Source organism: Oncorhynchus gorbuscha, unplaced genomic scaffold (genome assembly GCF_021184085.1).
Source record: "Oncorhynchus gorbuscha isolate QuinsamMale2020 ecotype Even-year unplaced genomic scaffold, OgorEven_v1.0 Un_scaffold_428, whole genome shotgun sequence".
In the NCBI taxonomy this organism is placed as follows: Eukaryota; Metazoa; Chordata; class Actinopteri; order Salmoniformes; family Salmonidae; genus Oncorhynchus; species Oncorhynchus gorbuscha.
Window position 1 is genome coordinate 272,805 of NW_025745273.1, and position 72,089 is coordinate 344,893.

General features: G+C 42.2%; 1 protein-coding gene across 6 annotated transcripts; it reads left to right on the forward strand.

The window, feature by feature from the left end:
• Positions 1-3,749: 3,749 nt before the first annotated feature.
• Positions 3,750-58,592, forward strand: LOC124018190 (zinc finger protein 239-like). 6 transcript variants are annotated; one of them, XM_046333456.1, is made up of 3 exons: positions 3,750-4,257; positions 24,217-24,393; positions 37,649-39,125. In XM_046333456.1, exons 1-3 carry the CDS (start codon positions 3,984-3,986, stop codon positions 38,512-38,514), a joined length of 1,317 nt encoding a protein of 438 aa, XP_046189412.1. In that variant the 5' UTR covers positions 3,750-3,983; the 3' UTR covers positions 38,515-39,125. The 6 variants fall into 6 exon arrangements, with proteins under 6 accessions (XP_046189412.1, XP_046189415.1, XP_046189413.1 ...); XM_046333459.1 differs by lacking the exons at positions 24,217-24,393; positions 37,649-39,125 and adding an exon at positions 58,217-58,592; XM_046333457.1 differs by lacking the exon at positions 24,217-24,393.
• Positions 58,593-72,089: the final 13,497 nt, after the last annotated feature.

Genomic DNA, 72,089 nt, shown 5'->3' on the forward strand with positions numbered 1-72,089 from the left:
AGGTATAGCAAGGGAGTGGAGGAGCCAGAGAGAGCAGCAAAGGCAGGAGAGGTGGTGGAGAAGGAGTCGGTGGCAGGACCAGTGGAGGAGTGGGGGGACAGCAGAATGCCGAGTGTCCTCGTGGAAGTGATGGGGGAATGGGGAGGAGCTTGCAGGGGGTGGTGTCTTCCTGTTACAACCATCGCCAAAGAAGAGAGGGAAGAGGAAGGGGCTCTCGACAGACAGCGAGAGGGAAGGGGGCATGGAGGGGGTGGCCAAGCGAGTGATGGGGGTGGGAGAAACTTCTGTGTCCTCGCTGGCTTCCCCAGCCCCTCAACTCCTGGAGGAGCTTGATACACCAAGCACGGCTCAGGGCTGGTCAACTGAAGGGGGGTCGCAGTTCCTGTTTGGGGATACGGGCTCCACTACTCTCTACCCAACCAGATACCGGGCTGGGGAAGTGGAGGAGTTTGGTGGTCAACCCAGGATGCAGGGCACTCAGGAGCCAAACACCATTCCTGCATCCTGGGTTGATGAGTTGGAGGAAGAGACGGGGGGACGTCGGGAGGAGAGACAGCGTCCCTGCAGGTGGAGATGGAGCAGGGGAGCATCGAGTGAGGCTCCTGTATTTTTGGGGGGGGGGGGGTTAGTAGTTGGGTGATGGTTGTTTTTTAATTTATTTTATATATTTTATTAATGGAGCCTACTATAACTTTTGGTAGTTTAAATGTAAGCGTTTAAGGGATTTTGTTAAGAGGAGGGCGTTTTTTAGTTATTTAGAGGGTGTGGGTTTTGACTTTTGTTTTTTAAAGGGGGTTCACCTAAAGGGGGTTCACCTGGGATGTTAATAGATTTAGGAGGGAGTGGGACAAGGGGAATTCGGTTTGGGGTATAGGGGGGTTGCACTCATCAGGGGTAGGGATTTTGTGTGGATACACGTAGGTAAAGGTTGAAGGTTAATTTGTGGTTTTGTAGGGGAGGGTTTCGGTTGTGGTCGGTCACCTTAAGGGATTGCAGATATAGATTAGAGGGGGTGTACGGGCCACAGGTGGCGGCAGACAGGAAGGAGATGGTGGAGATGGTGCCCTGTGCGCCACAAATAGGCAAGTGGTGATAGGGGGGGATTTTAATATAGATTTAGGGGTAGGGGGGATAGTGCTTGCCATGGTCTGGTTGGAGAACTGCACACTACTCCGACAATGGCTGGTTCCACTTGGTGCAACTCCCGGGGGGTTGTGTGGAGGCTTGACTATATTTTTCTGTCTAGGTCCTTGGGTCAGTTGTCTAGGCAGCTGTTGCCTGTTTTATTTTCGGATCACGACGGGGTGCTCCTGCAGGTGAGGTCACCAGTCTGCCTCTTTGGTAGGGGGTACTGGAAATTAGATCGGGATGTGCTGGATGAGCTTTCATTGAAGCCTTTACTGGTTTGTTTTTCGTGGGATTGAAGGCCTCCGGTCCATGTGTGAGGGGTGTTAGAGTGGTGGGATTTAGTTAAGGTTGTAGTGGGTATCCCGGGAGTGGTCTGGGAGGGAGTGCAGGCGCGGGGTCTGAACAACAAGCTCAAGGACCTGAATTGGTTGAGCCTCCATAAGTGCCTGCCGGTACGTTCCATCATGTACAGGCATAACTTGGCACCATCCCCTACATGTCCAAGACCATTTGTGGCGGGGAGGAGGCATCTTTTGGGACTGTGCCTTTGCCGGAGTAGTATTGGCTAGGGCATGGCTGTTGTTAGGTGGGTGAAAGGGAATTTTGTTTTGTTTGGGCTAGGGTAGAGAGAGGTGTAGGGAGAGTGAGGGGGACGGTCATGGACAGGTTTCTGCTCTGACTTCTCATAAGCCTCTTTAAATGGGGGCTGTGGGAAGCCAGGTAGGACATGGTAAATAAAGGGAGAGATTGGGGGGTGGAGGGGATAGTGAGGAGGTTGGAAGGAAATTTGAGGGGGAAGAGGGAGGAGAGGAAGTCGGGGCAGCATGCTGCCTGGGAGAGGTGGAAGGGAGGTTTAGGGCTGGGGTTAATTTAGATGATTTAAAGGGGATAGATTAGGGACGGGGAGATGTAGTTTGTAGCCATGAAGGGGAGGTAAGATGCTCCCCTGAGTTTTTTGTTATTGGGTTTTTGTTTTGTTTTTAATTTAAAAATGCCTATATTTGATTTTGTTTGGAATATTAATGGTTTGTTTTGTATGAATGGCATTGTAATAACTTATATATAAATAAAACTCTTCCACTTTGTCAATAAAGTGCATGGTAAGTTTAGTATTACTTTTCAACCAACCCAGTGCATATGTTGAAAATGACAAATGTTGAAATCAACAATCCGTCAAAGGATTCAACTACTGAAACAAACGATTGGATCAAACAGATCAATCCCACAGGACATTGGGTTTGATTCAGACCCTGCCAGCATGACCAGAGATGTAACTTATAACCACTGAGATGTAACTTATAACCACTGAACCACCCCAGACCTTTCATGCCTGACTAAAAACAACTAAGTATTAGATTTACTGCCATGGTCTAGTATTTCACTGCATCACCATTCACAATTCTGGCTGAGGTACGAGTAAAATATGACATATTATTTCCTAACTGTAAAAAACTCCCCACTCCTTAAACAACTAGTCTCCCACTATTTAACCAGAATAACATGAGTTGTGTCCTTCAAACTGTTAGTCCATAATCATATTCAGCTGTTTAGATGTCATGTATTGTCATGTTATGTTCTCTATAATGAAACATCACCAAGTGAAATAAAGTCGATAAGATACTCTTAATAGACATTAAATAAAAAATGGTTGTCCAGAAATCATTAATTATCATGTTGCTCCCTGCTGATGCGCTCCCTGAACTTACGTCTTACTTGGCAGGAACTAATGGAGATCGATCATAAACCCCAGGAAGAGTAGCTGCTGCTTTGGCAGGAACTAATGGGGATCCATCATAAACCCCAGGAACAGTAGCTGCTGCCTTGGTAGGAACACAGTCATGTGATATGTGGTATAGAAAAGTCCAATCTTAGGAGAGTACATGGGAGGCACTATACTGTTTATCTGCAGGTGTCGATCTGGTCAAAACCACCGATACAGTTGCCCCTCCACGCTCTGGTGGGATGGATCATGTCTACAGAGAAACCTAGATTCAAATACTTAGTTTTGTGTGTATTGGATATATGTTGTGAAATTGTTAGATATTACTTGTTAGACATTACTGCACCGTCGGAGCTAGAAAGACAAGCATTTCACCACACCCGCAATAACATCTGCTAAACACTTGTATGTGACCAATAAAATGTGATTTTGATTTGAAATAAACATCCTATTTATCAGAGGTGCTATTGGCTGGGGTCAAAATTACTCCAAAGGATTTTAATTTGTTAAAAGTCCATTTTGATACAGAAACCCTAAACCATGATTTAGATTTATTAAGAACAAGTTGATTGACAAAGTCATGAAACATTGAATAAACCACATTTAGGCTATGATTGAAGATATGCCTCTGGGGTCAAAATGATCCATTTCAGAAGTTTGGTTCAATGAAAATATGTAGTGGTGTGTAAAGTTTGTTTTAAATTCTCACTCATTAAAAACGAATCAATCAACACATGCTTCTCTTTGAACGACTTAATATAATTTTAAACTTTTATGAAATAAATGAAAAATACACTTTTGGTTCTTCAACTGCGTTGCCCACTCCAGTCAGCAGATGGCGATGTGCGTCTTTTAGGTTCCGGCGACGCTGCCAGTGTGACGTGTAATTTAGTGAACGGGACGCTCCTTCAACAACAACAGCTAGTCAGACACCTCGGTAGCTTTCGAGCAAACATAGCTACAACATTCACACTGTTTTGGTGTATATTAGTCGCTGTGTATTAAACACACTTCTGTCGTATGTACTTGTTGGCCCATTTAATTATATATTGACGTTGTTTGTCAGCTAGCTGGTTTGCTAAGTTAGTTTAGAACTAGGCTAGTCTCTAATGCTAGCTAGCTAACATCCCCGACCATGAGGTCACTAAGCTACTCTCTTGATAAAGAAGAGGAGGTCTGCTGGACGGAGAAAGAAGCTCTTGTGAAAGAGGAGGATGTTACAATACGAAAACAAGTAGAGGGTGAGGCTGTTACCGTGAAAGAAGAAGAGAAAGACGCGTTCAGAGTGAAAGAAGAGGAGGATGTTACAGTAAAAGAAGAGGATGTAGTCTTTGGAGTGAAAGAGGAGGAGGGGAAGATGACTGTCACATTGGAGGAAGAAGAGGAGGTTGGAGATCTGTTCAACACCAGTAAGTACCGTCTCTGCAGTCGTTGAACCAATATGCAGTAAAGGGGTTTTACACTTTAATGTTGTTCTGTAGGAATGGCTGAAGCATCTAAATGTGAATCGATTCTCAATTGCAATACATTTCTAGAAACATAAATCGCTGTACTTTCATATGACATCAAAATAATTTCACACAATATTTCATATCACATCAAAATAAGTAACCAGTCGCGATGCCCCAAACAGTAAACCAGATTAGTTTCTCGTAATTTCTCCTTCCTTCAGGCTTCTTTTTCTTACTTGGACTTTATACGGAGGTTGGAAACCAACTTTAAGGTGCATTACCACCATCAACTGGACTGGAGTGTGGACCTCAGTTCATCTTTCAATCACCTACGTGGGTATATAACAAGACAGTCATGAAGAGGGTACAACAAAACTTTTTTCCCCTCAGATGACTGAAAAGATTTGGCATGGGTCCCCAGATCCTCAAAAGGTAGTACAGCTGCACCACCAAGAGCATCCTGACCGGTTGCATCACCTCCTGGTATGGCAACTGCTCGGCATCTGACCCTAAGGCACTACAGAGGGTAGTGCAACGGCCCAGTACATCACTGTGGCCAAGCTTCCTGCCATCCAGGACCTATGTAATAGGCATGTCAGAGGAAAGCCCACAAAATTGTCAGAGACTCCAGTCACCCAAGTTTTAAACAGTTTCCTCTGCTACCGCACGGCAAGCGGTCCCGGAGTGCCAAGTCTAGAACCAAAAGCCTCTACAGCTTCTACCCCCCAGCCATACGACTGCTGAACAATTCATAAAATCGCCACAAGACAATTTACATTGACCTCCCTCCCTTTTGTGCACTGCTGCTACTCGCTGGTTGTTTGTTAACTATGCATAGTCACTACGCCCCCACCTTCATGTACAGATTACCTCAACTAGCCTGTACCCCCGCACACTGACTCGGTACCGGTGCCCCCTGTATATAGCTACGTTATTGTTATTCTCATTGTTTACTTTTTATTCTTACTATGAAAACTATTCCAAAACTAGTAAGATGTGTTTGTTGTTGTAAATGTTGTCTTTTTAAGTCTTTTTTTTGTATATGTTGCAATATATTTCAATCTCTTTTTCCATTTTTAAATTAAATATACCTTCCGGCAAACCGCCTCACCCATTGTGATACGGATCTGCTATTTTTTAATATCTGCCAGTCTGCACAGCGCGATATCAACTCTGAGCATATCGGACTGTTTTTCTCCACTACATCACCGTATTCCTGCCGTAAGCTCTGGATAATCTAAAGCTAGCTAGCTGCTACCGAGTGGCCCAGCCCCGACGCTAGCCTTGAGCCAGGCCCATCTTCTGGCCTGCTCAGTGGACCCTATGATCACTCGGCTACACAGCTGATGCCTCCCGGACTCTTCACTAACACGACTAGAAGCCACTACATCACCGGATTCCTGCCGTAAGTTCTGGACCTTTGCACCGAAGTGGCTATAGTGGCTAACCTCCTTGTCCCAAAGCTAGCACCAGTTAGCCTTGAGCCAGGCGCATCTCCTGGCTATCCTAATATCGACTACCTTACGGCTTCCCTGAATCATATATTGCTGTTCACTGGACCCTATGATCACTTGGCTACATAGCTGATGCCTGTTGGACTGTTCATTAATCACAAATCTCTATTTTGTTTATCTGTCGGCCCCAGCCTTGAACTCAGGCCCTGTGTGTAGGGTCGGTTAACTATCTGCCCATTCATCGCCATTTTATCTGTTGTCTTATCTGATTAAGATGGTGAGGAAATTACTTTTAAATAACAACCAGGCATCCTCTACTGATGGGATGAGGTCAATATCCTTCCAGGATACCCGGGCCAGGTCGATTAGAAAGGCCTGCTCGCAGAAGTGTTTAAAGGAGCGTTTGACAGTGATGAGGGGTGGTCGTTTGACCGCGGACCCATAACGGATGCAGGCAATGTGGCAGTGACCGCTGAGATCCTGATTGAAAACAGCAGAGGTGTATTTGGAGGGCAAGTTGGTCAGGATAATATCTATGACGGTGCCCATGTTTACGGATCTAGGGTTGTACCTGGTGGGTTCCTTGATTATTTGTGTGAGATTGAGATCGTCTAGCTTGGATTGTAGGATGACCGGGGTGTTAAGCATATCCCAGTTTGGTCACCTAACAGAACAAACTCTGAAGATAGATGGGGGGCAATCAATTCACATATGGTATCCATGGCACAGCTGGGAGCTGAAGTGGGTCTATAACAAGTGGCAACAGTGAGAGACTTACTTCTGGAGATTAGAAGATTAAAATTAGAAGCTTGAATTGTTTGGGCATGGACCTGGAAAGTATGATAGAACTTTGCAGGCCATCTCTGCAGTAGATTGCAACTCCTCCCCCTTTGTCAGTTCTATCTTGACGGATAATGTTGTAGTTGGAAATGGAAATTTCAGAATTTTTGGAGTCCTTCCAAAGCCAGGATTCAGACAAGGCAAGGACATGAAGGTAGGCGGAGTGTGCTAAAGCAGCGAGTAAAACAAACTTAGGGAGGAGGCTTCTGATGTTAACATGCATAAAACCAAGGCTTTTATGGTTACAGAAGTTAACAAATGAGAGTGCCTGGGGACACACAGGGCCTGGGTTAACCTCTCTTGGGTACGTGAGACGTTAGCGTCCCACCTCTTCAACAGCCAGTGAAACTGCTGGGCGCCAAATTCAAATACAGAAATACTCATTATAAAAATCCAGAAAACATATTTTACATAGGTTTTAAAGATGAACTTCTTGTGAATCCAACCACTGTGTCAGATAAAAAAAAAATGCTTTACGGCGAAAGCATATCTTACGATTATTTGAGAACATAGCCCAGCAAAAAAATAATTACAAACCGTAACCAGCCAAGTAGAAGAGTTACACAAGTCAGAAATAGAGGGATAATTCATCCCTTACCTTTGATGATCTTTAAATGGTTGTACTCGGCAGACATTCATTTACTCAATAAATGTTCCCTTTGTTCGATAAAGTCTCTTTATATCCAAAAACCTCAGTTTGTTTGCGTGTTTTTTTCAGTAATCCACAGGCTCAAATGCAGTCAAAACAGGTAGACAAAAAAAATCCAAATTGTATCCATAAAGATCATAGAAACATGTCAAACAATGTTTATATTCAATCCTCAGGTTGTTTTTAGCCTAAATAATCGATAATATTTAAACCGGAGAATAACGTAGTCAATATGAAAGGTAAACAAGAAAGGCACTCTCTCGGCTGCGCGCATGAAAAAGCTCTGTGACACTTTAGGGTCCACTCATTCAGACTGCTCTTACTTCCTCATTTTTCAGAATACAAGCCTGAAACAATTTCTAAAGACTGTTGACATCTAGTGGAAGGCATAGGAACTGCAATTTGAATAAAATAGAAATGAATAGAAAACTTCAAAACCAACAAAAAAAACTACTTCCCGAATTTGATTTTTCTCAGGCTTTCGCCTGCCAAATCAGTTCTGTTATACTCACAGACACTTTTAACAGTTTTGGAACCTTTAGAGTGTTTTCTATCAAAATCTACCAGTTATATGCATATCCTATCTTCTGGGCCCGAGTAGCAGGCCGTTTAATTTGGGCATGCTCCAATACACACAGTCAGTTAGGAAAGCAAAGGCTAGCTTTTTCAAACAGAAATTTGCATCCTGTAGCTAAAACTCCAAAATGTCTTTGGGACACTGTAAAGTCTATGGAGAATGAGAGCACCTCCTCCCAGTAGCCCACTGCACTGACGCTAGGAAACACTGTCACCACCAATAAATCCACAATAATCAAGTATTTCAATAAGCCTTTCTCTACGGCTGGCCATGCTTTCCTCCTGGCTACCCCAACTCTATCCAACTCTATTTGGATAAAAAACACTCTGAAGTTTCTAAAACTGTTTGAATGATGTCTGTAAGTATAACAACTTATTTGGCAGGCGAAACCCCGAGGGCAAACCATCCAGGAAAATATTTTTTTGAGGTCACTCTCTTTTCAATGGGCTTTCTATGGGGATCTAGATTTCTAAGGCACTTCCTTGCAGTTCCTATCGCTTCCACTGGATGTCGACAGTCTTTAGAAATCGGTTGATGTCTTTCCTTTGAGAAATTAAGACGTAGCCCTGTTCAGAACAAGGGTCGAGTTTAGTGTACTGTTGTGGTTGGGGCGCGTGACCTGAAAACTCGCTCCACTTTTTTTAATCCCCTATTGAACGCAGTTTATCCCGTCTTAAATTTGATCTATTATTTACGTTAAAAAATACCTAAAGTTGTATTAGGAAAGTTGTTTGAAATGTTTGGACAAAGATTACAGGTAACTTATTAGATATTTTGTAGTCATGTTGCGCGAGTTGGAACCAGTGTTTTTCTGGATCTAGCACACCAAATAAATGGATATTTTGGAGATATAACGACAGAATTAATTGAACAAAAGGACCTTTTGTGATGTTTATGGGACATATTTATGGGAGTGCCAACAGAAGAAGCTCTTCAAAGGTAAGGCATGAATTATATCGTTATTTCTGAGTTTTGTGTTGCTCCTGGTGGGATGAAATATGATTGTCTGTGTTTGTTTGATGGGGTTCTGTCCTCAGATAATCGCATTGTTTGCTTTGGCCATAAAGCCTTTTTGAAATCTAACACGTTGGCTGGATTAACAAGAAGTCTAGCTTTAATTTGACATATTGCATGTGTCCTTTCAAGAATGTTAAATATTTACAATTCTGTAGTTTGAATTTGGTGCCCTGCACTTTCACTGGATGTTGGTTAGGTGGGACAGTACTGTAGAAATGTTAACAAACCTCCAGATGAGCTTCAATTCCATACAACTCTTCTTCCGTGGCCTCCAGCTGCTCGTAAATGCTAGTAAAACTAAATGCATGCTCTTCAACCAATCGCTGACCTCACCCGCCCGCCCGACTAGCATCACTACTCTTTACGGTTCTGACTTGGAATATGTGGACAACTACAAATACCTAGGTGTCTGGTTATACTGTAAACTCTCCTTACAGACTCACATTAAACATCTCCAACCCAAAATTAAATCTAGAATCTGCTTCCTATTTTGCAACAAAGCCTCCTTCACTCACGCTGCCAAACATACCCTCGTAAAACTGACTACCGTGCCGATCCTTGACATCAGCGATGTCATTTACAAAATAGCCTCCAACACTCTACTCAGCAAACTGGATGTAGTCTATCACAGTGCCATCCGTTTTGTCACCAAAGCCCCATATACCACCCACCACTGCGACCTGTATGCTCTCGTTGGCTGGCCCTCACTACATATTCGTCGCCAAACCCAATGGCTCCAGGTCATCTATAAGTCTTTGCTAGGTAAAGTTCTGCCTTAACTCAGTTCACTGGCCACCATAGCAACACCCACCCATAGCATGGTCTGTTTATTTCCTTTCCTCCTTACTCCATTTGCACACACTGTATATAGACTTTCTACTGTGTTATTGCCTGTACATTTATTTCTTCCATGTGTAACTCTGTTCTTTCTGTCGTACTGCTTTGCTTTATCTTGGCCAGGTCGCAGTTGTAAATATGAACTTGTTCTCAACTGGCCTACCTGGTTAAGTAAAGGTGAAGAAAAATTTCATTAAAAATACATTTAAAAAATCATACCTTTATTGACAACACCCAAATGGATACTGTCATTAACGTGGTTCTTCAATAATTACACATAATACTTAATACTGTAGCTGTTTAGTTACAGTCACATGTTCAACTATCATCAGCTGATCCAGGAAATCCTTTTCTGAATGCCAGTTAAATGACAAACATCACAACATAGGTATATTTGTTAGGTGAAGTTATGGGCAATTTGGCAAACAATGTGCAACCCCTCATTGTCAGGCTGATGGAAAAGCTAGCCAAAGAGCATTTTACTGGTTGAAGTGTTTTTTAAAAGTACAAAGCAGTTGATTTGCTGTGGTGACAAACATTATATTAAGCAGGACATGCAAACGAGCCTTACAATTATAATCCAAAGTAGTGTGAAATGCACTCATAATCAACCTGTAAATTGAGGTTACTCCCCTGAGTTTTCCCCCATTCACATATATTGTGAAAAACTAAAATCTTTGCTCACCATTTTTGCTCCAGGCAGATAGTACATCCATAACTATCGTTTCCTCACCAGCAGGGAGGTGTTTCTGCAATCAAATTGTGTGGGCATCGCCCTCGTGCCGCAATTTTATTAAACACAGAAAAGGGCCAATATTGGAGACCAAAGTCGTCTGGCACACTGCTTAGAGTTTCAACAACATGAATAACTTATTTATAACCTACAATCATCGATGTTACTACTAATGTGAAAACAAGATAAAATATGACTATTCTTGCTCATTTTAGGTCAATTGTCAAATAATTTTAACATTCATTACAGACGTTGATTGTTGTACAACATCATGGCTACCCTGTTGGCATCACTTTTTTTTGTTTTTTTGTTTTGTTGTCTGCCTTTAACCACCTGTGTGACTTTGTTGTTCACACAAGAGAGAGACGGGACTATCTTGGGTCCTCTGGGGAGCCTCAACAACCTCATAATGCTGAAGAGGCAGAGAAGAGTCTCTCCAGATCAGAACATCTCAAGAAACACCCGCAGAGACCCATATGGAAGAGAACTCACTGCTGCTCTCACTGCTGCTCTGACTGTGGTTAGTGTTACTTAAGATCAGATTCACTAAAACTTCACCAGAGAATTCACACGGGTGATACATCTCACTGCTGCTCTGATTGTGGGAAATGTTGCAAATCAAATCTTCATCAGAACTTAAAATACACCAAAGAACACACACAGGAGAGAAACCTTTTAGCTGTAATCAATGTGGAAAGAGTTTTATTTCATCTAGCGTCCTGACAGTACACCAGAGAACACACACAGGAGAGAAATCTTACAGCTGTGATCAATGTGGGAAAAGTTGTCCTTAGATAAGCAACCTGATATCACACCAGAGAACAAACACAGGAAAGAAATCTTATAGCTGTGATCAATGTGGGAAGAGTTTCACTCATTCAACCAACCTAATATCACACACAGGAGATAAATCTTATAGCTGTAATTAATGTGGGAATAGTTTTGTTCAATCTAGCAGTCTAAGAGTAATTCAGATAACACACAGGAGAAACATTTTATAGCAGTGACCAGAGATAATCTGATAAAATATCTCATCAATTATTAGAAAATTAATGGAGTTGTTTCATAATATCAATGAATTAATGTTACAATGTAGAATGTTTTAACATTGTACCAGGAATATTTTAATGATGTCACAATGTAGGACCCTAAACGTTTGTCCCCTGATCTATTGATTTCAGCATGATATGGATATTAGCCTCAGGGGGGAAATCCAGGCTCTGAATTGAAAGAGTACTATTTATGAGATTTAACAAAAAGTGACTAACAAAAAAGGAGTTGTTACACTTACCACATTGGTGACCCACTTGAATCAAAATGCAACACTTCAAAATGTAGCGATCTGTTTTCTACAAGTTGTGCTCTAACCAGGGATGTACACACTATTCCCATATTCCGTGTTGTTTTTGAGTTCGTTTTCACAGCACGTGCAACCTCATCTCCCTTCTCTCGCACAAATGATTTTGAAATTACATTTCCATGTGTTTTTTAGTTGTTAGTTTCAACAGCACGTACAGCCTGATTTCCCCCTAATCGATATCAGCGATTTATTGCTACTTGTCAAAACAACAGCATTTTAAAAGGTGCTTGTTTTAAAAATTACAAGTAATATTATTATTGTGGCAGATGTTTGTATATATAGCCCATTTTATGTTTAGGTTTTCAATTGATCCCAAACTGTTTCTGCATATTGCTTATTGATTTGGACACATTAAAATTGAAAGTTACTACGGATATTGCAGGAATCCTCTTGAAATCAGACATGTCTGTGGTAAGGACAACTTGCTTGCTGATTTTCTCAAGGGTGGGCAGTCGAAAGTTTTGTGTTTTGCGTTTGGCCAGTGCGTTGCCATGGATCACAATTTATTTTGACTGCACGTTTTTTTGTATTGAGATTAGTTTTGTTTGGGCTCGTTCCAAGCGGACGAGAGTTTTCGAATCTAGTGAGTTTTAGAAAGACGAGAGTTCTAGAAGCTAGTGGGAAAAATAGTTTTTAAAATGTTAAATTGTTGACAGTAGACACCGTGTTTATATTGGTGAAGCAATGTGAAATGGAAATTGTTTTCTGTTGGTGGTGAGCAAACTTGTCCTACAAAAATATAGGATATATTTGTTGTCTTAAGGGGGAAGGTGTTACAGGCTTTGGTTTTGAGGTTGGACTTTAGCACGTATAGCTCATTAGCATGTAGGGAGAACCGATTGGTGTCACCTTGTTAGTCAGTATGTGTTACACCTGTGCTGGCTTGTCCATCTAGTTAGTAGGAAGGTGTTTTTCCTGAGCTGGTCCAGATTTAATTTAAGAGTGTCTGGCCCAGTGCTCCAGTTGTCTTGATAGATGTGGAGAGTCAACACCTTTAGTTGCTCCATCTTTTTTGGTTTGCTTCCTGTCTGTAAGTTTGGTGTGAGTTATTGTTTCTCTCTTCTTTGGCAGATTTAGTGGGTCTCATGGTGGGTGTCTTTTAGGTCCCAGTTGTTGTTACTAGTCAACTTTCAGTGGACACCCTCAGTGTCTTTCAGAGCCCCTCCTAAAACCTGTTTAGTTTAAGTTGTTGTTGTTGTTAGTTCCCTCTTCTGTTTGAGGGACATTTTTCGTTTTCTTGTTGGAGAACGTAACATCAAACAATGGGCATAAGACAAGATATTTTGGGGTGGATATTGCAGTGAATTGTTAATATTTTAAATCAATGACATTTAATTAGAATGCTCATTAGTCTTCCAGTTTAGTTTCAGTTATTCTTTTTTTTCTCTTATGTTTGTATTAAATATTTGTTTATTTTCATTGTTTTTTCCTGTGAAGCCATTGTGTTGCATCCATGTCTGAAATGTGCTGTATAAATAAAGCTTGATTTAAACATTATGAATCCAATGACCAACCAATCAACAGACTCTTGCAAAACCAATGAACAAATGTGGAAAAGCAACATATACTGAATTTACACTAAGATGGATCAAGATATCTTCCACTATGGTATGTAATTTTAGTATCACTTTTCATTTACATTTACATTTAAGTCATTTAGCAGACGCTCTTATCCAGAGCGACTTACAAATTGGTGCATTCACCTTATGACATCCAGTGGAACAGTCACTTTACAATAGTGCATCTAAATCTTAAAGGGGGGGGGGGGGGTGAGAAGGATTACTTATCCTATCCTAGGTATTCCTTAAAGAGGTGGGGTTTCAGGTGTCTCCGGAAGGTGGTGATTGACTCCGCTGTCCTGGCGTCGTGAGGGAGTTTGTTCCACCATTGGGGGGGCCAGAGCAGCAACGCAGTGCATTTGTTGAACTCAACAATACGTCAAATGATTCAACAACTGAACTTGGATAGATCACACTTTTCCAGCCTGCTGAAGGCGTGTTAAACACCACCCCCGGCTCTACCAGGGGCTTGAGGTGGTCGAACACAGCTCTGCAGCCTTGCCGTTCCATTTCTTGACTTGAAACACCTTCCCACTAAAGAGATGGACAAGCCAGCACAGGTGTAACACATACTGACTAATGAGATGACAACAATCAGTGTGTCCTATGTACGAAAGTCCAACCTCAAAACATAAATGGAAAAACCAAAGCCTGTAACACCTTCCCCTTAAGACAACACTAGCTTCTAGAACTCACCAAGTTCTTCAACCCTCGCCCCCTTGGAACAAAATACATTAGAATTACAATCTCCAATACGGAAAAACATGCATTCAAAATAAATTGTAATTCATGACAACTCACTGGCTAAACGCAAAACTTGCTGACTACCCACCCTTGTGACAATCCGCAACCAACACCTGCAATATCCGAGGTAACTTTCCACCTCACTGCGGAGCTTCTCTCTCTTTTCAGGGTTCATTCGATAGGCATGTTGTTGGATCGGGGCCCAGTCCCCAATGTCATGCATTTGGGTTGGCACATCTGAGAATGAATCCTGATATTCTAAAATAAGGGTAAAAACTTCAATATAATTATATCTAAAAGCAGGGCAACCAATATAATTGTACCCAAAAATGGTCAGCTGGTTGCATAATTAATTGATTACTAAATGTTACATAAATTGTAAATATGAAAATCAAAACCAAATGTACACACCCCTTTGTTAATATGTATTGGCAATAATTCACTGAAGGGTGAGGCATGGAATAATAAAACACGTATCTTTTGTCAGGCTGGATGTTTGAAATATGAGGTGATTTGAGTCATGCTTCAGTAGTGGAATAAAGACAATTAGCATTTGAATGTTGTCAATAAATACTGGAGTGATGTCAGATTGTTAATAAAACGGATTATAGACCACCTTATTATACTGCTTTCATGTGTATATACAGAAACATCTGCAACAATTATCATATTACATGTATTTTTTAAACAAGCAGATTTTTCAACTTGTAGAAAACAGCTAGCTACATTTTGAAGTGCTGCATTTTGATTAAAGTGGGTCACCAACGCAGTAAGTGTAACACAGCTCTTTTTTTGTTAGTCACTTTTTGTTAAATAATACTCTTTCAATTCAGAGCCTTGATTTTCCCCTGATGCTAATATCCCTATCATGCTACAATCAATTGAACAGGACAAACGATAAGGTAGAACATCATTAAAATACTCCTACTACAATGTTAAAACATTTTACATTGTAGTAGGAGTATTTTCATAATTTCACAATGTTAAAACATTCTACATTGTGACATTATTTCATTGATATCAATTTATCAGAGTATCTCCTGTCACATTGATTATAGCTATAAGGATTCTCTCTTGTGTGTGTTCTCTGGTGTATAGTCAGAGAGCCAGATGTAGTAAAACTCATACCACATTGATCACAGCTATAAGATTTCTCTCCTGTATGTGTTTTCTGGTGTATTTTAAGTTCTGATGAAGATTTGCAACCTTTCCCACAGTCAGAAAAGTAATGAGATTTCTTCCCTGTGGGTCTCTGCTGGTGTTTCGATGTGGAGAGACTCTTCTCTGCCTCGTCAGCATCATGAGGTTGTTGAGGCCCACCAGAGGATCCACGATAGTCACGTCTCTCTCCTGTGTGAGCAAAGTCGGACAGGTGGTTTAAGGCCCACAACAGCAAAAATCCACTGTAAAAAGATGATGCCAACAGCGTAGCCATGATGTTGTTCAAACAATGACATCTGTAATGAATGTAAATTATTTTACATTTGTCTTAAGACAGTCAAGTGAACAACAATAGTCATATTTTGTCTTGTTTTCCATGAGTAGTAACATTGACGATTGTATGCTAGAAATACGTTTTAAAGTTGTTGAAATCCTAAGCAGTGTGCCAGACAACTTTTGGTCTCCAATATAGGCACCTTTCTGTAGGTCTATGTTGTTGTTGTTGTTAGGTAAAGTTATGGGTCTTACAGTAGGTCTATGGTATTGGTATAACTAGGGATTTCCACATTAGCATGGAGGAGTTTCTGCAACCAAATTGCGTTTTAACAAACAGAGGGCACAAAGCGATGCACCTGTTTGGAGATATCTGATAGTATTTACGCACCACCACTAATGATTTGTGGAGCTTCTCAAAGTAATGTTTTCTTCACCTCAAACAGCAAGTAAACAAAGTTCCTCAAAGTATTTGTAAAATATTTCCAGCTCTCACTCTTTATAACCACTCGACATGAAAGGCAAAAATGTAATGCTCTGATCCAGTGGAAATGTCATAAAATATCTGATTACTTCTTAACCCTTACACAAATAGCCTTCAGCTGTGTCTGTTCCAAACTCACTGGCGCGGGAAACTCTGAGGGCCCAGAATATTTTATATCTAGTTTCGGACCGACCTAGGTGATAGAACTTGAAACATTGTATGAACTATGTAGATAGGCCATGCGCAGCCAAAGTGATTTATTTTTATCTGGATATTTCTAGTTGTTTTTATTGTTGGCTTTATGTAGGCTATTTTTTACATAGTTGGCAATGGCAATAAAAGTTACTTTTAAATTTGTATCATTTTCACTTCGATTTATATAGAATATAGATTAATCACAGATAATGATTTTGAGATATAATTATTATTACAATTATAAATTAAATGAAACTGTTCCAGTAAAATGTGAATATGAAAATCATAACTGGCACCAGATCAGTAGAAATGGTCAGATAAATTGGCACCAAATGGAAAAGACTGCTGTTGTAGCCTATTACTGGAACTTCTGGAGCGTAACATCAGAATTTACGAAGGCCAGCAGCAGTGTGAGGAGAATGCTAAGGAAGAGTTTTTTTTTTTTGGTTAGGCTATCTTGATCTCTGGTTCCCTCGAGTCATTTGTGTGTCTCAATTATTTAATAAAACGGGTGATTCCTATGTTGATGATGTAAAGAATATTTGCTGCTCTGTGGTGTGTAATGAGGAACAACCAGACACTGCACACATTTATGAAATTGCTTATTCCAGTTACTAATAGGCATGCACCCATTAAGAAAATTACTGTAAAAAAAGAAAATTACGGTTAAATTCCAGTGGATTGATGAGGAATTGAAAAATGGTATGGTTGAGAGGGATGAGGGAAAAGGAATGGCAAATAAGTCTGGCTGTACAACCGATTGGCAAATGTCCTGCAAATTGAGAAATCATGTGACTAAACTGAAGAAAAAGTAGAAAAAGACAATGAAACAAAGATAAATTGCAAAGAATGATTGTAAAAAGCTTTGGAGAACCTTGCATACAATTTTGGAAAAAAAAGGCTAACTCTGCTCCATCATTAACTGAATCAGATGGCTCATCCATCAAAGCCCACTTCTTTTATGATTTTTTCATTTGCAAGATTAGCAAACTTAGGCATGACATACCGGCAACAAATGCTGACACTCCACTTCCAATGAAATCTGACCAAATTATGAAAGACAAGCATTGTAATTTAGAATTCCGTAAAGTCCGTGTGGAAGAGGTGAAACAATTATTGTTGTCTATCAACAATGACAAGCCACCGGGGTCTGACAATCTCGATGGACAATTACGGAGGATAATAGCGGACTATATTGCCACTCCTATTTTCCGTATCTTTAATTGAAGCCTACTAGAGAGCGTGTGCCCTCAGGCCTGGAGGGAAGCTAAAGTCATTAGACATGTCCTATGCTCTGCATAGTTAGCTCCAGGTAAAATGTTGCACTTATTCAGCCATTCTGTGACCAAAAACAAGTTACATATGGACAGTACCAAAATAAATATGAATATGAACAGAACCTGTGTCCTAGACAGGTTAATACATTTAGCAAGCTAGCTAGCCCGCTAACTAGCGATTAGCAGCTAACATAATTTGAGCAACACCTCGCTAAGAAAATACCATCATTTGCCTTTAATGTAATGGCATGAAAATAATTGGCAGAATATTATACAATGACTTATCAACAGCTCTAACAATTTGACCCCAACAGGAAATGTACACTGGCAGTTATGGAAAGACCCATTTACTATATAACCATTGATTCTTGAAGAATATAACTTATAAATGCCTCAAATGTTTCAACTGTATTACCCCACCAGAAACCAAAACATAAGCTCGTATAACACCACTGTTTGTAAACTAATACTATATGGCTGAGGAGTAGGGTCAATCCAAGCGTTCTGACCTCACAAGGACAGTAAAGCACCCAAGCTAACTGGCTAACGTTGGATAGCTTGCTAGACACAAATGAGAGAAAATCGCACTCTTACCATTTTACTTGCCCTAGCAGAGCTGGTTAGGCTGTTTTCATGTTATCCAGAGCGTTGGTGACTAACTGTGCTGCTGGCAACAATTTAATTGGAGCTTTTTTGCAGATCTTTACCGAGCGTTATTAAATTCATCAGTTATTCTGCTCTCTAGTCAGGTCAATAAACATTGGGTAGTTAGTTAGAATATAGTTACTTTACTGGCAAGTTTGATGGAAAAGTAGCTAACTAATGTTAAGTAGCTAATTAACATACCGATACATACTGTTGTAAAGATATGCTATGCGTTTTGTAAGGATAGTGTAGCTAACATAATGTGTAACGTAACTTATTTGAAAAGTCATTACTTTATTACATTGCTCAACATTTGTCATAATTAGTTAAAGCAATGAATTTGTATCCGCTCTAGTTGGACTTCGGCTGCATATTTTCCTCCATTTTCTTCAAATCTGAAAACGATGTGAAGAATTGCATTATGGACCCTAAATTACTGCGTGTTTACATCATATTTTGTCGAATTTAGTACGACATCCGGGAACTTTTGGCATACCAACTACATCATACTATTACCAATAAGCATACTATATACTCAATTAACATCACAAATAATATATATAAATAAATAATAATATATGCCATTTAGCAGACACTTTTATCCAAAGCGACTTACAGTCATGTGTGCATACATTCTACGTATGGGTGGTCCCGGGGATCGAACCCACTACCCTGGCGTTACAAGCGCCATGCTCTACCAACTGAGCTACAGAAGGACAAATAGTACGGTTAGTATGAGTATTCTAACACAAATCAGGACTCTGGGCAGCCATTTTGTTTGTTTATAAACTAGGTTGCCGCTTTTAAAAAAGCCACTCAACAATCCATCAACCAGTCTGTAGTTTTACCAATAACAAAGCTGTAATTCCACCACCGTGTTGGTAATACGATGGTGGATGGGGCTGGAGAAATGTAACTACTCTCAAATTCATAGACAGACCTATGGAGGCAAGGACTGACCATCCATAATATCAACATTATACAGTAGTTTTAACCATGTTGAGGCTATACAGTGTTGATTTACATTGTTTCTAAATATTGCCGTAAAAAAACTTACTTGGGGTTCTGATGGGGTACAGCAGTTGAACTAAGCTCATGAGGCATGTGTTATATTCTTCAAGAATCAATGCCTATAAATAAATAATTTAATAGTCAAAATATTTACATTTACATTTACATTTAAGTCATTTAGCAGACGCTCTTATCCAGAGCGACTTACAAATTGGTGCATTCACCTTATGACATCCAGTGGGACAGTCACTTAACAATAGTGCATCTAAAACTTAGGGGGGGTGGGGTGAGAGGGATTACTTATCCTATCCTAGGTATTCCTTAAAGAGGTGGGGTTATGGATGCAGCAATTGCAGATTTCCCCTTTAACACCACACATCAGTTCAACAACTGCAGAGTTTGTGCTTCTGTTTTTAAGACCGTACTTACGAGTGTTAACCAGGGCCCGTTCATTGTTAGAACCATTGGATGCCTCAAGATGCGTTTGGGAAACCGGGCCCAGATATCCAGTTCCCTCCTCTTCTTTAACTGAAACGTCTTTCTATTCTTTCACAGTAACAGCCTCACCCTCTACTTGTTTCTGTATTTTAACAGCCTCCTCTTCCTCCTCCTCTTTCACGAGAACTTATTTCTCCATCCAGACCTCCTCTTCTTCAGCAGGAACGGGGTTAAGTTTGAGACTGGAGCTATGAGGCATGTACTGAAGTCGCTAAGCGATATAATTCAAAGCAGTGTCACCGTATCAGCAGCACATGATCAATGACGTCTGAAGAATAATTTAGTCGAACACCTGATTGGTTGGGTATTGGGCTCATTCGACATTGCAGCCGACAGTGCAGGTGGCTGCTGACTGACTAATTTACAAATCACCTTGCATCATAAATAACTACTTATTATTATTTATAAATCAGTCAGCCAGTCACCGTTTATCCACAACGCAGCATGAATGGATTTGATGCTCTCGAACACGGCCAGTGGTGTAATATATGACATAAAGGCTTTGCTGCTGCGGTGTAGGACTTCATCTACGGGAGTTTTGTAACTTTTTCCACCTTGGCTTACTGTTAGTTTGGTTCTAACTGGTCTCCAGTAGTTGGTCTCGCTGACCATAACCGTGCTGGTTGGGGACACTGGTTAGGCTAAAAGTTAGTTGGCTAAATAGCTAAGGTTAGCTGGCTGGCTAAGATAACTGCATATAGCTAACATTCTTTGATTTTTGGTTAGATGGCGTTATGTATTTCCAAAACTGGTTTACTTTAATCACTCAAGCCATGAGTTCAAATGATTGGTTTAATTTAACGTTCTACATTTTAAGTTATTTCTGTTGTAGTTGACATCATAGGGAATAGGCTGGTCCTCCATATTACTTCACACCTGACTATCATTCTTCTGAATTCTGAAAGGTTTTATGTAACAACTCCAAAAATAGAACTGTGAGGTGTTACTTTGCATTGGAATTTTGTATTTCTTTTTATTTGATATTTTATAAACAATACAAAACATACACATACAAACAACAACATCATACAAACATTAACGACATCACACCTGCCCAGATAGACTAGAACACACCTCCATCTCCATTTACATCACACCTGCCCAGACCCACTAGAACACACCTCCATCTCCATTAAGTCCATGGAGAATAAGAACACCTCCTCACAGCTACCCACTGCTCTGGGGCTATGAAACACTGTTACAACCGACAAATCCACTATAATTGAGAATTTCAATAAGCATTTTTCTACGGCTGGTCATGCTTTCCACCTAGCTACCGCTACCCCGGTCAACTGCCCGGCACCCTCCACAGCAACCCGCCCAAGCCCCCAACATTTCTCCTTCACCCATATCCAGATAGCTGATGTTCTGAAAGAGCTGCAAAATCTGGACCCCTACAAATCAGCCGGGCTAGACAATCTGGACCCTCTCTTTCTAAAATTATCTGCCGAAATTGTTGCAACCTCTATTACTAGCCTGTTCAACCTCTCTTTCGTATCGTCTGAGATTCCCAAAGATTGGAATGCTGCCGCGGTCATCCCCCTCTTCAAAGGGGGAGACACTCTTGACCCAAACTGCTACAGACCTATATCTATCCTACCCTGCATCTCTAAGGCCTTCGACAGCCAAGTTAACAAACAGATTACTGACCAATATGAATCACAGCGTACCTTCTCCTCCATGCAATCTGGTTTCAGAGCTGGTCATGGGTGCACCTCAGCCACGCACAATGTCCTAAACGATATCTTAACCGCCATCGATAAGAGACATTATTGTGCAGCTGTATTCATCGACCTGGTCAAGGCTTTCGACTCTGTCAATCACCACATCCTCATCAGCAGACTCATCAGCCTCGGTTTCTAAAATGATTGCCTCGCCTGGTTCACCAACTACTTCTCTGATAGAGTTCAGTGTGTCAAATCAGAGGGCCTGTTGTCCGGACCTCTGGCAGTCTCTATGGGGCTGCCACAGGGTTCAATTCTCGGGCCGACTCTCTTCTCTGTGTACATCAATGATGTCGCTCTTGCTGTTGGTGACGCTCTGATGCACCTCTACGCAGACGACACCATTCTGTATACTTCTGACCCTTCTTTGGACACTGTGTTAACTAACCTCCAGGCGAGCTTCAATTCCATACAACTCTCCTTCCGTGGCATCCAACTGCTCTTAAACGCAAAGAAAACTAAATGCATGCTATTCAACCGATCATTGCCCGCACCTGCCCGCCCATCCAGCATCACTACTCTGGACGGCTCTGACTTAGAATACGTGGATAGCTACAAATACCTAGGTGTCTGGCTTGTCTGTAAACTCTCCTTCCAGACTCACATTAAGCATCTCCAATCAAAAATTAAATCTAGAATCGGCTTCCTATTCCGCAAAAAATACTCATGCTGCCAAACATACCCTCATAAAACTGACCATCCTACCGATCCTTGACTTTGGCGATGTCATCTATAAAATAGCCTCCAACACTCTACTCATCAAACTGGATGTAGTCTATCACAGTGCCATCCGTTTTGCCACCAAAGCCTCATACACTACTCACCACTGCGACCTGTATGCTCTCGTTGGCTGGCCCTCGCATCATACACGTCGCCAAACCCACTGGCTACAGTTTATCTACAAGTCTCTGCTAGGTAAAGCCCCGCCCTATCTCAGCTCGCTGGTCACCATATCAGTACCCACTCTTAGCACCTGTTCCAGCAGGTATATATCACTGGTCACCCCCAATGCCAATTCCTCCTTTGGTCTTCTTTCCTTCCAGTTCTCTGCTGCCACTGACTGGAACGAACTGCAAAACCACTGAAGCTGGAGATTCCCATCTCCCTCACTAGCTTTAAGAACCAGCTATCAGAGCAGCTCACAGATCACTGCACCTGTTCATTGCCCATCTGTATACAGTCCATCTATCTTCCTCATCCCCATACTGTATTTATTTATTTTGCTCCTTTTGCACCACAGTATCTCTACTTGCACATCCATCTTTTGTAATTACTTCGCCACAATGGCCTATTTATTGCCTTAACTCCCTTATTTGACCTAATTTGCACTGTATATAGACTTTGTTTTATTTTTTTCTACTGTATTATTGACTGTATGTTTTGTTCATTCCATGTGTAACTCTGTGTTGTTGTATGTGTCGAAGTGCTATGCTTTATCTTGGTCAGGTCGCAGTTGCAAATGAGAACTACCAAATAGCTTACCTGGTTAAATAATGTTGAGAAAAAAAAATACATCACACCTGCCCAGACCCACTAGAACACATCTCTATTAACTACATCACACCTGCCCAGACCCACTAGAACACTTCTCCATCTCCACTAACTACATCACACTTGTTCAGATTAGAGGTTGACCGATCACCTGGCACACTGACAGGGTCTGAATCAAACCCAATGTCCACCTGGCACACTGGCAGGGTCTGAATCAAATCCAATGTCCACCTGGCACACTGACAGGGTCTGAATCAAATCCAATGTCCACCTGGCACACTGACAGGGTCTGAATCAAACCCAATGTCCACCTGGCACACTGACAGGGTCTGAATCAAACCCAATGTCCACCTGGCACACTGACAGGGTCTGAATCAAACCCAATGTCCACCTGGCACACTGACAGGGTCTGAATCAAACCCAATGTCCACCTGGCACACTGACAGGGTCTGAATCAAACCCAATGTCCACCTGGCACACTGACAGGGTCTGAATCAAACCCAATGTCCACTTGGCACACTGACAGGGTCTGAATCAAACCCAATGTCCACCTGGCACACTGACAGGGTCTGAATCAAACCCAATGTCCACCTGGCACACTGACAGGGTCTGAATCAAACCCAATGTCCACTTGGCACACTGACAGGGTCTGAATCAAACCCAATGTCCACCTGGCACACTGACAGGGTCTGAATCAAACTCAGCAGTATAGACCTAGTCTGTTCATTATATACATCTCCATGATGTATTATTACACCATGTAGGAGCAGTATAGACCCAGTCTGTTCATTCCATACATCTATATGATGTATTGTTACACCATGTAAGAACAGTATAGACCTACAGTATCTAGCTACTTATGTAGATGTTGTTTGACTTAATGAATCTGCCTTGAATGTGCTATATTAAACATTTTTAGTCGCACTAATCAATCAACACATTCAGGTCTTTGTATGTCCCAATACAATAGTATTATTGAATTAAATCCATGTAAAATACCTTTGTCTGAAAATAAAATATGATCCTCAACTGCATTTCCCCTCCAGTCAGCAGACGGCGATGTGCGTCTTTCAGGCGACGCTGTCAGCGTGACATATGATCTAGTGAACGGTTCTTCAGAAACAGCTCATTAACCACCTCGGTAGCTTGCTAACCAACATAGCTGAAAGATTCAAGCTATTTATACGCCTTCGGTGTATATTAGCTACTGTGTACTCGACACACTTCTGTCGTATCTACTTGTTAACCTATTTAATGTAATATTACGTTATTTTGTATTAGTCTGCTATAGTAGCTGGCTAGTTAAATTAGCACAAGCCTAGTCGCTAATGATAGCTAGTTAACATCCCTGACCATGAGCTCCCTAAACTTCTCTCCTCCTATTAAAGAAGAGGAGGTCTGCTGGATGGAGAAAGAATCTCTGGGGCTGAACATTGTTGTGAAAGAGAAGAAGGAAGAAGAGAAAGACGATTTTGGAATGAAGGATGAAGAGGGGGAGATTACTGTCACATTAGAGGAGGACGAAGAAGAGAAGACTGGAGATCTGATTAACACCAGTAATTACAGTGAGTACTATCTTATAAAACAGGGACATTGATCTGATTATCACCAGTAAATACAGTGAGTACTATCTGAATAGGGGCACAAACTCTGCAGTTGTTGAACTAATGTGCGATTTTTAAAAGGGCGTTCTACACTTGAATATGTTTTTGTACTGTATGAATTGTTCATGACGTCCTCCACAGTAAAGTATAAACACACTAATGGGAAACAAATAAATGTTTTGAGCAAAATAGTGTTTTTTTTTGCCAACTGCAAACTAGGAGTGAGTAATGTCATAGTAAGCCCTTCAAGGAGTTGGCTTGATAGGAAGTCGTGATGTCATCCAATAGGCGACTGATCTTCATGTGAAATTCATTGTTCTTTTTAAAATCCTTCCTGTTCTGTCAAGTTAGTTTTTGATCTAGAAAGCCATTTTCAAGTCTTGCCATAGACTTTCAATACGATTTATGTCCAACTGTAACTAGGCCACCCAGGAACATTCAATGTCATCTTAGTAAGCTCCTCCAGTGTAGTTTAGGTTATTGTGTGGTTTAGGTTATTGTCCTGTTAGTACAGTTTTTTTGTATTCAGATCTCTGAAATGCACTCTACCTATGTAACATTTAGTGTTCGACTTATATTATGCTGGGAAAACAGTTTTCATGGGCACAGAAATCCTAAATCATTTCAGAGTTTACAAAATCCAATGATTTTAACCGAGAGTCACCTTAACTTTATTGACAACACCCAAATCAATACCGTCATTAACGCGGTTCTACAATAATTACACATTCTTAACACTGTTTAGTTACAGTCACATGTTCAACTATCATCAATCATTTTCTGAATGGCAGTAAAATCGGGGCAACAGGTAGCCTAGTGTTAAGAGTGTTGGACTAGTAACCGAAAGGTTGCAAGACAAGATTGTAAAAATCTGTCGTTCTGCCCCTGAACAAGGCAGTTAACCCACTGTTCCTAGGCCGTCATTGAAAACAAGAAGTTGTTCTTAACTGACTTGCCTAGTTAAATAAAGGTAAAAAATAAATAAATGACAAACATCACGACATGCAACAACAACCAACGTGCTTCTTCATTCATTACTCTGGTAAAGACAGTTATGCCGTGCTCCATGTTGGATCCAACATCCCTAACAAATTAATGTGTATAATGTTATTGTCTGCTTGATTTATAGTAGGGTCTCGTTAGTCCGTTTGGAAACAGAGATACTAATCTCATAATGTGTAGAGAACTGTTCTTTGATGGATAGGCTATTGTACAACACAAAGAGCTATTTTCTTATTCAGGACATTTAGAATGACAACACAGTTACATAGTAGCCTAGTGGGATTATTCACAAAATGATCTGGTTATGAAATGTCATGACAAAGACATTTTATTGTTCATGTGTCACCTGAAATATTAAATGATTTATAGTCCTAGGTCTTTGTTGTTGTTAGGTGAAGTTATGGGTCCTACAGTAGGTTTATGTTGTACAGTGAGGGGGAAAAGTATTTGATCCCCTGCTGATGTTGTACATTTCCCCTCTGACAAAGAAATGATCAGTCAATAATTTTAATGGTAGGTTTATTTGAACAGGGAGAGACAGACAAACAACAAAAAATCGAGAAAAACAAATGTCAAAAATGTTCTAAATTGATTTGCATTTTAAAGAGGGAAATAAGTATTTGACCCCCCCCCCTCTCAATTAGAAATATTTTTGATTCCCAGGTGTCTTTTATACAGGTAACGAGCTGAGATTAGGAGCACACTATTAAAGGGAGTGCTCCTAATCTCAGTTTGTTACCTGTATAAAAGACAGCTGTCCACAGAAGCAATCAATCAATCAGATTACAAACTCTCCACCATGGCCAAGACCAAAGAGCTCTCCAAGGATGTCAGGGACAAGATTATTGACCTACACAAGGCTGGAATGGGCTACAAGACCATCGCCAAGCAGCTTGGTGAGAAGGTGACAACAGTTGGTGCGATTATTCGTAAATGGAAGAAACACAAAAGAACTGTCAATCTCCCTCGGCCTGGGGCTCCATGCAAGATCTCACCTCGTGGATTTGCAATGATCATGAGAACGATGAGGAATCAGCCCAGAACCACACGGGAGGATCTCGTCAATTATCTCAAGGCAGCTGGGACCATAGTCGCCAAGAAAACAATTGGTAACACACTACGTCGTGAAGGACTGAATTCCTGCAGCTTCCGCAAGGTCCCCCTGCTCAAGAAAGCACATATACATGCCCGTCTGAAGTTTGCCAATGAACATATGAATGATTCAGAGGACAACTGGGTGAAAGTGTTGTGGTCAGATGAGACCAAAATGGAGCTCTTTGGCATCAACTCAACTCGCCATGTTTGGAGGAGGAATGCTGCCTATGACCCCAAGAACACCATCCCACTTGTCAAACATGGAGGTGGAAACATTATGCTTTGGGAGTGTTTTTCTGCTAAGGTGACAGGACAACTTCACCGCATCAAAGGGACGATGGATGGGCCATGCACCATCAAATCTTGGGTGAGAACCTCCTTCCCTCAGCCAGGGCATTGAAAATGGGTCTTGGATGGGTATTCCAGCATGACAATGACCCAAAACACACGGCCATGGCAACAAATCAGTGGCTCAAGAAGATGCACATTAAGGTCCTGGAGTGGCCTAGCCAGTGTCAAGACCGTAACCCCATAGAAAACCGTTCTTCAGTGGTCCCTGAAGCGTACGATCACACCCGTGTGTTTAGAACACTCATTTAGAATGCTCGTTTAGAACGGCAGTTTCGAATGACGCGACAATCAGCGTTTGAGCTGGCCACATTTTTTTTCAGAAGCTATTTACACAAACACAGTCCTTACAAAGTTATGTCCAGAATGTCAGCAGTTTATTTTTGGATGCATTGTTCAGATATTCACAGAAGTAAATATAGCATAACACAATCATCCTAACCTGAAAAATGTAGGCTACATTTGTCCTAGCGCTGAGGAAAGATTGACCCAACACAAGCAGTCATATTTTCTAACTCTCGGCTGACGTAAACTACAATATGAGTTAGCTAATAGCAATTACTATATATAATTAATCACATCACGGGTGAGCTCACCATTGATAGAAATAACTAGGTAAAATACTTTATAGAAATCGAAAGTAATCCGACGATTAGTTTCAGCGGCGCAGCCATGCATTTTTTCCTCACAGAAACCGAAGATAATAAGAGAAGACAAGATGAGTTTGGTCTGTTTGTAGTATGCATGTTGAAGGGGTGTGTCATCTACCGTCGTTCACATCCCACCATTCATTTCCAGAAGTCCTCAAAAAATGTGTGAACTCTTACTCACCTCATTTTGTTATAACATCTTTGGTCAAACAGATGTGAATCCCAGAATGCATTGTATGTCAACAAACATGGCTACACAGCTGGAATTAGCTTAGCTCATCATAATCAGTACAACCTTCAAAAAAGTATTTTACACACATAATATGTGCCCATTACAATCTGTGCAAGAATCGGAATGCATGATTTGTCACCTAGAATTGAAAACATGTGAATAAAACTGTAAATACACAAATAATTGCCACACAAAACATTTTCTGATAGTGATGTATTGATACAAGTGGCGCGTGCCGACAGTCAAGCACGTAACCTCCCACTCTGCGCCATTCAGTGTTGTTGTTTATGTATGTAGCTAGTGAGCTAAGCTGTAGCATTAACAATGTCTTTCAAAAGGAGACAACTCACAAATGTGGAAATTCTGGAGATTTTTTTAAATTCTGACAATGAGTCTGAGTATGAAAGTCAGGAATCAGATTCTGACAGTGACAGTGAGGAGCTGCCCCCCATCCTTGTAGCCATTGAGAACCCTGAATCTGAATTTCCCTTGTCCACTGAGGAAGTACCAGGTCCCTTTGAAGATGCTGGTGGTGATGGAGGCAGACCGACAGTGGATGAAGTACAGGAGTTCTGTGGTAGCTGGAAGGCCACCAGTCATTTCACCCCACCTGGCCCTGCTGTCTGCTTTGACGAGTCCCAGCCTGGAGTGCAACGCCCCTTGCCATTTCCAACTGAGGCAGAGTGCTTCAAGTTGTTTCTGACAGAGGAGCTGGTGGGAGACACAGTTGAGGAGACCAATCGCTATGCCTTAGAGCTACAGGAGAAGAGAGAGCCAGGAGTGAGGGGGAAACTCGCTAAATGGCTGACAACCACAATTAGTGAAATGTATACCTTCCTGGTGATAGTCCTTCTCATGGGAATAGTAAAGAAGAACTCCCTAAGAGAATACTGGAGCACAGATCCTATGTTTGCAACTCCCTTCTTTGCCTCCCTCTTTTCCCAAGATCGCTTCCTAGTTCTGCTGCGATGCCTGCATTTCGTCAACAATGTTACTGCCATCCTAAGTGACCCGTTATACAAAATAAGAAATGTTCTTATCAGCCTGACATCATTGAGCACATCTGCAGCAATAAGTGACTGACTGACCTGACAGGTGACTTGACAGGTGACCTGCCATGATACTATGCCTTTAGAGATGGGGGTGGAAATGCAGTTGTTGTTCAGTCACTGCATGGATATTAAATATGGGTTATGCATATTCAGTTTTTGTCCTCTAGTAAAACAAGTTGTTGAACCAACTACCAGTACTGCAATAAAATAGATGAATATTACATATTGGCATATGTGTTTTCCTGCTATGTTTTCATCCAGTACAACTGTTAAGGAGTGTACGTTAGCATACAAAAGCTGTCCTCATTCTTCAGCTCCAAAGATGTCCAGCTCCAGTTATGATATTGGCAAATAATGTTTCTGGTTTCTGAAAGTACAGAATAAAGAGGAATTATTCATTAGAATACAATATTACATTTACATTTACATTTAAGTAATTTAGCAGATGCTCTTATCCAGAGCGACTTACAAATTGGTGCATTCACCTTATGACATCCAGTGGAACAGTCACTTTACAATAGTGCATCTAAATCTTAAAGGGGGGGGTGAGAGGGATTACTTATCCTATCCTAGGTATTCCTTAAAGAGGTGGGGTTTCAGGTGTCTCCGGAAGGTGGTGATTGACTCCGCTGTCCTGGCGTCGTGAGGGAGTTTGTTCCACCATTGGGGGGCCAGAGCAGCGAACAGTTTTGACTGGGCTGAGCGGGAGCTGTACTTCCTCAGTGGTAGGGAGGCGAGCAGGCCAGAGGTGGATGAACGCAGTGCCCTTGTTTGGGTGTAGGGCCTGATCAGAGCCTGGAGGTACTGAGGTGCCGTTCCCCTCACAGCTCCGTAGGCAAGCACCATGGTCTTGTAGCGGATGTGAGCTTCAACTGGAAGCCAGTGGAGAGAACGGAGGAGCGGGGTGCCGTGAGAGAACTTGGGAAGGTTGAACACCAGACGGGCTGCGGCGTTCTGGATGAGTTGAAGGGGTTTAATGGCACAGGCAGGGAGCTCAGCCAACAGCGAGTTGCAGTAATCCAGACGGGAGATGACAAGTGCCTGGATTAGGACCTGCGTCGCTTCCTGTGTGAGGCATGGTCGTACTCTGCAGATGTTGTAGAGCATGAACCTACAGGAACGGGCCACCGCCTTGATGTTGGTTGAGAACGACAGGGTGTTGTCCAGGATCACGCCAAGGTTCTTAGCGCTTTGGGAGGAGGACACAATGGAGTTGTCAACCGTGATGGCGAGATCATGGAACGGGCAGTCCTTCCCCGGGAGGAAGAGCAGCTCCGTCTTGCCGAGGTTCAGCTTGAGGTGGTGATCCGTCATCCACACTGATATGTCTGCCAGACATGCAGAGATGCGATTCGCCACCTGGTCATCAGAAGGGGGAAAGGAGAAGATTAATTGTGTGTCGTCTGCATAGCAATGATAGGAGAGACCATGTGAGGTTATGACAGAGCCAAGTGACTTGGTGTATAGCGAGAATAGGAGAGGGCCTAGAACAGAGCCCTGGGGGACACCTGTGGTGAGAGCGCGTGGTGAGGAGACAGATTCTCGCCACGCCACCTGGTAGGAGCGAGCTGTCAGGTAGGACGCAATCCAAGCGTGGGCCGCGCCGGAGATGCCCAACTCGGAGAGGGTGGAGAGGAGGATCTGATGGTTCACAGTATCGAAGGCAGCCGATAGATCTAGAAGGATGAGAGCAGAGGAGAGGGAGTTAGCTTTAGCAGTGCGGAGCGCCTCCGTGATACAGAGGAGAGCAGTCTCAGTTGAATGACTAGTCTTGAAACCTGACTGATTTGGATCAAGAAGGTCATTCAGAGAGAGATAGCGGGAGAGCTGGCCAAGGACGGCACTTTCAAGAGTTTTGGAGAGAAAAGAAAGAAGGGATACTGGTCTGTAATTGTTGACATCGGAGGGATCGAGTGTAGGTTTTTTCAGAAGGGGTGCAACTCTCGCTCTCTTGAAGACTGAAGGGACGTAGCCAGCGGTCAGGGATGAGTTGATGAGCGAGGTGAGGTAAGGGAGAAGGTCTCCGGAAATGGTCTGGAGAAGAGAGGAGGGGATAGGGTCAAGCGGGCAGGTTGTTGGGCGGCCGGCCATCACAAGATGCGAGATTTCATCTGGAGAGAGAGGGGAGAAAGAGGTCAGAGCACAGGGTAGGGTAGTGTGAGCAGAACCAGCGGTGTCGTTTGACTTAGCAAACGAGGATCGGATGTCGTCGACCTTCTTTTCAAAATGGTTGACGAAGTCATCTGCAGAGAGGGAGGGGGGGGAGGAGGTTTCAGGAGGGAGGAGAAGGTGGCAAAGAGCTTCCTAGGGTTAGAGGTAGATGCTTGGAATTTAGAGTGGTAGAAAGTGACTTTAGCAGCAGAGACAGAGGAGGAAAATGTAGAGAGGAGGGAGTGAAAGGATGCCAGGTCCGCAGGGAGGCGAGTTTTCCTCCATTTCCGCTCAGCTGCCCGGAGCCCTGTTCTGTGAGCTCGCAATGAGTCATCGAGCCACGGAGCGGGAGGGGAGGACCGAGCCGGCCTGGAGGATAGGGGACATAGAGAGTCAAAGGATGCAGAGAGGGAGGAGAGGAGGGTTGAGGAGGCAGAATCAGGAGATAGGTTGGAGAAGGTTTGAGCGGAGGGAAGAGATGATAGGATGGAAGAGGAGAGAGTAGCGGGGGAGAGAGAGCGAAGGTTGGGACGGCGCGATACCATCCGAGTAGGGGCAGTGTGGGAGGTGTTGGATGAGAGCGAGAGGGAAAAGGATACAAGGTAGTGGTCGGAGACTTGGAGGGGAGTTGCAATGAGGTTAGTGGAAGAACAGCATCTAGTAAAGATGAGGTCGAGCGTATTGCCTGCCTTGTGAGTAGGGGGGGAAGGTGAGAGGGTGAGGTCAAAAGAGGAGAGGAGTGGAAAGAAGGAGGCAGAGAGGAATGAGTCAAAGGTAGATGTGGGGAGGTTAAAGTCGCCCAGAACTGTGAGAGATGAGCCGTCCTCAGGAAAGGAGCTTATCAAGGCATCAAGCTCATTGATGAACTCTCCGAGGGAACCTGGAGGGCGATACATGATAAGGATGTTAAGCTTGAAAGGGCTGGTAACTGTGACAGCATGGAATTCAAAGGAGGCGATAGACAGATGGGTAAGGGGAGAAAGAGAGAATGACCACTTGGGAGAGATAAGGATCCCGGTGCCACCACCCGCTGACCAGAAGCTCTCGGGGTGTGCGAGAACACGTGGGCGGACGAAGAGAGAGCAGTAGGAGTAGCAGTGTTGTCTATGGTGATCCATGTTTCCGTCAGTGCCAAGAAGTCGAGGGACTGGAGGGAGGCATAGGCTGAGATGAACTCTGCCTTGTTGGCCGCAGATCGGCAGTTCCAGAGGCTACCGGAGACCTGGAACTCCACGTGGGTCGTGCGCGCTGGGACCACCAGATTAGGGTGGCCGCGGCCACGCGGTTGGAGCGTTTGTATGGTCTGTGCAGAGAGGAGAGAACAGGGATAGACAGACACATAGTTGACAGGCTACAGAAGAGGCTACGCTAATGCAAAGGAGATTGGAATGACAAGTGGACTACACGTCTCGAATGTTCAGAAAAGTTAAGCTTACGTAGCAAGAATCTTATTGACTAAAATGATTAAAATGATACAGTACTGCTGAAGTAGGCTAGCTGGCAGTGGGTGCGTTGTTGGATATAGCAATAAAACAATACTACAAAGAAGTAACATAATAAACACTGCTATAAAAAAATATTTTATTGCATTGACAAAATCACAGATTTGAGTTATAACAGTAAGAAACTAACTTTTGAGCTCCACAAGGGGGCAAGGCATGGCAGAACAGAGCTATTCTTAATAGACCAAATAAACAAACCATGGTCATATTTTTGATTTATTTAACGAGGCAAGTAATTTAAGAACAAATTATTATTTACAATGATGGCCTACACCGGCCAAACTCGGACAACGCTGGGCCAATCTTGCGCTGCACTATGGGACTCTCAATCACAGCCAGTTGTGATACAGCCTGGATTTGAACCAGGGTGTCTGTAGTGACGCCTCTAGCACTGAGATGTAGTGCCATAGACCGCTGCGCCACTTGGGAGTCATAAGGCCAGGGTAGCTCCAAAATACAACACAAGCTAATAGTTTTCTGACGCAACTAGCATTGTTTTACAGAGCTAATAGAATAATGTCGCTAGGTAAGCATGATAGACAATAACACCATAAAGGTTATAAAATGTGTAACGTTACCTCACGTGTCCGCAGTTATAAGGAATATATTATGATCTACAGCTACAGCATACGGAAACTATTATTATAACGTAATAAGGCACTTACTTTGATAGAAACGCAGCCTGGATTTGAACCAGGGAGTCTGTAGTGACGCCTCTAGCACTGATGTGATGTGCCTTTGACCGCTGCACCACTTGAGAGTCATAAGGCCATGGTAGCTTCAGAATGCAAGATAATACTTCTCTGACGCATTTAGCATTGTTTTACAGAGCTAATAGAAGAATGTGGCTACATAAGCACGATTGACTATATAACACCATAAAGGTTATAAAATTAGTAACGTTTCCTCACGTGTCCGCGGTGATAAAGAATATACACAAATATATTATGCTCCATACATACAGTACGCTACAGTAGAAATGTGGAATAGAAAATGTGAACACGTGTGCAGATCCTGTTCTGACGGGAGATTAGCAAATGTCTGCAGACGTGAACTGTACAAACAATTGGGAAGTGCTTGGGGAATTTTGTCAGTGTCAGAAATGTCCCAAAATTGTAATTATCCGCAAAAGTAAAAATGAGTATTTTTATGGGAATGAATGAGGAGGCGGAACACACCTAAATTCAAACCGTTTTTAGAAAATTGTTTGAAAATCATTTGATATTGAAAACAACCTATAAATATAAACAGGCTGTGTGCTTTAGTTTGAGGGCAGCGCGAATAAAATGTACTGTTACGTATCAATCACATTCTGGAATGGAGAGAACATTCTAACATCACGTGCATAAAAAATCTCACGCATGAAAGGGTTAAAATGCAAATCAATTTATAACATTTTTGACATGCGTTTTTCTAGATTTTTTTGTTGTTATTCTGTCTCACTGTTCAAATAAACCTACCATTAAAATTATAGACTGATCATTTCTTTGTCAGTGGGCAAACGTACAAAATCAGCAGGGGATCAAATACTTTTTTCCCTCACTGTATGGGTCCTACAGTAGGTCTATGTTGTTAGCTGAAGTGATGGGTCCTACAGTAGGTCTATGTTGTTAGGTGAAGTTATGGGTCCTACTGTAATATTCAGAACACATTGTGAAAACTAAAATCTTCGCTCACCATTTTGGCTCCATGCAGATATTCTAAATCCATAAATAGTGGTTTCCTCATTACCAGATATACTACATCCATAACAAGTGCTTTCCTCATTACCAGATACAGTGGGGCAAAAAAGTATTTAGTCAGCCACCAATTGTGCAAGTTCTCCCACTTAAAAAGATGAGAGGCCTGTAATTTTCATCATAAGTACACTTCAACTATGACAGACAAAATGAGAAAAAAAATCCAGAAAATCACATTGTAGGATATTTAATGAATTTATTTGCAGATTATGGTGGAAAATAAGTATTTGGTCAATAACAAAAGTTTATCTCAATACTTTGTTATATACCCTTTGTTGGCAATGACAGAGGTCAAACGTTTTCTGTAAGTCTTCATAAGGTTTTCACACACTGTTGCTGATATTTTGGCCCATTCCTCCATGCAGATCTCCTTTAGAGCAGTGATGTTTTGGGGCTGTTGCTGGGCAACACAGACTTACAACTCCCTCCAAAGATTTTCTATGGGGTTGAGATCTGGAGACTGGCTAGGCCACTCCAGGACCTTGAAATGCTTCTTACGAAGCCACTCCTTCGTTGCTCAGGTGGTGTGTTTGGGATCATTGTCATGCTGAAAGACCCAGCCACGTTTCATCTTCAATGCCCTTGCTGATGGAAGTTTTTACCAAAAAGTTATATTTTGATTTCATCTGACCATATGACATTCTCCCAATCTTCTTCTGGATCATCCAAATGCTCTCTAGCAAAGTTCAGACGGGCCTGGACATGTACTGGCTTAAGCAGTGGGACACGTCTGGCACTGCAGGATTTGAGCCCCTGGCGGCGTAGTGTGTTACTGATGGTAGGCTTGGTTACTTTAGTCCCAGCTCTCTGCAGGTCATTCACTAGGTCCCCCCGTGTGGTTCTGGGATTTTTGCTCACCATTCTTGTGATCATTTTGACCCCACGGGGTGAGATCTTGTGTGGAGCCCCAGATCGAGGGAGATTATCAGTGGTCTTGTATGTCTTCCATTTCCTAATAATTGCTCCCACAGTTGATTTCTTCAAACCAAGCTGCTTACCTATTGCAGATTCAGTATTCCCAGCCTGGTGCAGTCTACAATTTTGTTTCTGGTGTCCTTTGACAGCTCTTTGGTCTTGGCCATAGTGGAGTGTGACTGTTTGAGGTTGTGGACAGGTGTCTTTTATACTGATAACAAGTTCAAACAGGTGCCATTAATACAGGTAACGAGTGGAGGACAGAGGAGCCTCTTAAAGAAGAAGTTACAGGTCGGTGAGAGCCAGAAATCTTGCTTGTTTGTAGGTGACCAAATACTTATATTCCACCATAATTTGCAAATAAATTCATTAAAAATATTACATTTTTTTCTCATTTTGTCTGTCATAGTTGAAGTGTACCTATGAAGAATATTACAGGCCTCTCTCATCTTTTTAAGTGGGACAACTTGCACAATTGGTGGCTGACTAAATACTTTTTTGCCCCACTGTATACTACATCCATAACTAGTGGTTTCCTCATTCCCAGATATACTACATCCATAACTAGCAGTTTCCTCATTACCAGATATAATACATCCATAACTAGCGGTTTCTTCATTAGCAGATATACCACATCCATAACTAGTGGTTTCCTAATTACCAGATATACTACATCCATAACTAGTGGTTTCCTCATTACCAAATATACTACATCCATAACTAGTGGTTTCCTCATTACCAAATATACTACATCCATAACTAGCGGTTTCCTCATTACCAGATATACTACATCCATAACTAGCGGTTTCCTCATTACCAGATATACTACATCCATAACTAGCGGTTTCTTCATTAGCAGATATACTACATCCATAACTAGCGGTTTCCTTATTACCAGATATATAACATCCATAACTAGTGGTTTCCTCATTAGCAGATATACTACATCCATAACTAGCGGTTTCCTCATTAGCAAGGGGGAGTTTCTGCAACCAGATACAGTACATCCGTAATATCGTGGCGTCGTATTGGTTAATGTGACGACTGCTGCTCATCGAATGATTAGCGTTTTATAATTGCGTGATTAAATAAATCTGTTCGTTTTATTGAGTTTCTATTTCCCAAATTATTAACTCAAAGAATTTCAGAATATCGATTTTACAACAGTCGCTAATTAATCAACTTCCTCTACAGTCTCATTCTGAACGTCGCATTATCCGGGAATCTTTATAAACCTGAGTCCCACCAATGAGTCTGTACCACACCAATTTTAGTTGATTATTTATTTACTATCAAGTTCAAATGATAATATGAGATATACATATACAAAACACAGTCTAGGCTATTGAATAGAACTTAGTACAACGGTCCAACACATTATGCTGCGTGTTACCCAAAATGGGGATTTAAAAGAGAGAGAAGAAGAGAAATTACACGAGAGAAATGTACATTTATGTGCATTTGTCAGCTTTGCTTATTTTAACCCTAACCTTGCCCCGAACTGCCGCTATTATGGGTCGGAATATAATGTAATTATGTGTTAAAGGTCTCCGATGGTGGGTCTTCGCGTGGACCTGGTTCCTCGGATGTTTCACTTCTCTGGTGTTACTCTCTGGTTGTCCACACAATGTCAGTGTCCTTGTCTTCGTGGTCTGTTTCCTCCCCCTTGTTCTAAAAGTGGTCTTCTGAGGACAGCCAGCCCTGCAGCTCAGGGCTCACAGCGTTAGGAATGAAAGCAGTGTAGAGATTTGATGGAGAGTGGTAACCGGGTGGTCCTGCTTGAACTCACCCTCTTAGACGCAGCTACTCATCCGTAGCAATTATTTGGTAGAAGGTTCCTTTGTCTTCAACCTCTTGTTGCATTTTGGGTTCATTGACTACTCAGACCTTGGCTGCAGCTCGGGTCAGCTCGGGTCAATTCTTAACTCACATGTCTTATACCCTCGGGTCAGAAGTGGACGTTCACGCCTTTTACCAAGTTAAGAGGCTGGAGGTCTGGATTTGACTCAGATCCAATTTTAGACAACTAACTTCACATTTAATCTTTACCAAAGCATTCTCTTTGATTTGGATATTTTCCACACAGCGTACAATGTATAAACATCAAGCGTATACTGGGAAAACTCTTGCCGTTCGAAACTAATTGTCCTAAAGTCCAATTATTGCATGTTTAATTCTCTGAGGCTGGTTCTCTATAGTGAGAGGACAAAGTAATTTTGTCTGCAACCAAATTGTGTTTGCTTTGCCCTCGTGCCGCAATTTTAGCAAACACAGAAAGGGGCCTATAATGACCAAAAGACCAAAAGTCGTTTGGCACATTGCTTAGAGTTTCAACAACTTTAACTTATTTCTAGCCTACAATCATCGATTTTATAGCGAATGTGAAAACAAAACCAAATATGTCTATTGTTGCTCATTTGAAGACAATTGTCAAATAATTTTAACATTCATTAGATGTCAATTGTTGTACAAAATCATGGCTACGCTGTTGGCATCCCCTTTTACATCCCCTATTTTGTTGTTCACACAGGAGAGAGACGGGAGACGGGGGAGCTTCAACAACATCATGATGCTGACAAGGCAGAGAAGAGTCTCTCCAGATCAGAACACCTCAAGAAACATCAACGGAGACCCACAGAGAAGAAATCTCACCGCTGCTCTGACTGTGGGAAAGGTTTTAAATCTTCATCAGAACTTAAAATACACCAACGAGTACACACAAGAGCGAAATCTTACCACTGTTTTGATTGTGGGAAGAGCTACTTAAGATCAAATTCACTAAAAGTACACATGAGAATTCACACAGGAGAGAAACCATTTATCTGTGATCAATGTGGGAAGAGTTTTACTACATCAAGCCATTGGATTGTACACCAGAGAACACACACAGGAGAGAAACCTTATAGCTGTACTCAATGTGGGAAGAGTTTTACTCAGTCAAGTAACCTGTTATCACACCAGAGAAAACACACAGGAGAGAAATCTTATAGTTGTAATCAATGTGGGAAGAGTTTTACTCAGTCAAGCATCCTGGTATCACATGAGAGAATACACACAGGAGAGAAACCGTATAGCTGTGATCAATGTGGGAAGAGTTTTACTACATCAAGCCATCTGACTGTCCACCGGAGAACACACACAGGAGAGAAACCTTATAGCTGTACTCAATGTGGGATTAGTTTTACTCACTCAAGCAGCATGTTATCACACCAGAGAAAACACACAGGAGAGAAATCTTATAGCTGTAATCAATGTGGGAAGAGTTTTGTTACATCTAGCCATCTGACTATACACCAGAGAACACACACAGGAGAGAAACCTCATAGCTGTGATCAATGTGACAAGAGATACTCTGATAAAAGATCTCTGATCAAACATCAGAAAATACATACATGAAGGAGTTGTTTCATGATATGAATGAAATAAAATCTCACAGTGTAGAATGTTTAAACATTGTAGTAGGAGTATTTGAATAATGGAGAACCCTAATTGTTTGCCTCCTGTTCTATTGATTTCAGCATGATATGGGTATTAGCCTCATCAGTGGAAATTGTTTTGTACTTTGCTGCATTCATCTTTCCCTTCATCTGGATCAGTCTGCCAGTCTCTGCCATTGAAAAATATCCCCATTGCATGATGCTGCCAACACCATGCTTCACCGCAGGGATTGGGCCTGGTTTCCTCCAGACGTGACGCTTGGCATTCAGGCCAAGAGTTCAATCTTGGTTTCATCAGACCAGAGAATCTTGTTTCTCATGGTCTGAGAGGCCTTTTGGCAAACACCAAGTGGGCTGTCATGTGACTTTTATTGAGGAGTGGCTTCCGTCTAGCCACTCTATCGTAAAGGTCTGATTGGGGGAGTGCTGTGTAGATGGTAGTCCTTCAGGAAGGTTTTCCCATCTCCACAGAGGAACTCTGGAGCTCTGTCAGAGTGACCAGTGGGTTCTTGGTCACCCCCCTGACCAAGGCCCTTCTCCCCTGATTATTCTGTTTGAAATGGATGCCAGCTCTATGAAGAGTCTTGGTGGTTTCAACTGTCTTACATTTTAGAATGATGGAGGCCACTGTGTTCTTAGGGACCTTCAATACTGCAGAAATGTTTTGGTACCCTTCCTCAGATCTGTGCTTTGACACAATCCTTTCTCGAAGCTCTACGGACAATTCCTTCGACCGCATGGCTTGGTTTTTTCTCAGACATGAATTTATGGCAGGTGGGCTCCAATGAAGTTGTAGAAACATCTCAAGGATGATTAATGGAAACAGGATGCACCTGAGCTCAATTTTGAGTCTCATAGCAAAGGGTCTAAATAAGGTATTTCTGTTTTTCACTTTGTCATTATCGGGTATTGTGATGTCATTATGGGGTATTGTGTGTAGGTTGATGAGGAAAATATTATTTAATCCATTTTAGAATAAGGCTGTAACGTAACAAAATGTGGAAAAAGTCAAGGGGTCTGAATACTTTGTGAATGTTCTGAATATGCTGTTGGTTTACTGTTAGAATAAGTTGTATGACTACACCAATACTGTTAAAGCAACGATGCAGAGACCTAGAAAATACATGGCCAACCTTGCTGTTCGAGATCTAGCTACTGGGTGTGCAGGTTTCTGTTCCAGCCCTGCACTAACATCTGACATTGTGCTGATTATTTGGATTAGACACTATTCAACTATTCAATCATGTCTTGTTTTGGAGTCAGATGGATGTCTATACCCACTGCCCATTTCCACAGGTGTTCTTTATGATAGGAAATAAATTCTGATTCACTGAACATTCCCTGTTTGTCCGGTTTATTGAGTTATTCTAATTTAGTCTGATGATATTGTACAATCAATATTTAATTCTGCTACATTAAAAAACGATTTAATTATTTAAAGCTTTATTTAGCTAGGCAAGACAGTTAAGAACCAATTCTTATTTACAATGATGGCCTACTGGGGAACATTGGGTTAACTGCCTTGTTCAGGGGCATAACGGCAGACTTTTACCTTGTCAGCTCGGGGTTTCTGGCCCAATGCTCTAACCACTAGGCTACCTGCCGGCCCATAGGCGTGTCCAATGCAGACATGATGGATTAGTATTGACCTCGTAGACATGTCCAATGCACTTGTACATGAAGTTTGTCATTTAGATACTGAAACGGGATTGGCTAATCTTCCCACATTGTTTCCATGTTGCTGAGATGTTTTCTCCATTTGAAATGATACTGTTAGAAATAGGTAAAGCACTCAGATGTGTGAGAACTTGTGTGTGTTCATCATTAGTTAATAACTTGAAAGAAAACAAAAGGCTGATTGATACTGATCAGTGTGTGGGTTTTCTTTTTCATCAGACAATTGAGGCTCATATTGACCATGTTGAAGGAGACCAGATTAGACTCATAATGAGGCTAACCGTGTTGAAGGATACCAGATTAGACTCATAATGAGGCTCACCATGTTGAAGGAGACCAGATTAGACTTGTGATCAGTGGTGGAAAAACTACCCAATTGTCATACTTGAGTGAAAGTATAGATACCTTCATAGAAAGTTACCCAGTAAAATACTACTTGAGTAAAAGTCTAAAAGTATTTGGTTTTAAATATATTTAAGTATCAAAAGTAAAAGTATGAGTAATTTCAAATCCCTTATATTAAGCAAACCAGACGGCACCATTTTCTTGTTTTTTTATTTACGGATAGCCAGGGAAACACTCAGACATAATTTACAAACTAAGCACTTGTGTTTAGTGAGTCCGTCAGATCAGAGGCAGCAGGGATGACCAGGGATGTTCTGTTTAGTGAGTCCATCAGATCAGAGGCAGTAGGGAAGACCAGTGATGTTCTCTGTTTTAGTGAGTCCGCCAGACCATAGCCATTAGGGATGACCAGGGATGTTCTCTTGATAAGTGCTGAATTGGACAATTTTTCTGTCCTGCTAAGCATTCAAAATGTAACTAGTACTTTTGGGTGTCAGCGAAAATGTAATAAAAAGTACATTATTTTCATTTAGAAATGTAGTGAAGTAAAAGTACAAGTTGTCAAAAATAAAAATAGTAAGTACAGATTCCCCAAAACAACTACTTCAGTAGTACTTGAAATAACTTTTACTTAAGTACTTTACACCACTGATACTGTGTTACAGCTGCCATCTCCCCCTCAATGTCATGAACTAGACCAGGTACTGTGTGACAGCTCCTGCTCATTGCCATAAAATTAGGTCCATAGCCCTCTCCTCCACGGCTTCACCAACCTAAACTCACTTAGATGAGGTCCAAAGCCCTCTCCTCCATGGTTTCCCCAACCTAAACTCACTTAGATGAGATCCAAAGCCCTCTCCTCCACGGTTTCCCCAACCTAAACACACTGAGATGAGGTCCAAAGCCCTCTCCTCCACGGTTTCCCCAACCTAAACTCACTCAGATGAGGTCCAAAGCCCTCTCCTCCACGGTTTCCCCAACCTAAACTCACTTAGATGAGGTCCAAAGCCCTCTCCTCCATGGTTTCCCCAACCTAAACACACTGAGATGAGGTCCAAAGCCCTCTCCTCCACGGTTTCCCCAACCTAAACTCACTTAAATGAGGTCCAAAGCCCTCTCCTCCACGGTTTCCCCAACCTAAACACACTGAGATGAGGTCCAAAGCCCTCTCCTCCACGGTTTCCCCAACCTAAACTCACTGAGATGAAGTCCAAAGCCCTCTCCTCCACGGTTTCCCCAACCTAAACTCACTGAGATGAGGTCCAAGGAGGTGAAGTCTATTAGAGGTGGTTTGGTTAACCACATTAGTTACTTTGCCTAAAGACTTATTAGGTTCCCAAGCACTTTAATTTGGCATCCATGTTTCATGGAAAGAGACTAAGTTTAGCCCAGAGTGTACCAGGTGGACATTGGGTTTGATTCAGATCCTGCCAGTGTGCCAAGTGGACATTGGGTTTGATTCAGACCCTGCCAGCATGGCCAGAAATGTATTCCAAGGTCAGTAACTTATAACCATGAAACCACCACAGACCTTTCATGCATGACTAAAAACACCTAAGTATTCGATTTACTGCCATGGTCTAGTATGTCACTGCATCAGACACCATTCACAATGCTGGCTGAGGTACGAGTAAAACATGACATATTATTTCCTAACCATTCACAATGCTGGCTGAGGTACGAGTAAAACATGACATATTATTTCCTAACCATTCACAATGCTGGCTGAGGTACAAGTAGAACATGACATTATTTCCTAACCATTCACAATGCTGGCTGAGGTACGAGTAAAACATGACATATTATTTCCTAACCATTCACAATGCTGGCTGAGGTACGAGTAAAACATGACATATTATTTCCTAACTGTAAAAAACTCCCCACTCCTTAATCAACTAGTCTCCCACTGTTTAACCAGAATAACATGAGTGTTGATAGGGCGTTTTCACTTTAGATGAATTGCGTGCCCATAGTGAACTGCCTCCTACTCTGTCCCAGATGCTAATATATGCATATTGTTATTACTATTGGATAGAAAACACTCTGAAGTTTCCAAAAATGTTTGAATTATGTCTGTGAGTATAACAGAACTCATAGGGCAGGAAAACTTCCAAACAGGAAGTGGAAATTCTGGGGCTGGTTGATTTTCCACTCATCGCCTATTCACATCCCAGTAAGATATGGATCTGTTCACACTTCTTAAGACACACTGACACTGTCGAACAATCACAATGTTAGAGAGGAGAACTGGAATCAACAGGATTCTGGGGGCCATCTCTCTAACGAAGACTTCCTTTTCCCGTCATTTCATCCCTGTGTTTGTTCATAAAAGTGAGGGGTGTGTCTGGCCTCTGGCTGCTGATGTGTTTTCCGGGAAAGGGTGGGGCTTTACAGGAGTGCTGGTCGTCCTGAGCTGTCTGATTGTGGGAGCCATATTCCTGATACACCATGGGCCCCCGAGAAGGCTAAAGAGGGGAACCTGACCCATAGTTTAGACGATGAGGATTTTATATTAACCAAGCATGTGTGATCCCTTAATCTGGATAAACAGGGAAGAAATTCAGATAGTTGTGTTTGGTTTTGGTTTTAACACCTGTGTATAGGAGGGTGCCAGTGTACCTGTGTAATGGGGGAGGGTGTCGGTATGGGGATGATATGATAACCATCTTGGGACAGTTTGGGATTGGAGAAGAGGGTATTCTTATAGCATAGGGGATCCCACAAAGGTGGATAGGTTTTCCTTGATATGGGGAAAACCTGGGTGCACTGTTGAACTCTGTAAAGGTGATGAAATCCTACTAACCATTAGGTCCATTAAGCTTTCTGATGCAGGAACCTATACCCTCGGTCTGGAAAGGAATGGGGCTGACACGATGGGTGTGTTCTCTGTAAAAGTGCTGCCGAGGCGACAGCGGTCCCAGACAAACCAGAGCCAGACCCAGAAACACTCCACCACTCCAGGCCCAACCCTGCCTCCACCAACCAAAATACCAAACCCTATCCAGGTTATTAATTTTAAGGATATCACAGATAGCGACCAATTGGGTACTGAAACTGGATATGACGGTAGGGAAAATATGTGTTTGGCATACATGCGATATACTGCCAAGACATTACAAAGGAAGGACTGCGTTATTTGTGGCCATACTAGGCCTTTATTGGCTACTCATCCATTTGCCTTGGGAAAGGGGGAAGGATGGAGGTATATACTGGAAAGTTTTACCATGTTAAACCCAACTCCACCCTTTGTAAGACTCTGTCTCTAGTGTTCCCGGAAGTTCCTCCTCAAAAGGCTCCCATGGGGTGTTAAGGCGTACGGAGGTAACTACAGTTGCATCACTGGTACAGGTAGGGGTTTTGACTATGGGCGGTTGCCTGCAGCAGATTGTAATAGTAACATAACCAATAATGCCACCTGGCCAGTGAAAGGCTTGAATCAAACTAAGGGTGTTGCTGATGTATGGTGGATATGTGGCCCAAACAGGCATTTAACACCTGTCCTGAGAGGTAACACCTGACCTGAGGGTACGTATGCTTTAGCCAGTCTGATAATACCACTAACCATTATTGAAGTTACAGCTAATCAGCTCCTGGGATCTACTAGAAAAGCACCAGTGATGTTCACCTGTACTCCAGATACAGTGGGGCAAAAAAGTATTTAGTCAGCCACCAATTGTGCAAGTTCTCCCACTTAAAAATATGAGAAGCCTGTAATTTTCATCATAGGTACACTTCAACTATGACAGACAAAATGAGGAAAAACAATCCAGAAAATCACATTGTAGGATTTTTAATGAATTTATTTGCAAATTATGGTGGAAAATAAGTATGTCAATGTCATATTTATCCTGATACCAGATTTGATTGACGCAACCCTAACACCTCATGGTCGGAGATGTTAGCCAGCTAGGCTAATGCTAACTAACCTCTAGCTGAATAATAACAACACCGTAAATATTAAATTAAAATCGAATAACTAACTAGACTATAGAAGTGGGTTTAAAAAACAGTGGCTAATATACACTAAAGCGTCTAAAGAGCTTCATTGGTTCGTCTATTTTGTCTAGCAAGCTACCGAGGTGTGTGACAAACTGTTGCTGCTGTTGAAAGAAACGTTCCGTCCACTAGATTATACGTCACATCAGCAACATCGCCTTAAATTCCCAGACCGCCAGCTGTGGACTGGAGTGGGTAACGCAGTTGAGTAAAATGTATATTTTATTAACAGACACGTTAAAGTGTAGGAAGCATGAATTTTTGGTCCCGGGGATAGAAATGTATAAAGTTGACATTACATCATAAAATCCACCTTTTACATTGTACATTAACAATTTATGTTTTAGTAACTACATTTGTTGGTTTGGTGTCAAATAAGCCTCTCTTTATATGTTATTTGCCGAATCTCAGTTTTGTGGGTTTTATGATAAAGTTCCCTCTTTCAAGTTGGTAGATAACTGGAAAATCAAATCAAATGTTATTGGTCACGTATACATGGTTAGCAGATGTTAATGCAAGTGTAGCGAAATGCTTGTGCTTCTATTTCTGACATTGCAGTAATATCTAACAAGTAATCTAACAATTCCCCAACAACCACCTAATACATACAAATCTAAAGGGGTGAATGAGAATATGCACATATAAGCATATTGTAATGACCTGACTAGATCATAAATGAACAATTGTCCAGACAGAGGCTTGAGTTTGCGAATTGACGGTTTATTAAACCAACTTTACACAGGCTACTGTTTGGGCCGTAGCACACGCCAAATAGATGACAGATAACCCACAAGCCAATCGGGACCTTCTCTTGTGAAGCCCAGACGAAGAGAGAGAGAACAAAGGCTGAACCTGGTCTTAACTTCCAATGCTCCACCCCCCTGCCCAACCCCCCTCCACGCCACTCCGCCAACCACCAGGATGCCCGGCATCAGAACATTCCAGGCATTCCCGTGATTGGCAGATAGCAGGTTGATTGACATGTCGGACCCCGCGAACACCGGGTACTGGTCAGTACAACACAACCACCTCCTAGCCTAACACATAACACACAGCTGTCTGTGCGGGTCGCTACAATATGGATGAGCGATGGCCGAGTGGCAATGGCGGACTGGCCGTAAGGAGCACCAGGACATTTCCCCGTGGCCTGAGGGTCGTTTTGACCTGAGGGCCGTTTTGGCTTGAGGGTCGTTTTGGCCTGCTGTGAATAATCTACTTGACCAGAGATAATATAGCAAGCAGGAATGAGTTGATGGAGAATCCATGCATCAGGCGCGACTCTCACTCTCGCTGCAGTGTCCCTGCGCAGAAATTACATCACTCCGCGACGCACATAGCAACCGTCAACATGCTTCTCTACCGATAAGATTTTAGACAAGTCACACTGCAAAATGGACGGTCAGAAAAGGAAAGATGGAGCAGAGAGGGAGAGAATAAAAAAAGAGAAAGGCCCTTGCCACAGACGCAGCTAAATGCTGCAAAATAAGTGACATATTTGCCAGTAAGGGACCAGGTCATTCAGAAACACACACACTGATACACACACACACACACGACACCCAGCATGGCTAGCTAAGTAGCCTAGCTAATAATAGTGACACAGCGGCCGGGAGGCTAAACAGTTTGCACTTCTTACGTCTTCATGGAGGAATTATATCATAGCAAGGAGTGCAACATAGCGATCAGAATATGACATTGAAAGCAAAATGTTTCAACTGCCGTAATTCCCGGACTATAAACCGCTACTTTATTCCCAGGCTTTGAACCTCGCGGTTTATACAATGATGCGGCTAATTTATGGATTTTTCCCGCTTTCAAAAAAACTGAGCACCGTCACATAATGTGACGTAAATCGAGCGCGCTCAAACTTCCCATCATTCTGATTATGGTAGTAATTTGTCACCCTCATCATGGCAAAGACACAGTGAAATGCATATGATGCAGCTTTCAAGTTGAAGGGATCGATCTGGCTGTTGGAAAAGGAATGAGTCGATGATAAGACGTTGGAAACAGCAGCGTGAGGAACTGACTCAGTGCAAAAAGACAACAAAAGCTTTCAGAGGGAAGAAAAGCAGATGGCCCAAAGTATTTGCAGCCACTCGACATCAGTGTAAATCGTGCATTTAAGGTGGCGCTCCGTGTTCAGTGGGAGGCTTGGATGACAAGTGGGGAGAAATCCTTCACTAAAACGGGCTGCATGCGAAGAGCCAGTGGGTCCTGACAGCATGGAGCATTGTTAAAAAATCCACTATCATCAACGGGTTTCGAAAGGCTGGACTGCTGCGTGTTGTTGAGGGCAGTTCAGCGGGGAATTTGCTTCCGGATGAAAGTGACGAGAGCGACAATGAAAATGATCCAACATCGGATGAAGCAATTCTGAGGCTATTCAACTCCGACACCGAAGGAGATGATTCAGTGATTTCAGTGCACAGGAGGAGGAAGATGGTGACCAATGACTTTCTTGGTAGGCTACTGTTTAATTTTTGTTACAAGCCGTGTTTCTTTTAAAGGCTGTGTAAAGTTAATTTGTTTCAATGTACCGGTAGACATGTGTGGCTTATTTATGTACAAAATACATATTTTTTAATAATTCAGTGGGTGCGGTTTATATTCAGGTGCACTTAATAGTCCATACATTACATTAATAGTAAAACCAAGAATATGGACTTGCCACGACTCGGTCATGACTCATGCCACATAAGCTGGGGAAAGTGTACATACACTGTACAGCGAAACAGACTACAGCAACGTAACCATAATACATCCATGAACGTAACCCAGTAGCCTGTGTGACACAGGACAGGAAATGACAAAGATCATTAACACCATTAGTACCAGCATTACAAGGTGCAGAAGGAAGCAGCAGCAGCACTAGAGCTTCAGGTGCTCCTGCAGAACTGGAGATGGTGGTCAGTTCAGAGTCAGACTCAGAGCAGGAACCTTCAGAAACAACTTCAGAGCACAAACCTAAACATGTAGGCTATGAGTTTAGATTAATATGAGCTTTATTTCTGAGATTATCAGTGGGACTGTAATCAGGCATACAATCGATGACTGCACATGTAATACAAGTTTAAATTGAGGTTATTTACAATGTTAATCTCATTTGTCACGCCTGCTCCCGCTCTTCCTCCCTCTGGCGCTCGAGGGCGCCAGACTCCCCAACATTACGCACTCAAGCCACTTTCAGTACACACACCTGCCATTCCCCGTCACGCACATCAGCGCTCATTGGACTCACGTGGACTCAATTACTTGTGTAATTTCCTTCCCTATAACTGCCTGTTTCCTAGCTCTGTTCCCTGCTTCGGGATTGTTTGTCATATGGCCTTGTTTATCCGTGTGCTGACGCTGTTCCTGTGCGTAGTCTTTGTCCATTCCAGAATAAATGTTTGACTCCCCGTACCTGCTTCTCCTGTCGGGCATCAGTTCTTACAATTCTGCAGAGCAACTAGATGTGCAGAGTTAGAGCGAGAGAGGTTCAGAGCCCAGTATAGGGAAAATAGAAAGGGACATTGAAAGCAATGAAAATCCATTTGATTATTTTGCCTGTCCTCAGTCCAAGGATTTTGACTTATTTTTTCAGTATCACCCAAAACAAACCCCTCAAAGTCATTCCCAATGTACTCCACTCCAAAGATGGCACAAACAGAAAATGGCTGACATACTTTTAAGTAACTCCCTCCTTGTTCTGCTCAGTATGTCTTGTCATTTGCAAAACCTTCAGCCAGTGATAGGGCATTTGTCAAAGGAGGCATGCAGGCCTGGAAACATGCCCATCAGAGAATGCAGGAACATGCGAGAAGCAAGACTCATTGAGAGAGTGCAGAAGCCTTTTTCCTCAGAGCCAGCAAAGCAGACATCCATACCCTTCTGAGTGAGTCAGTTCAACGAGACCAGGTCAGAAAGAGGAGGCAGGTCATAGATGAACTGGCACAGAGAGACAGGAAACACAGGGACAAATACACCTGTTTTTCAGCATATGGTTACCTCTTTCTCTCCCTCCATCGCTTCTTTAACAAGCAGCTATTTCATTGTCATTCCACTAGAGACCTGTTTTCAGCATATTAAGTCTCCAGTCAATAACCGGTGCACTGGAATTATCCCTCTACATCCTATACACATACAGACATTTCAGTCACGTGTGCATAAGGGAGAGTGGCTGTCTGATGTCTGCAGGTCAATGCAACTGAGAAATTTTATCCTTGTAATTATTCTCTGTGAATATCAGCAGTGGTAATGATTGTGAAATATATTGTTCATTTCATGAGAGCATGAATGAATCATTTCTGAACAACCATTTTTTATTTAATGTCTTAAGAGTATCTTATCAACTTTATTTAATAGGTGATGTTTCATTATAGAGAACATAACATGACAATACATGACATCTAAGTAGCTGAATATTATTTTGGACCAACAGTCTAACAGTTTGAAGGACACAACTCCTGTTATTCTGGTTAAACAGTGGGAGTTGATAAAGGAGTGTTTTTTTTTACAATTAGGAAAGAATATGTCATGTTTTACTTGTACCTCAGTCAGCATTGCGAATGGTTAGGAAATAATATTTAATGTTTTACTCATACCCCAGCCAGCATTGTGAATGGTGTCTGATGCAGTGACTTACTAGACCATGGCAGTAAATCTAATACTTAGGTGTTTTTAGTCATGCATGAAAGGTCTGTGGTGGTTCTATGGTTATAAGTTAAGGACCTTTGAATACATTTCTGGCCATACTGGCAGGGTCTGAATCAAACCCAATGTCCACCTGGTACACTGAAAGGGTCTGAATCAAACCAATGTTAATGGGAGGGAAGATTGGTCAAGAGGGTGATGATTATTGTTGTTCTACTGCCTGATTGTTATGCAACAAAACTGTTTACAAAAGCTTTGTAAAATCAGCACAACAGCTTTCAGCTGTGCTAACAATTGCAAAAGGGTTTTCTAATGTTTAATTAGCCTTTTAAAATTATAAACCTGGATTAGCTAACACAATGTGCCATTGGAACACAGAATTGATGGTTGCTGATAATGGGCCTCGGTACACCTATGTAGATATTCCATAAAAAATCATCCGTTTCCAGCTACAATAGTCATTTACAACATTAACAATGTCTAGACTGTATTTCTGATCAATTCAATATTTTAATGGACAAAAAATGTGATTTCTTTCAAAAGCAAGGATACTTCTAAGTGACCCCAAACTTTTGAACGGAAGTGTACATCTACATGATATATTATTACACCATGTAGGAGCAGTATAAGCCTAGTCTGTTCATTATATACATCTACATGATGTGTTGTTACACCATGTAGGAGCAGTATAGACCTAGTCTGTTCATTATATACATCTACTTGATGTATTGTTACACCATGTAGGAACAGTATAGACCTACAGTAGCTAGCTACTTATTTAGATTTAGTATGACTTAAATGAAACTGCCTTAAATGTTCTGTAGTAAACATTTTTTTATTCGCACTAATCCATCAATGCATTCTTGTTTTTGTATGTCTCAATATAATAGTATTATTTAATTAAATCCATTTAAAATTATCTTTGTCTGAAAATAAAATATGATCCTCAACTGCGTTTCCCCTCCAGTCAGCAGACGACGATGTGCGTCTTTCAGGCGACGCTGTCAGCGTGACGTATGATCTAGTGGACGGTTCTTCAGAAACAGCTCGTCAACCACCTCTGTAGCTTGCTAGCCAACATAGCCGAAAGATTCAAGCTATTTAGACGCTTTCGGTGTATTGTAACTACTGTGTTTTAGACACACTTCTGTCGTATCTATTTGTTAACCTATTTAATTTAATATTGCGTTATTTTGTATTAGTCAGCTATAGTAGCTGGCTGGTTAAGTTAGCACTAGCCTAGTCGCTAATGATAGCTAGCAAACATCCCCGACCATGAGCTCCCTAAACTACTCTCCTCCGGTTAAAGAAGAGGGGGTCTGCTGGACGGAGAAATAGGGTCTGTGGCAGATCATTGTTGTGAAAGAGGAGAAGGAAGAGGAGGATGTTACAGTAAAACAAGTAGAGGGTGAGGCTGTTACAGTGAAAGAAGAAGAGAAAGACGTTTCAGTGAAAGAAGAGGATGTTACAGTAAAAAATCAAATCAAATGTTATTTGTCACATACACATGGTTAGCAGATGTTAATGCGAGTGTAGCGAAATGCTTGTAAAAAAAAGAGAGGATGCTGTTTTTGGAGTGAAGAAGGAAGGGGAGATTACTGTCACATTGAAAGATGAAGAGGAGCAGATAGGGTATCTGATTAACACCAGTAAGTACCGCCTTAAATGTGTTAACTTTGGATATTCGGAGTTAGCTCGTCAATACCTCTTCAACGGAGGGCCCTGGGATGATGACTGATATGTATAGAATCAGACGACGTAGAGAACAAGCTACCCCTTGTTTTCTCCATTTGGTTTCCACAAAGTGACTTAACATATATATTTGAGAAGGGTCTATCTGCTGACCGCAGACTGGGGGGCACGGCGTGTAGTGATTTTCATGTAGTGATGTTTTACTACACACCGTGCCCCCCAATAGTGCCATGCGAGAGTTGGGTTGGCTACACCAAAGATTATGGATATACTGACAAGATGTCTCTCTGCCCTAACATTTTGTTGTTGACCAAATTCAACATTTTCCACATTGGGGTGATAATTGTTTCAACTTGGATACAACCTACTGTAGTCTACTGGCATGACCTAGAGAGATACAACCTACTGTATCCTACTGGCATGACCTAGAGAGATACAACCTACTGTATCCTACTGGCATGACCTAGAGAGTTACAACCTACTGTAACCTACTGGCATGACCTACAGAGATACAACCACTGGTATGCAAGCACTTCTAAACTTTTTTTCTCACTTTTATGGGGTAATGTGATGTCATTATGAGTTATTGTCTGTAGATTGATCATTAATAAATGTATGTATATGTAATATAATGTAATAAATAATCCATTTCAGAATAGAATGTAACGTGTCAAAAGGAAGGGGTCTGAATGCACTGTATGTTCTAGGGTGTCCCAGATAACAAAAACATACTGTTCTCTTTCTACCAATTGATTGGTTGAAATGTTATGACGTGTATTTTTCCATATAGACACACCCTCTGTGTTTAATAAAATCAACTGTGTGTGTTGAATCAAATCAACTGTGTGTGTTGAATCAAATCAACTGTATGTGCTGAATCAAATCAACTGTATGTGTTGAATCAAATCAACTGTGTGTTGAATCAAATCAACTGTTTGTGTTGAATCAAATCAACTGTTTTTAATCAAATCATCTGTATGTGTTGATTCAAATCAACTGTTTGTGCGGAACGTGTTATGTTATGACGTGTATTTTTCCATATAGAACTTGAACTGAAATGATGCTTCAAGCGTTTGATTAAATAATTAACACAAATGACTTGAAGAAGCCAGAGATCAATATAACCAGAAGAAAATAACCAACCGACCTGCTGCTGGCCTTCCTAAATTCTGACATTATGCTCATGAAGTTTCCGGTAAAATCGGCAAACCTTTTCCATTTCCATTTAGAGAGCCAATTTATCTGACCATTACTACCGATCTGTGTGCCAGTTATGAACAAGTTACAACACCTGTTTGGCCCCGCCACTTCCTGGGTCGGTGAAGAGTAGTATTAAATTTAAGGAATATGTCCGAGTCTCACGCTCATCACCTGTGGAAGGCAGGGCTTCAAGGGAGCGGTGGATTTAATAATATGTTGTACCTAGTTTCCCTCCTTCAGGGAACAGTAGTTATAGTCATAATGTTACGCGTGTCATAATGATGAACTTCAACTTAAATACTGGATCTTGCTGTCAGACAGTTTTTTTGTATTCAGATCTCAAATGCTCTCTAACTACGTAACATTTAGTGTCTCCTTATGTTACGCTGGGAAAACAGTTTTCATGGACACAGAAATCTTAAATCATTTCAGAGTTTGCTAAATCCAATGGTTGTAACCGAGAGTCACTTTAACTTTATTGACAACACCCAAATGGATACTGTCATTAACGCGGTTTTTCAATAATTACACATAATTCTTAATAGTGTAACTGTTTTGTTACAGTCACATGTTTACCTATCATCAGCTGATCCAGGAAATCATTTTCTGAATGCCAGTCACATGACAAACATCACAACATGCCACAACAACCAAAGTGCTTTTTCAGTCATTACTCTGGTAAAGACAGTTATGCCGTGCTCCACGTTGGATCCAACATCCCTAACACATTGATATTTATAATGTTATCATCTGCTTGATTTACAGTAGGGTCTCGTTAGTCTGTTTGGAAATGGAGATACTTTACTCATAACAACACACAGCTATTTTCCTCTATTCAGGACATTTAGAATGACAACCCATTACAGCAGGGGTGTCAAACTCAAATACCCAGTGGGCCAAAATGTAAAACCTGAACAAAGTCACGGGCCAACATTGAACAAATTAACCTTTTAATATGGATCCAAACAAGTTTTGCTTTAACATTGAATATGGAACAAGCATCGCTTATTACCATACAATATATAATTTAATAGTGGAGACATGCAAAATCGAATTTCAAATGAAAAAACACATCAATGACATTCATTTATTAAATAAATAAAATTTAAATAAAAATTGTATGCCTCTTTTCTATTTGCAGCCTTCTGATTTAAATACCAAAATAAACTTTTTCCACTGGCTAATAATTTCACAAATAAAATGATAATAAATCAATCAACCATTCAAGCCCATGCCTTGTAGCAAGAAAAAGTGCATAAAGAAAACGTTAATTATTGCACACTGGTCTAATCTGATGTGCCCAAGCCAGATACCTGGCATCTCTTCTTGGATGCTAGTTCATCAATGTCTGGGCTCAAGCTCTGAGCTGAAGAAATCCTCAGTATCGAGCGAAGATGTTCATCAGTCAGACGTCTCCTGTGAGTTGTTTTGGTCATCTTCATCGAGGAGAAAAGTTGCTCGCATAGATAAGTGCTGCCGAACATGGAGAGCATCTGAGCAGCTTGGGTGCGGAGCTGAGGCATTGTGTCAGGGATGAACCGTGGAAACTGTGCGGCGCCCACAGCATCATACTTTGACTTCAGCGTGTCGTTGCACTGGAGTTTAATCAGCTCCATTTGGATGTTGGTTGGTGCATTTTCCACATCAACTGCGAAGGGATTACTAAGCAGTTCAAACTTGCATTTCTGGGCATCGAAGTCGGCAAATCGCCGGCTAAACTCAGCGGTGAGAACACTGAGTTTTTCATCAAACTGTGCGCATGGGAACAAGGCGGTAGAGATCTGCGCTTTTATGGATTGGCAGCTGGGAAAATGGCAAGGGTTTCCTTGCAGCATCTTATTCTCCCACAGGCACAGTTTAGTTTTGAAGGCCCTCACTGCAGCGTACATGTCTGTGATGATGCGCCCCCGCCCCTGAAGCTGCAGGTTCAGCGCATCGAGATGGCTCGAGATGTCACAGAGAAAGGCCAGCTCACACAGGAACTTTTGCTCCCGGAGCTCTGCTGTATCCTTCCCTTTGGTTTCCAGGAATTGACATATTTCCTCACGCAGCTCGAAACATCTGTTCAGTACTTTTCCTCTGCTTAGCCATCTCACCTCTGTGTGATACGGCACATCTGCGTATTCCGAACCACACTCCTCCAGAAAAGATTTAAACTGGCGGTGATTTAGACCTTTGGCTCTTATAAAGTTAACTACCTGTGTTACTGTGGTCATAACATGTTCCATCTTTAGGGCTTTGGCACACAGTGCTTCCTGATGTATGATGCAGTGGTAAACAGTTTGCTCACCTGCACAGTTCTCTTCCCGCATCTTCTCCCGAAACATGCCCACCAGTCCACTCTTTTTACCGCACATCGCTGGCGCACCATCTGTCGTTAATCCAACGAGTTTATCCCACGGCAGCTTTATTTCAGTTACACATTTGGAAACCTCCTCAAAGATTTCCTTTCCTGTGTTTGTGCCATGCATTGATTTGAATCCTAATAGCTCCTCCGTAACACACAGATTTGAGTCCACTCCACGGATGAAGACTGACAGCTGAGCAGTATCAGATGCGTCACAGCTCTCATCCACAGCGAGGGAGAACGCAACAAAATCTTTTCCCTTTTCCATCAGCTGGTCATACAGATTGGTGGCAAGATCACACGTGCGATCAGCTACTGTGTTCCTGCTCAGGCTCACGTTTGAAAATGCTTGTTTTTTCTCTGGGCATACGAGGTCACAAACCTTCATCATGCACTTTTTCATGAACTCTCCCTCATTAAAGGGCCGGGCTGATTTTGCGATCTCTGCTGCCACTATATAACTAGCCTTTACAGCAGCCTCGCTTTGTGATGTGGCTTTTTTAAACATATTCTGTTGTGAAACCAAATGTTGTACTCCTTACTTACAGCCACGTTGACTCCACAAACAAGACAAACAGGTTTGTCTTTTACATATGTAAACAGATATTCTGCCTCGCACTTGTCCAGAAAGCTCCTGTTTTCTGCCTTTCTTTTCGCCATTTTTGGGAAGGGTTAGCTCGCTGACAGTTGTAGCGTCTATGTTGCTATGACTACTGTCACAGAGGAGAGAGCGTTTCTGGGTCCTGTCCTGATTGGCGCGCGAAAACAGCAGAGCATTATGGGATTCGTAGTATTAGTGGTGAATGCGCTGTATAATACCGGCGGGCCAGCTCTAGTAGTAATTTGGTATTATCTCGCGGGCCAAATATAATTACCCCACGGGCCAAATTTGGCCCACGGGCCAGAGTTTGACACCCATGCATTACAGGGTAGCCTAGTGGGATTATTCACAAAATTATCTGGTTATGAAATGTCATGACAGACATTTTAACTTCCATGTTTCACCTGAAATATTAAATAATTTATAATCCTAGGTCTATGTTATTGTTAGGTGAAGTAATGGGTCCTACAGTAGGTCTATGTTATTGTTAGGTGACATTATGGCTGATGTTAAAGCTAGCCAAAGAGCATTTTACTGGTTAAGTATTTTTTTAAGTATATAGCAGTTGATTTGCGACAAAAACACAAACATATTAGCCAGGACATTCAAACGAGCCTTACAATCCAAAAGTAGTGCGAAATGTACTCATATTCAACCTGGAAATGGAGGCTATTTTTGCTGTCAGCCTATGAGAACTCCCCTGAGTTTTCCCCCACGGTGGTGAATTAGGGAATAGACACAGAGCTTAATGTGAGTTTCCTTAAGTAGCACTCCTGATCTTGCAAGGTATATTTAGAATACATTGTGAAAAACTAAAATCTTTGCTCACCATTTTTGCTCCAGGCAGATATACTACATCCATAACTATCGGTTTCCTCATTAGCAGGGAGGTGTTTCTGCATTCAAATTGTTTGTGCATTGCACTTTTGCTGCAATTTTAGCAAACACAGAAAAGGGCCTACATTGGAGACCAATAGTTGTCTGGCACACTGCTTAGGATTTCAACAACTTGAATAACTTATTTCTAGTTACCACAAGACAAATTATGACTTGTTGCTAACTTGACTGTCTTCATTGTCAAATAATTTAACAGACGTCAATTGTTGTAGAATTCATGGGTATGCTCTGGGCATCATCTTTTACCTCAAATAAACAGTGGATTTCTGCTGTTGTGGGCCTTTAAAACTTCTTGATGCACCCATCCCTTTTGCGGGATCATTTTCGTCAACATCCGCTAAATTGCAGAGCGCCAAATTCAAATTAAATTACTAAAAATAATTGGGTACACACCTGTTTTGTATTAAGGTTTGTTTGTAGGGTATTTAAGGGCACTAGGCCCGCTGGGTATTTGTGCGGGCTTGTTTGTGTTACTCTGGGTTTGATGGTGTGAGTTATTCATGTATTTATTCTCCGGACTATTTTGTCCTGTTAGGACTGGCAACTTATATACGCCCTGTGTGTTGGCGTGACTGTTTTTGTTGCGCTGGGGAATAAATGTGAAAGAAAGACTGAACCCTGCTCTCTGCGCCTGATTCCACCCACCACTCCTAGTTGAGCGTAACAATTCCAAATAGTATCTGTAATGTTCACAGAAACTTGTCAAACGTTTTTTATAATCAATAAGTTGTTTTTACAATATATAATTGATCATATTTCAACCGGGACTGTAGCTTCTTCAATAGGAGAGAGAGAGAAAATGGCTGCTCCAAGCTGTTGCGCATGCAAAACTCTGGGGACACCCAGCTATACACTGATGTGATGTGATCTTTCTCGCTAATTTTTCAAAATAAAAGCCGAGTGTAGGGGGCAGTATTTTGATTTTTGGATGAAAAACGTACCCAAATTAAACTGCCTATTTCTCAGGGCCAGAATCTAGAATATGCATATAATTGTCAGATTAGGATAGACAACACTCTAAAGTTTCCAAAACTGTCAAAATGTTGTCTGTGAGTACAACAGAACTGATATTGCAGGCTGAAACATGAGGATTCATGTTTCAGCCTGCAATTCAACCAGGAAGTGGCTTCTATTTTGAAAGCTCCATGTTCCATTGAATGCCTTCCCACCATTTAAAGGGATATAAACCAGATTCCTTTTCCTATGGTTTCCCCATGTTGTGAACAGTCTTTGGACATAGGAGAGGGCCAATCAGACTCTGAAATGAAAAAATGGCTAAAATAATGGCAGGGACCAAGCTAAAATGGATAGATGCGTTACTCCTAGCTGTAATGTCTATGAGAAACTCCCCAGGGTCAGATACTCATCTTACTCCACATGAATTGATGACAGGAAGGAGAATGCCAGGTCCACCCGCTGATAACATGAGTTTGCCTGGTTTAGACATTGCTAATGTCAGATACACAGACTACATGCAGGCACTAACCTTTCTTGTCAAAAGACTGTCCGAACAGGTGGTGGAGGTCCGTACTCCTGCTGTTGAGACCACAGACGAGAACAGGTTGGTGACTGGGTTAGAGTGAAGGTGCACTCCAGGAGTTAGACACAACCCAGGGGGAAGGGACCATTCCAAGTCAAGGAAGTATCAAGACACTCCTTGAGGGTAAGAGAGGTCCATAGAGACATCTGGTACCACCGAACTCACTGTAGTAAAGACCAGACACCAAGCAGGACACTAGATCAAGTAGGTGAGGCTCTTGCTGAGTTAGTCATAAAATATGGAATGGCACAACCTTCTGTTGGTGACCACACTGGTAGGACTAGTAGCACATACTACAGGAAGCATAGTTATTGCTCTAGAGGAAGGAGAGTCTCAGGTGCTCACTTTAGCACCTTGTCAGATATGGACATGGCGAAATGGAACAAGGAGGATAGGGGATATCTGTACGATACACACCCCAGGGGGCTGTAATGTTCTGACGTCCTATGCAAGACAACGACCAACTTATCTGTGTAATGGGAAGTGGTGTCCCTATTGTGACTACATGATAACTAATGTGGGAAAGTTTGGGGAATGGAGGAGAGGTTACCCATATAGTATTGGGGATCTCTCTAAGGTGGGGAGATTCTCAATGATTTGGAAATCTCCTGGAAGGGACATTTGTAAAGGTGATGAAATCCTACTAACCATCAAAACCATTAAGCTCTCTGATGCAGGTCCTTGGACAGGACAGACCTGGGACCGACACAATGGGCCTTTTTTTCATTAAGGTGCTGCCAAAACCACAGAGGTCCCAGATGAGCCAGGACCAGACACCCTCTTCCACCCCTCCTAACCCGAGACTGCCACCACCCACCACTGTGCCAAACACCGTTCAGGTAATTAATGTTAGGGACTTTTCAGATAGCGATCAACTAGGTACAGAGACTGGTTACGATGGAAGGGGCAATTTGTGGTTGTCCTACATAAGATATACAGCAAAAACTCTGAAAAGACAGGATTGTGTCATGTGTAGCCATGCTAGACCTATTCTGGCAACACACCCATTTGCATTAGGGGAAGGAAAGGGGTGGTTGTGTATTCTAAGGGGTTTCTATGAAACTACAGCTGCATCACCGGAACAGGAACAGATATGAACTATGGACGGTTGCCCCCAGCAGACTGTGTCAGTTATGTGACCATTAATGACTACTGGCCAATGAAATGGGGGGGCAGGGTAGCCTAGTGTGTTGGACTAGTAACCGAAAGGTTGCAAGTTCAAATCCCCGAGTTGACAAGGTACAAATCTGTCATTCTGCCCCTGAACAGGCAGTTAACCCACTGTTCCTAGGCTGTCATTGAAAATAAGAATTTGTTCTTAACTGACTTGCCTAGTAAAATAAAGGTAAAATAAAAAAATAGGGGGCCTAAACCAAACTAGTGGTTTAGCTGATGTATGGTGGATATATGGACCCAATTCTTAGAGGGAACTGGCAGGGCACATGTGCTCTGGCCAGTTTAATAATACCACGAAACATCATTGACATTACTGCTGAACAGCTGCTGGGCTCCGTAACAGAGGGACCTGTGAATAATCAATTTGTGCTTCTACACCTGCATTGCTTGCTGTTTGGGGTTTTAGGCTGGGTTTCTGTACAGCACTTTGAGATATCAGCTGATGTACGAAGGGCTATATAAATACATTTGATTTGATTTGGTGCTTGGGAGGCATAGACATAGTGCTCCCTGGACAGAGAATGTGGTGGATATACAGACCAACCTGTTGGGGGTACCAGTGGGGGTTCCTCATGAATTCCAAGCCCTGAGTAGAAATTATGGGTTTTGGCATCTGATACCTATTGTAGGGCCAGCCATAGTGGATGCACAGCAATCTGTATGAATAAATTACATTTATTTACAACCAAGTCAGAACAGTTGGAGGCTACCTCTAGGGTGGCCAGGCAGAATAGGTTGGCCTTGGATATGATTCTCGCTAATCAGGGGGGTGTTTGTAAGAGGTTTGTGGAACAGTGGTGTACGTTTATCCCTAACAATACCAGTCCGGATGGGAGTATTTCCAAGGCACTGAGAGGCTTGGACAAGATATCTGTGGAGATGAAGGGTTTTGCAGGTGTCGATGAGGATGGACTGGGTATTTTAAACTTTGTAACTGTTATATGATTCATTGCTGAATTTTTATTCACACCCTTGGGGGTGTGAAAAGGGGGAAATTGTGAGGATGTATGTCTATGCTCTATAACACACTACTATATCACGTAAGATTGAATTGTGTGAACAGCAGTTGCTTTGTCTGTGTCTGTGTGTATGTGTGTGTGTGTGTGTCAAGAACTGAGCGACATGCTGAGACTGCTGCATGTTGCAAAACTGTAGATAACAGCCCAGCAGATACTTTGTCCTTGTGTTTGTATGTAACAATATTGAGCACATGGTGTTACTTGCTGTATCTTACAAAGTTGCGATTAAGCAGGCATAGGGAGGGGTGGTCATCACGAGGTTTAACTGAGATGGAAAAATACTGAACAACACAAGAGCAGGAACTGAGCAACTGTTATAACTAGACTGCGATACCAGAACAGTAGGAATCTATACATCGACAGAGGGAGGACTCCAAGAGGCGGGGACCCGCCTAAGCGCCTGCGATAGGCTGAGCAAGTTTAAACCACGCCCAGCCTCTACTGTGATAGGCCAACAGATGGGTTGGAACTATGTCTATCGAGTATAAGAACACTGTTTACGTACACCCTGTCAGTTCTCTGTTCTGCCCTGTATGGTATTATAGTGAGCCCGTATATATGAAAGTTGCATTTGCCATTTATTACTTAGCTAATAAAAAATACATAGTATACAATCGGTGACTCATTGTTATATTTATCCTAATATCATATTAAAATTTACGCAACTCTAACAACACACTTACATTTACATTTAAGTCATTTAGCTTCTGTCGTATGTACTTGTTTGCCCATTTAATTAGATATTTACGTTGTTTGTCAGCTAGCTGGTTTGCTAAGTTAGCTTAGAACTAGGCTAGTCGCTAATGCTAACAAGCTAACATCCCTGACCATGAGTTCACTAAGCTACTCTCCTCTTGATAAAGAAGAGGGGGTCTGCTGGATGGAGAAGGAAGCTCTTGTGAAAGAGGAGGAGGAAGAGGAGGATGTTACAATATGAAAACAAGTAGAGTGTGCTGCCATCCTGTTAGAAGATAACAGATTATTTTATTACAATGGTTAAATTGGATTTTCATTGTGTTCAATGGTGTTATTTGCCCCCTAGTGGCGCTTTCTGGTACTTAGAAAGACAACGCAAACGGGAAGTTCAGAATTTGTTTTGCACGCAAAGAAGCAGCTACAAACAACGCTACGGTGCAGGTCTTTCAATGTAGTTATTTCTTGTCACGCTTCAGCCTTGGAAAGATATTTGTTTGTAAGTTCAATTCAAGCATTTAGCTAATGATGATAATCTTGTTATTGATAGAGTTTCTTACATATCAATGTTGGTTGCATTTACTCACAAATTGCAATGCCTTTTGTGTATGTCGTTAGCTGTATTACTTTGCTCATGCGTCATGCAAACGAATTGTAAAATATACAATACTGTAGTTTTGTTACTGTTTTTAATGTAATATGCTTTGTTATTCTACATAGATGGTTATACATTATTAGAGTAATGAAAGGAGCAATTACCATATGATTAACAATTATCTATATGGTTTGGCATCATGCCAGATGCATGGTACCTTAGCGCGTGCTTTGTATTTATGCAACTTCAAATGTTTAATGTACATCTACAGTATGTCGGTAGTATGTCGGTGTGAATTGAACACCAAAGTATATTCTTTTCTGTATTTTGCAGTTTCACAACATAAACGTTTTCAATATATTCATTCAAGAAAAGTCACGCCTTGGGAGTTTTATTGAAGACTTAGTTGTTAGCTATCTGTCTAGTTTTGCATGGGAACGCAACTCAAGGGCAGAATAGTGAAAAAACATCATCACAGCGGGCTCAAGCACAAGAATAACTGCACACGGTGGTTATGTTTCTACGTTCATCAGCCAACAAAGCCTCTTATCATAGGGAAGACCAGCAGTCTACGATGCAGCAACCAGAGCCAGGTGTTCAACAGAGAGAGATGCAAGAACCTCTTCAGCACATTGGGACCAAGTCTCAATCTACAAGATCAAGGTCATCAAAACAGTCAAGCAGATCCTCAACGGCGAGTTCTGCAGCCATCAAAGCACGCGCCAAGGCGGAGGCAGCACGCGCACAAGTCTCTTATGCTGAGAAGGAAGCTTCTGTGATGAAACAAAAGGCAGAAATAGAGGCCAGCTTGTTGAAGCAAAAGGCAGAAATAGAGGCCAGCTTGTTGAAGCAAAAGGCAGAAACAGAGAAGCAAAAAGCTGACCTCGAGGCAAGTTTATATGTTCTCCAAGTTGAGAGAACAGCTGCTGCTGCATTGGCTGAAGCTGCAGCCTTTGAAGAAGTTGTAGGATCAGAACGCAGAGAGCTTCGCAAAGAACTAGACACCGGGACACAGCCCTTAAGTCCAGTCCAACGTACATGTGAGTACGTACAACAACATGCTAGGCCCTACTTTACTGAACTTCCATTTGAAGTGGAGAAACAAGAGCTTAGTGTTGACCCAGCTACATACCATAATCCAGAAAGTAGCAAACAACAGAACATGAGCAGAGACTCTCCGTTCAAAAGAAATGAACAGCAGCATGGTGGAAATGGAAAGCAAGCCCACTTCCAGTCACACACACACAACTTCTCTGAGTCACAAGTGGCACCAGACCTCACCAAGTACCTCCTACGACGTGAGATGGTGAGTTCAGGACTCCTGAAGTTTGATGATCGCCCTGAAAATTATTGGGCATGGAAAGCATCCTTTCTCAATGCGACCAGAGACTTGAATTTATCAGCCAGGGAAGAGTTAGATCTAATTACCAAGTGGCTAGGGGCAGAGTCGTCTGAGCAAGCAAACAGAATTAGATCTGTCCATATTTTCAACACAACAGCAGGGCTTAACATGGTCTGGCAACGACTAGAAGAGTGCACACCCGAAGTGATCGAGAATGCACTGTTGAAGAAAATGGATGATTTTCCAAAACTGGCTAACAAAGACAATCACAAACTAAGAGAACTAGGTGACATTCTTCTCGAACTGGAGTGTGCTAAAGTAGAAGGGTACCTTCCAGGCCTCGCTTATCTGGACACATCTCGGGGGGTAAACCCTATTGTAGAGAAACTTCCATTCAGTTTACAAGAAAAATGGATAGCACAGGGATCCAAATATAAGGAGGACTATCGGGTAGCATTCCCACCATTCTCGTTCTTCTCGAGATTCATCAGGAACCAGGCGAAAATTAGAAATGACCCCAGCTTCACCCTCTACACCTCAACTAACCAGGTGTCCTTGAAAAGTGAGAAACCTGCCAGGTACAGCAGCAAGACACCTGTGACTGTATACAAGACAGATGTGTCATCTGAGGCTTCAGACCACCAAACCAAACCCAGTAAGACCAAGGTTGAAAACCCTGACCGTCACTGCCCAATACATAACAAGCCTCATCCTCTTAAAAGGTGTCGTGGGTTTAGATACAAAACTCTAGATGAGCGCAAATCATATCTCAAAGACAATGGCATTTGTTTCCGATGTTGTGGGTCAACTCAGCACAGAGCTAAAGACTGTAAGGTTTCAATCAAGTGCTCTGAGTGCGACAGCGACAGGCATCTTGCTGCTCTGCATCCAGGCCCAGCCCCTACAAATACATACACCGCTACAGCAGAGACAGATAATGGCGGGGAGCAAGGTGACGATGCTCTTCTATCTGTCACCTCAAAGTGTACAGAGATCTGTGGTGAGGCAGTCAATCCAAGATCATGTTCAAAAATATGCTTAGTCAAAGCTTATCCGGCTGGGAAAAGAGAGAAAGCTGTCAAAATGTATGTAGTGCTTGATGAACAAAGTAACAAATCTCTGGCCAAGACAGAGTTTTTCAGTCTCTTCAACATCAATGACAACTCTGCTCCATACACCATGAAGACGTGTTCTGGGGTAACAGAGACTTCAGGCAGGAGAACCGTCAACTTCATGGTGGAGTCTATAGATGGACACATGCAGCTCACTCTCCCTACTCTGATAGAGTGTGATATGATGCCAGACGATAGGATGGAGATTCCCTCCCCCGACATTGCGTATCATCATCCCCATCTGCAACCAGTTATGGACAGAATTCCAGCTGTGGACCCAGACGCTCCCATCCTCCTGCTCTTAGGACGAGACATCTTAAGGGTACACAAGGTACGAGAGCAAATCAATGGGCCCCACGACACTCCTTATGCACAACGACTCGACCTCGGGTGGGTCATTGTGGGTGAGGTCTGTCTGGGAACGGCCACCGACCAGCCAATGTTAACGTGTTCAGGACAAACATACTTCAAAATGGTCGCACATCCAATCTGAGCCCTTGCCCTGACATCATCCAGGTAAAAGAGAACTACAACAGCGTAGCTCAGAAACACATCTCTCCCTCTACAGTGCACTTGAGAGATCCAATCACAACTGTGAACACAGACAGCCTGGGATGTTCCGTGTTCGACAAAACACAAGACGATGATAAACCAGCACCATCAGTGGAGGACAAAGCCTTCTTGGACATTATGGACAAACAGGTTTTCCAGGATGATGGAAACAACTGGGTGGCTCCACTACCCTTTCGCCCCAATAGACGTCGCCTTCCTAATAACAGGGAGCAGGCCATGAACCGTCTCACATCACTTCGCAGGACTTTAGACAAAAAGCCTGACATGAAGCGTCATTTTATTGACTTCATGCAAAAGATGCTGGATAACGACCAAGCCGAACCTTCACAGACACTAGAGGGAGACAAAGAACGTTGGTATCTGCCCATATTTGGTGTTTACCATCCACAAAAGCCTGAACAAATACGAGTAGTATTTGACTCCAGTGCTAAGTGTCAAGGCGTGTCACTTAACGATGTTCTGCTCAGTGGTCCAGACTTAACACACTCTTGGGTGTCCTAATACGTTTCCGCAAGGATTGCATTGTACTAACAGCAGATGTGCAACAAATGTTTTACTGTTTTGGTGTACGTGAGGATCACAGAGATTACTTAAGGTTTCTCTGGTATGAAGACAACAACCCAGATAGAAACATAACTGAGTACAGGATGAAAGTCCATGTATTTGGGAACAGCCCTTCACCAGCCGTAGCCATCTACTGCATGAGACGAGCAGCGCTACAGGGTGAGAAGGAACACGGGTCAGAACCCAAGCAATATGTAGTGAGGAACTTCTACGTCGATGATGGTCTGACATCAGTAGCTACTACAGAAGAAGCTGTCAACATTCTAAGAAAAACACAAGCAATGTTGGTGGAGTCCAACATGAAACTACACAAGATTGCATCCAATAGCAAAACAGTTATGGAAGCCTTCCCTATGGAGGACCGTGCAAAAGACTTAAAAGATCTGGACCTAGGAGTGGATCCTCTCCCCTTTCAACGGAGCCTGGGACTTTCCTGGAACCTGGAAACAGACAGCTTCTCATTCCAGGTGTCCCACAATGAGAAGCCTTTTACTCGGAGAGGCATCCTGTCCACAGTGAATAGTCTTTATGACCCCCTTGGGTTTGTGGCTCCAATAACAATGCAAGGTAAAGCCTTAATCAGAGAACTCTCTTCTGATCAGAGTGAGTGGGATGCCCCTCTTCCCACAGGAAAAGAAGAGGAATGGAAAATGTGGAAGGAATCTTTGATGGAGTTGGAACATATGAATATACAGCGGACCTACATCCCAGTCTCCTTGTCTACCACTCAAAGAAGAGAGCTACACATCTTCTCGGATGCCTCTACAGTAGCCATAGGAGCGGTAGCCTACCTGAGAGTTATTGACTCGGAAGGTCAATGCCATGTTGGATTTGTCATGGGGAAATCAAAATTGGCCCCTCGTCCGGCCCACACTATCCCACGCCTAGAACTGTGTGCGGCCTTGCTAGCTGTTGAGATGTATGTACTGATCAAAGACGAAATTGACATTGATATACATGCAGCCAAGTTCTAGACAGACAGTAAGATAGTTCTCGGTTACATCCACAATGTCACCAAAAGATTCTATGTTTATGTTGCCAATAGGATAACTCGCATCAGGAAGTCTATCCATCCAGATCAGTGGTGCTATATAAACACTGGCAGCAATCCAGCAGACCATGCAACCAGGCCCATACTTGCTGCGCTCTTAAAACACACTAGTTGGTTCTCAGGTCCACCGTTCCTGACCCAAACAAACTCGAGTAAGCCTGAGAACATCAATTTTGACCTTGTAGAGCCTCACACAGATGCAGAGATTCGACCAGACGTCACTGTCTTTGCCTCTAAAGTTTCTGGAGCTCAACTCGGCTCTCATCGCTTTGAGAGGTTCTCAAGCTGGAAAACTCTCAATCGAGCCACAGCACGACTCATTCATGTTGCAAGATCCTTCCATGAAGGTGCAGACAACACCAGCTGCAGAGGCTGGCATGACTGTAATAAACCATGCGGTACAAGTGAGTTGTCACAAGCCAAAACAGCAATCATTCACTGTGTGCAACATGAAGCCTTCAGAGAGGAATTCAAATGCATTGAAAAAGGAAAAGAGTTCCCAAAGCAAAGTACACTCAAAAAGCTGAACCCAGTGATTGATGAGGATGGGTTGCTGAGGGTGGGAGGCCGCTTATCCTCCGCCGACATGTTACAAGACGAAAAACATCCTCTCATCATCCCACGGACACATCATGTTGCCACTCTGCTGGTAAGACATTATCACGAGCAAGTGGCTCACCAAGGCCGTCATTTTTCAGATGGAGCTATTCGAGCAGCAGGCTTCTGGATTATTGGGAGCAAACGTCTGGTCTCTGGTGTCATTCACAAGTGTGTCACCTGCCGCAAGGTTAGAGGGAGGCTAGTTGACCAAAAAATGGCTGACTTGCCTGCAGACAGACTCACATCTGAACCACCATTCACCAGCGTTGGACTTGATGTGTTTGGACCATGGAATGTCATAACTCGTCGCACTAGAGGTGGTAGTGCAGACTCCAAGCGCTGGGCGGTGCTCTTTACATGTATGTCTACTAGAGCAGTCCATATCGAGCTTATCGAATCCATGTCCACATCCAGCTTCATCAACGCGCTGAGGCGTTTTTCGCTATCCGTGGTCCAGCAAAAGTGCTAAGGTCTGATCGAGGTACAAACTTTATAGGTGCCTGCAGGGAACTGGGTATCGACACAAATGACTCAGAACTGACTAAATACCTCTCAGATAAGGGATGTACTTGGATATTTAATCCTCCACATTCGTCTCATATGGGTGGTTCTTGGGAGAGACTCATTGGGGTTGCCAGACGTATTCTTGATGCTATGCTGTTTCAGACGGGCTCCACTCATCTCACACATGAGGTCTTGAGCACTCTTATGTCTGAAGTTATGGCAATAATCAATGCGAGACCCTTAGTGTCAGTATCAACCGACCCTGACATGCCTACCATTCTCACACCCTCAATGTTACTTACACAAAAGACCAGCGCTACCTCAGCCCCTTCCGGATACTTCAGCATGAACGACCTTCATGGAAAACAGTGGAAGCAAGTCCAGTGTCTCGCTGACACCTTTTGGAAAAGGTGGAGACAGGAGTACCTGACAACGCTGCAGAGACGCAGAAAATGGACAGCAGAAAAGCCAAATGTAAAAGTGGGAGATGTTGTCTTATTGAAAGACAGTCAGGCACACAGAAATGACTGGCCAGTCGGGCTTGTGGTAAAAACCTTTCCCAGTACTGACAAAAAGGTTAGGAAAGTAGAACTAAAAATTGTCAAGCAAGGAGCTGCTAAGGTGTTTCTGAGACCAATCTCAGAGATTGTTGTTCTTCTTTCTGAAGCATCCTAGAGACAAAAGATAAAAATAGAAAGGACATTTGTTTCTTGATATGTTTTATTTAATAGTGGCACAATTTCATTATATCAGGCGGGGAGTGTGCTGCCATCCTGTTAGAAGATAACAGATTATTTTATTACAATGGTTATATTGGATTTTCATTGTGTTCAATGGTGTTATTTGCCCCCTAGTGGCGCTTTCTGGTACTTAGAAAGACAACGCAAACGGGAAGTTCAGAATTTGTTTTGCACGCAAAGAAGCAGCTACAAACAACGCTACGGTGCAGGTCTTTCAATGTAGTTATTTCTTGTCACGCTTCAGCCTTGGAAAAATATTTGTTTGTATGTTCAATTCAAGCATTTAGCTAATGATAATAATCTTGTTATTGATAGAGTTTCTTACATATTTACATTTAAGTCATTTAGCAGACGCTCTTATCAATGTTGGTTGCATTTACTCACAAATTGCAATGCCTTTTGTGTATGTCGTTAGCTGTATTACTTTGCTCATGCGTCATGCAAACGAATTGTAAAATATACAATACTGTAGTTTTGTTACTGTTTTTAATGTAATATGCTTTGTTATTCTACATAGATGGTTATACATTATTAGAGTAATGAAAGGAGCAATTACCATATGGTTAACAATTAGCTATATGGTTTGGCATCATGCCAGATGCATGGTACCTTAGCGCGTGCTTTGTATTTATGCAACTTCAAATGTTTAATGTACATCTACAGTATGTCGGTAGTATGTCGGTGTGAATTGAACACCTAAAGTATATTCTTTTCTGTATTTTGCAGTTTCACAACATAAACGTTTTCGATATATTCATTCAAGAAAAGTCACGCCTTGGGAGTTTTATTGAAGACTTTATTGAAGACAGAAGGGTTCCGTCTGTCCCATTCCCAGCTAGGTTACGAGGTGCTTTGTCGCCAGTACCTATGGTTGATAGGGGAAATCTCCATGCTTATTATAGAAAAAGTAATTAGAGGAAAACTATTTAGTAAACTGAAATAAAATAACAAACCTGTTTGAAAAATGAAAACTATTCCAAAACTAGTAAGATGTGTTTGTTGTTGTAAATGTTATCTTTTTAATTCTTTTTTTGTATATGTTGCAATATATTTCAATCTCTTTTTCCATTTTTAAATTAAATATACCTTCCGGTAAACCGCCTCACCCAGTGTGATGCGGATCTGCTATTTTTAAATACCTGCCAGTCTGCACTGTGCGATATCAACCCTGAGCATTTCGGACTGTTTTTCTCCACTACATCACCGTATTCCTGCCGTAAGCTCTGGATAATCTAAAGCTAGCTAGCTGCTACCGAGTGGCCCAGCCCCGACGCTAGCCTTGAGCCAGGCCCATCTTCTGGCCTGCTCAGTGGACCCTATGATCACTCGGCTACACAGCTGATGCCTCCCGGACTCTTCACTAACACGACTAGAAGCCACTACATCACCGGATTCCTGCCGTAAGTTCTGGACCTTTGCACCGAAGTGGCTATAGTGGCTAACCTCCTTGTCCCAAAGCTAGCACCAGTTAGCCTTGAGCCAGGCGCATCTCCTGGCTATCCTAATATCGACTACCTTACGGCTTCCCTGAATCATATATTGCTGTTCACTGGACCCTATGATCACTTGGCTACATAGCTGATGCCTGTTGGACTGTTCATTAATCACAAATCTCTATTTTGTTTATCTGTCGGCCCCAGCCTTGAACTCAGGCCCTGTGTGTAGTTAACTGACCCTATCTGCCCATTCATCACCATTTTACCTGTTGTTGTCTTAGCTGATTAACCTGTTAAGTCTACCCCCTACTTTTTCGAACATTCTGTTAAAAATCGCGCAACATTTCAGCATCCTGCTACTCATGCCAGGAATATGGTATATGCATATGATTAGTATGTGTGGATAGCAAACACTCTGGCATTTCTAAAACTGGTTAAATCACGGCTGTGACTATAACAGAGCCTGCGTTTCATCGAAAAGCGGAAGAAAAACTGATCACTGAAAACTGGAAAATATACTTGCATGTATTGTCTATTAGAAAGCAAATTAAATGGGGCTGAGATTGCAAGACCTACAGCTTCCACAGGATGTCACCAGTCTTGTCAATTTCCTTGGTCTTTGTTTCTTGGCCAAACGAGTAAGAGAGAGCCCGTTCCTTCCGGTCTCCGACAGGATGTTTTGGATGAGAAATTTCCGGACATGATTTGAAGACGTGGAGCTATTGAATACACATCGCCCCGTGATCAATTTGATAGATTATTAACGTTTACTAATACCTAAAGTTGGATTACAAAAGTATTTCGAAGTGTTTTATGAAAGTTTATCGTCAACTTTTTTAATTTTAAAAAACGACGTTGCGTTTAAAACGGTCTTTTTTCCTGGATCACACAATCTTCATCGATCGATAGTTAGGGTATATATCGACCGATTTAATCGAAAAAAAGACCCAATAGTGATGTTTATGGGATATCTAGGAGTGCCAACAAAGAAGATCGTCAAAGGTAATGAATGTTTTATATTATATTTCTGAGTTTTGTGTAGCGCCGGCTATGCTAATTATTTTGTTTATGTCCCCTTCAGGTATTTCGGGGTGTTGCATGCTATCAGATAATAGCTTCTCATGCTTTTGCCGAAAAGCATTTTAAGAATCTGACTTGTTGGCTGGATTCACAACGAGTGTAGCTTTAATTCAGTACCCTGCATGTGTGTTTTAATAAACGTTTGAGTTTTAAGGAGTGCTATTAGCATTTAGCGTAGTGCATTTGCATTTCCAGATAGCTCGATGAGACGCCTGCGCGTCGGGTTGACGTAAGAGATTAAGATGGTGAGGAAATTACTTTTAAAGAACAACCAGGCATCCTCTACTGATGGGATGAGGTCAATATCCTTCCAGGATACCCGGGCCAGGTCGATTAGAAAGGCCTGCTCGCAGAAGTGTTTTAAGGAGCGTTTGACAGTGATGAGGGGTGGTCGTTTGACCTCGGACCCATAACGGATGCAGGCAATGTGGCAGTGACCGCTGAGATCCTGATTGAAAACAGCAGAGGTGTATTTGGAGGGCAAGTTGGTCAGGATAATATCTATGAGGGTGCCCATGTTTACGGATCTAGGGTTGTACCTGGTGGGTTCCTTGATAATTTGTGTGTGATTGAGGTCATCTAGCTTGGATTGTAGGATGACCGGGGTGTTAAGCATATCCCAGTTTGGTCACCTAACAGAACAAACTCTGAAGATAGATGGGGGGGCAATCAATTCACATATGGTATCCATGGCACAGCTGGGAGCTGAGGTGGGTCTATAACAAGTGGCAACAGTGAGAGACTTACTTCTGGAGATTAGAAGATTAAAATTAGATGATTGAATTGTTTGGGCATGGACCTGGAAAGTATGATAGAACTTTGCAGGCCATCTCTGCAGTAGATTGCAACTCCTCCCCCTTTGTCAGTTCTATCTTGACGGATAATGTTGTAGTTGAAAATGGAAATTTCAGAATTTTTGGAGTCCTTCCAAAGCCAGGATCCAGACACGGCAAGGACATGAAGGTAGGCGGAGTGTGCTAAAGCAGCGAGTAAAACAAACTTAGGGAGGAGGCTTCTGATGTTAACATGCATGACAAAGACACTATTTTAACAGTTGTGGAACCTTTAGAGTGTTTTCTATCCAAATCTACCAGTTATATGCATATTATATCTTCTTTGCCCGAGTAGCAGGCCGTTTAATTTGGGCATGCTTTTCATCCAAAATTCCGAATGCTGCCCCCTACCCTAGAGAAGTTACCCTCTACATCACCTGAGGAACAGAGGAGTAGGATGAGGGTATGGCTAAAGGCTATCAGAACTTGTCGTCTAGTGTGTCGTGAACAGAGAATAAAAGGAGCAGATTTCTGGGTGTGGCAGGATAGATTCAAGGCATAAAGTACAGATGGGTATGGTACAGCGGACGTAAACCTAAGCATTGAGTGACGATAAGAGATGGCTTCTCTCGAGGCATTAGTTATGCTAGGTGAGGTCAGCGCATGTGTGGGAGGGGGGACAAAAGAGCTCTCTGAGGCATGCTGAGTGGGACTAGGGGTTCCGCAGTAAAATAAAACAATGATAACTACCCTAAACAACAGTATACAAGGAATAGTGAAATTTGAGAAGACATATAGCGAGACATGAAGCAATCACATGTCTTGATTGGGAGAGCTAGCTAAGACAACAATGGGTAAGAAAGCAACAGTTAAAAAATAAGCATGCCTCTTTCAAAAAAATGACTGCCCTCGACCAGCACAAAAACGTCTGTGGCGTACTGCACTAGCATCAAATAGTCCCTGCGATATGCAACTTTTCAGAGAATTCAGGAACCAATACACACAGTCAGTTAGGAAAGCAAAGGCTAGCTTTTTCAAACAGAAATTTGCATCCTGTAGCTCGAACTCCAAAACGTTTTTGGGACACTGTAAAGTCTATGGAGAATGAGAACACCTCCTCCCAGCAGCCCACTGCACTGAGGCTAGGAAACACTGTCACCACCAATAAATCAACGATAATCAAGTATTTCAATAAGCCTTTCTCTATGGCTGGCCATGCTTTCCTCCTGGTTACCCCAACTCTATCCAACTCCATTTTGATAGAAAACACTAAAGTTTCTAAAACTGTTTGAATGATGTCTGTGAGTATAACATAACTTATTTGGCAGGCGAAACCCCGAGGGCAA

Bases quoted from the DNA above. Each gene is read 5' to 3' on its own strand.
- LOC124018190 (XM_046333456.1), top strand. From the start codon at position 3,984: ATGAGGTCACTAAGCTACTCTCTTGATAAAGAAGAGGAGGTCTGCTGG. The intron at 4,258-24,216 runs GTAAGTACCGTC...CTCCTATTAAAG, and splicing joins TGGAGATCTGTTCAACACCA to AAGAGGAGGTCTGCTGGATG. The intron at 24,394-37,648 runs GTGAGTACTATC...TTGTTCACACAG, and splicing joins GATTAACACCAGTAATTACA to GAGAGAGACGGGAGACGGGG.